The sequence below is a fragment of the Dipodomys merriami genome, unplaced genomic scaffold (genome assembly GCF_024711535.1).
Source record: "Dipodomys merriami isolate MVZ:Mamm:240054 unplaced genomic scaffold, mDipMer1.0.p SCAF_37, whole genome shotgun sequence".
Taxonomy (NCBI): Eukaryota; Metazoa; Chordata; class Mammalia; order Rodentia; family Heteromyidae; genus Dipodomys; species Dipodomys merriami.
In genome coordinates, this window is record NW_027205270.1 from 4,736,804 (window position 1) to 4,808,892 (window position 72,089).

The 72,089-nt window shown below is 36.5% G+C and overlaps 1 long non-coding RNA gene and 1 pseudogene across 1 annotated transcript; both read right to left on the reverse strand.

Annotated features, from left to right (window-relative positions):
• Positions 1 to 15,348: 15,348 nt before the first annotated feature.
• LOC138804573 (uncharacterized) lies at positions 15,349 to 29,497 on the reverse strand. The gene is made up of 3 exons (XR_011365298.1): positions 29,431 to 29,497; positions 17,442 to 17,606; positions 15,349 to 15,457 (listed from the first exon to the last, which is right to left on the reverse strand). It is a non-coding gene; the product is annotated as an uncharacterized lncRNA (long non-coding RNA).
• A 33,131-nt stretch (positions 29,498 to 62,628) lies between these two features.
• On the reverse strand, positions 62,629 to 62,729 carry LOC138804728 (U6 spliceosomal RNA; annotated as a pseudogene).
• Positions 62,730 to 72,089: the final 9,360 nt, after the last annotated feature.

Sequence of the window (72,089 nt, forward strand, 5' to 3'; positions counted from 1 at the left end):
AACTGGAGATACTCGAAAACTTCTTGGAGTCATTGGCTAATAAATTAGACAAATATAAATCTGTATGTATAGTATATTAATATTTTTGGGTGCTACAATACAATCGAACAATGCCTTCAAATTATTTGCAATATGTTTGCAATATGTTTATTTATCAAATGGTAAATTGTCTACTTATCAAATCAATTCACTTATCAAATGCTAAAATGGGAGCTATCTGTAGATACATAAACATTGAACACACTTCCTACTCATGCTTTTATTCTCAGGATACTACTGGTACACGTACTTTAGCAAAATTACAGAGAAGTCCAGTAATATCTACTTAATAAATATATCTAACTGAAGGTTGGGCAAAGAGAGAAATAAACATGCAATATTCTATGCAATATTTAGGACTCTACACATTTTGGAATTACAGTCTTTAAACAACTCTCAAATTAGAACTCATGAATAATATAGTTTCTGATCATAACATAATAAAATTACCAGTAATTAAATGTGTCATATAAACAATTTTTGTATTTTGATCTTAACAATAAAAGTAAATGTCTATTCCTATGCAATTGTTAGGTCATAGACAAATCAAAACTTCCATCATAGACTACTCTTCTAGAAGAAATGCTAGAAATATTATACCAATGTAAAAAATCGTTTGGTAAAAAAAATGTAAGTAAGACACACACCTTACAAAAGAGATTTTGAAAATTGCAATGAAACAATTTTAGGAAGATCAAGAAAAATAGCAATGATTTAAGCTAATTAGAGAATGATAATACAAAGCAAAACAAATATTTACATGTATATGATCTAAGACATAGTTTTTAAAAATATTCAATAAAAATATGAACCTCTGACTAACTTAAAAGAAATGAGTACAAATTGAAATGAGGAATATATTATGCAAAATGGCAAAAACATTAAAAATGGTGTCAGAATTTGGATTAAATATAATGGGACACAATATTAAGATAAAAAAGCTAATCTATTTTCATATAGAGTTACTTTGCTTGAAAGAAGTGGGGCTGAGATCAAGCACAGGGTCTGGGCAAAGTCTGCTTTATTTCACTAGAAATCTCTGGTAATTTTTATTTTCATTATATATACAAATTATTTGATAAAGGAAAATAACTTGAAAGAGTAAAATGAACAGCAACTGTTCTAGCGCAGTGAAAGGGAAGTAGTTGTTTTTGTGTACTTAAAATAAAGCATGCATTTTTTATTGTAAAGATACTGTATAGAGGGGTTACAGTTACATGAGTAAAGTAATGAGGACATTTCCTATCGAGGATTGTTACCCCCTCCTTTGTTTTTCCCCTACTATCTTTTCCCTCCCCACCTCCCCAGCATCTCCCTCCCCCCTAGAAATTGTAAATTCATTTTCAACATAGTATCTTGCACATCTCATTATTACAGTGGGTCAACCTGTATCCTTGAAATGCTGAGGTAGTTCTTAATTTTTAACCTCTTAGTTAAACATCTTAAAAATGTACTATAGATAGTTGTACATAAATTCTACATTTTGATATAAATCATAAATAAATTATTAATGAATGAAATTCATAAAATACTACAAATGACTGTGATGAATTTAATGCAAGACGCATGAAAGGACTAGCATAATGAAAGAAGAAAGATGTATCCTGTCTTTCCTCCTAGACACTGGATAAAATTTAACACACATTTCAGATTTAAAGGAAAATTCTAGAAAACTAAATAAATATTTAAGGCCACCATCAGTAATCGCTTAATATCATGCTTAATAATTACACTAGAAGAACTACTGAAGATTCAGCAAAGATGGCTAATTACTGCTATTGTTCTGGACATTTTGAGTAAAACAGTTAAGCGAAGAATGACATAAATGTTGTAAATATTGGAAAGACAGCAAATTATCTTTAATTGCAAAGGATATGTTGTCTTCTAAGAAAACATGTAAAAATAAATTAAAATGCTATTCGATTTCAAAGAGAGTTTATTAAGATGTCCTGCAATAAAATAAATAAACATATATATATAAGTTAATGTTTTTATGCCAATAATAACTAATTTACAATTGCTATAAAATCTTTTAATTGCAACTGCAATTTAAAAAATTACTTAAGGATAAAATAAGTGTAAATGCAGAGAAACTATTAAAAGAGCTCTATGTTTTTCTGGAGGGTTGAATCAAGTTTTATGTGACAACAAAAAGCAACCATATTGTAACTCAATAGTTCTGACTTTTTGACCTCAGTGTCTTTTTGTCAGACATCATACAGGCATTTAGCAGAGAGGAAGGCAATGCATTTGCAGCTGTCGTAACACATCAGAACACACTGGATGACTTGAAATCTCTTCTCTCCCAGTTCAGGATCCTGAAGTCTGAAGCCAAAGTGTGTATAAGGACACACTTGCTGGGTGAGGACTGCAGGGGAAAATTTGTTTCTGACCCTTTTCAGCATTTCATGACTTCTTGTGCTCTGTGGCTTATGGTCTCATGTTTCCAGCCTTTACTCTTGAGGTCATGTTGTCTTCTCATTTTACTGTGTGTCTCTATTTCTCTCACAAAGTCATTTGTGTTGGACCTAACTCCACCTAGTTAGTCAAAAGTAATCTCAAGATTTTAATCTAGATGTATCTGCAAATACCCTTTTCAGATACAATAAGTAACAAAATAAGTAACATTTATGATTACTGTTAGGATTTATATACATATAGAGTTTGGAAATTGATTCTTTAGTCAAATTAAAAATTATCTTTGGATCCTCTTTATGCAATGAACTATAAAAGACTACTGTGGAAAAGTTGGGATGCACACAGAAATGTAAGGAAACTATAAACCATGCAGGACACAATAATTCTTAGCCATTGTTAAAGTTGTAATCCACATGCCTATGCATGTGTTTGCTTTGTACTTTGAACACTTAGACAGATTGAAATAAATATAATGTTTTAAAAATTCTCATTACCAGGGCTGGGAAGGTGGCTCAGTGGTAGCGCACTTGCCTTGCATGCATGAGGCCCTGGGTTTGATTCCTCAGTACCACATAAGCAAAAAGAAAAAACCCAGAAGTGGCGCTGTGGCCCAAGTGGTAGAGCGCTAGCCTTAGCTGAAGCGCTGAGGGACAGCGCCCAGGCCCAGAGTTCAGTCCCCAAGACCGGACCACCCCCCCCCCCCAAAAAAAATTCTCATTACCTAACTACATACATTTTATTCAATAGAAACTAAAATTGTAGAGGTATCTTTCTTTCAAGGAGATTTTCACACAGGAACTTGACAAGGCTTTCCTATTTAGTCTAAAACATTGAACAAATGCAAATTGCCAAAGAAATTTAAAAAAGATGATTAGAGGGTACTCTTTTAAGAATTGTTTCTATAGTTACGTTCATGAATCTCTACGTAGCATGCCTATGTATGCATGATGAATCACCATCAGAGTCACTCCTTCCATCTTTCCTCCCCCAATCTATCCCATTCCCATGGAACTTTTCAAATTTTCTGGTTTAGTTTTGACATATATACATTGAATATCATGTCTGTGTTCACCTACCATTCCTCTTTCCACTCACTTGCCTCATTCTTACTATCCTCCAATCCCCCAATCCAAGTTTCCTGATATTCATTTTGTTAAACAGTTTATTAATTGCTCAAAGGAGTTGCACTAAGGAATCTCACTTCTGCATATATTATAAATCAGCCAGCTTGTGGATATAAGCATATAGCCCTGTATGTGTTTATGAATGTGTTTAAATGTTAGTTCTGTTTCCTTTGTGAATAGTGCTGCAGTTTATCCAGTTGTGGCTTTTGTTTTCCAGTCTTTCAGATAACTTTCCAAGAGTGGTATTGCTGGATTATAGAGTAATTCTATATTTCGTTTTTTGAGGATCTCTGTATTGACTTTTATAGAGATTATATGAATTTACAATCCTACCAGCTATGTAATAGGGTTCCCTTTTTTTGGGTATCCTTTTCAGCATTTGCTGTTCCTCCTCTTGACAATGGCCATTCCAATTAGAGTGAGATGGAATTTCAATGTTCGTTGATTTTTACTTACACCCAAGAATTTTGAATACTTCCATGACCCACTGGTGATTCAACAGTGTGCTGTTCAGCCTCCTTTGGTGGCTTTTGGTGTTGAGTTCTAAATTTATTCCCTTGTGGTCAGAGAGAATGCAAGGTATAACTTCAATGTTTCTGAATTTGGACAAGTTTGCTTTGTGACTTAAAATGTGATCTATTTTGGAAAACATTCCATGTGCTGCTGAGAAAAATGTGTATTCTAATGCTGCTGGGTGAAATATTCGGTAGATGTCTGTTAAATCTAGTTGATCTATGCAGTTGTTTAGGTCTACGGTTTCTCTGTTAAGTTTTTGCCATGTTGATGGATATAGTGGGGAAAGTGGTGTGTTAAAGTCTTTAATGTCTTTAGATCTGTATGAGATTTGAGGGAAAGTAGTGTTTCTTGGATAAATTTGGGTGCTCCGTTGTTTGGCAAATAGATACTTAGAATTGTAATATCCTCCTGAAGGAGAGATCCCTTAATTAGTATGTAGTGACCTTCTTTATCTCTTCTCACGAATTTTAATTTGAAGTCTATTTTATCTGATATTAGGATTGCAAACTCCCGCCTGTTTATGGGGGCTGTTTGCGTGGTAGATTTTGTTCCAGCCTTTCACTTTCAAAATGTGTTTGTTTTTATGGGCAAGATGTGACTCCTGAAGGCAGCAGATAGAAGGATCTTGCTTTTTAATCCAACTAGACAGTCTATGTCACTTAATTGGAGAGTTATGTCCGTTAATGTTGAGAGATAGGACTGAGAGGTATTTGGGAGTTCCTGCCATGTTATCCACCTTCTTGGGGGCTGCAGTAACTGGGTTCTTCCTATGGTTCTTGGATTCTCAGTTTGGGTGTGGTTTCTTGGCCTTTATTGTGGTCTTGTTGGTTTTCTATGTGTAGGACATCTTTAAGTATCTTTTGTAGGGCTGATTTTGTGAAGATATATTGTTTCAGTTTTTCTTTGCTATGGAAGGTTTTTATTTGACCTTCAGTTATGAAGGAGAGTTTAGCTGGGTACAATATTCTTGGTTAATAGTTGTTTGTCTTTAAGGCATGGCATACATCGTTCCAGGCTCTTCTTTCTTTGTGTCTGCTGAGAAATCTGAGGTGATTCTAATTGGTTTCTCTTTATAGGTGATTGATCTTTTCTCCTTGACAGCTTTAAGGATCTTTTCCTTGGTCTGAATTGATCCTGTGAGATTATAATGTGAGGTGGGAAGTCCTGTTCTGGTCTGGTCTATTTGGAGTTCTAAATGCTTCTTGTATCTGAATAGACCTATCTTTCTGCATGTTTGGGAAGTTCTCTGCTAGGATCCTGTTAAACAAATTTCTTAGACCATTAACTTCTGTTTCTAGGTGCTCCTTATGGTGGTGTCTTCCAGATGTTGAATAGATCTATCATAGCTAAGATATGGAACCAACCCAGATGCCCCTCAGTAGATGAATGGATCAAGAAAATGTGGTATATATACACAATGGAATTCTATGCCTCCATCAGAAAGAATGACATTGTCCCATTTGTTAGGAAATGGAAAGACTTGGAAAAAATTATATTAAGTGAAGTAAGCCAGGCCAAAGAAACATAGGTCCCATGGTTTCCCTTATTTTCAATAACTAGTCTATGTCTGAGTCAAGCAGAAAAGGTCAGATAAGCTGATGTTAAGTGAATTGACCCCCCAAGATAAGGATTCAAATATTTTTGCTTTCATGCAATTGTTTCTAACATATTTATAAGATGATTTCTTTGTTGCTTTGTATGTCCCTCCCTCACGGTATAACCCCTGCTTTCACTGTATTTGATGTAGGTATAATTTGTGAAGGGGAAGGGAAAAACCAAATTGATTAAATAGGAATACAGGTAGACCCATTGCAACAATGAGATGTACAAATCGTTATGTCGGAAAACAAACTTTACAACATTAGAGGGGATGAGGGGCATGAGGGGACGGGGGGATAGGAAGGTATAGTAAGGGATGGGAAGGGGAAACAAAGGAGGAGGCAACAATGCTTGATAAGAAATGTACTCATTATCTTGCCCATGTAATTGTAACCCCTCTGTACAGTATTTTCACAATAAAAAAAAGAATTTTGAATACTTCATTTTTGGTAGTCTTTTTTTTTTATTATTCTGAGAAATACCTACTTAGTTCCTTTACCCATTTATTAACTGGGTTGTTGAATCTTTGGGGGTTTAGTTTTCTGAGCTACTTGTATATTTTGACTATTAGATCTTTGTCAGAAGTATAACCAGCAAAGATTACTCATACTGTAGACTGTCTTTTTAGCTTAAAAATTATATCCATCACTGTATAGAAACATTGTAACCTAATGTGATCCTCTTCAAAATCAACAGCTTCCCTCGTCAGGTCTCCTTTGTTTATTGACCTCAGCATCTATTTTCTCTTTCTCTGATGGTAGCTCTCCTTTCCTCTTACCATAAGAGCTTTCATGGTTATATTAGACTCACTATCTTTGTGATACCCAATTTATGTGTTCATTTGGCTAGTCTACATTTCCTATGCATTCAATCAAATGTGAATCTAGTCATGACTTTGAAGGCATTTTGTATCTGTGATAATCAGTTGGCCTTAAGTAAAGTCCAGTAATCTTCATGAGTTTGAATTAATAAATTAAGAGATTGGAAATTACAACTGAAACTTTTCTGATTAATAAAACCCCAATATTTGTACAGAAACAGAAATATATGTTCATAGTTCCAGCCAGAATTTTCTGATAGCTTGTCCTATGGACTTTTATTTTTTATTTTTTTTAAATTTTATTTTATTTTATTTGAGAACATACTGTACAGAGGGGCTACAATTACATGGGCAGGATAATGCATACATTTCTTACCAAGCATTGCAGCCTCCTCCTTTGTTTACCCTTCACCTCCCTTCCCAGCCTCCCCCCTCCCCCCACCCAATTATACCCCCCTCCCCCCCCCACACCGACATTGTAAAGCTGGTTTTGACATGACATTTTTTTTAATATTATTTTATTTTATTTGAGAACATACTGTACAGAGGGGCTACAATTACATGGGCAGGATAATGCATACATTTCTTACCAAGCATTGCAGCCTCCTCCTTTGTTTACCCTTCACCTCCCTACCCAGCCTCCCCCCTCCCCCCACCCAATTCTACCCCCCTCCCCCCCACACCGACATTGTAAAGCTGGTTTTGATATGACATTTTGTACTTCTCATTGTTGCAACAGGTCCACCTGAATCCTTAAACGACTTGTTTGTCCCCATCTCCTCCACATGTTATACTGACATCAAATATAGTGAAAGCGGGGGATACACTGTGGGGGAGGGACATACAAAGCAACAAAGAAATAATCTTATAAATGCGTTAGAAACACATGCATGAAAGAAATGAAAACATTAAAATACATATTTAAGGGTTCATTTTCCTAACATCACATTATCTGACCTTTTCCACTTGACTCATACCTATACTAGATATTGCAAATAAGGGAAACCATGGGACCTATGCTTCTTTGGGCCTGGCTTACTTCACTTAATATAATTTTTTCCAAACCTTTCCATTTCCTAACAAATGGGGAAATGTCATTCTTTCTGATGGAGGCATAGAATTCCATTGTGTATATATACCACATTTTCTTGATCCATTCATCTACTGAGGGGGCATCTGGGTTGGTTCCATATCTTAGCTATGGTAAATAATGCTGCAATAAACATAGTTGTGCTGGTAGCTTTAGTGTGGTCTTGTTTGGAAACATTTGGGTAAATGCCCAAAAGTGGGATTGCTGGATCATAGGGGAGATCTATGTGAAGTCTTTTGAGGAACCTCCATACTGCTTTCCAAAGTGGTTGAACAAGTTTACATTCCCACCAACAATGAAGTAAGGTTCCTTTCTGTCCACATCCCCTCCAGCATCTGTTGTTGTTAGAGTTCTTGATTTTTGCTGTTCTGACTGGAGTGAGGTGATATCTCAATGTTGTTTTGATTTGCATTTCTTTTATGGCTAGGGATGTTGAACATTTCTTCATGTGTCTATTGGCCATCCTTCTTTCTTCTTCAGAGAAGCTTCTCTTTAAGTCTTTCGCCCACTTATTTATTGGGCAGTTGTTTCTTTGAGGATTTGTTGTTGTGTGGTTTAATTTTTTGAGTTCCAAGTATATTTTAGATATGAGACCCTTGTCCGTTGTATGCCTAGTAAAGATCTTCTCCCAATCGGTGGGCTTTCTATTGATCTTGCTAGCTATGTCATTTGCCCTGCAGAAGCTCTGCAATCTTATGCAATCCCATTTGTCCAACCTTTCTTGTTAACTACATGTAGAAAACTAAAGCTAGATACTTATATATCACCCTGCACCAGAATCAACTCCAAATGGATCAAAGACCTTGAACTCAAAGCAGACACTCTGAAAACATTACTGGATGGAATAGGAGAAACCCTAGGTCCCCTTGGCTCAGGCCGAAATTTTCTGAATAGAGACCCGGAAGCACAACAAATCAAAGAAAGGTTGGACAATGGGGATTGCATAAGATTGCAGAGCCTATGGACTTTTAACTTTCAGTATGTGTCCCTACATTTGTATAAGCCAATTCTCTACTATAAATTTAATACATATCACCTACTGCTTTTATTCACTGTCTGAATATACATGGATAATTTGGGATAATCTTCTCGTCTCAAGGTTTTTAACTAAATCACTTTGGCCACATTAAGCAATACATTAAAATGTTAGTGATTAGATTTGTGGACATGTTTGAAGTTTGATATTCAGTCTACAATATATGTGATAGAGAATTTCTAATATTCTCTCTCTCTCTCTCTCTCTCTCTCTCTCTCTGTATGTGTGTGTGTGTGTTTGTGTGTGTGTGTGTGTGTGTGTGTGTGTGTGTGTGTATGTGTGTGTATTTGTGTGTGTAGGTCACGGAGCTTGAACTCTGGGCCTGGGCACCGTCCATGTGCTCTTTTCATCAAGGTTTGCACTCTAGCCACAGCTCCACATCTGGCATTTTGGTTGTAAATTGGAGATGAGAGCAGGCTGACTTGGAACCTTGATCCTCAGATCCCAGTTTCCTGTGTTGCTAGAATTATAGATGTGAGCTAATATTATTTTCTTTTACATCTAAAATCAAAGACAGAAACCCTAAAGGCAAGGTTTTATGGATTAGTAGTGTAATAAAGTAACTTTATAATGAACTAAATATAAAACATTTAGACAAATCATTGTAATTAATGATAAAATGCAATATCCAAATAGGAAATATTTTCTGGAAAAATATTCACAACATATAATGAAATTCTGTCAGAAATTCACACAAAACATATTTTAAAACAATGAGAAAAATTCAAGCTAATCATCTGAAAAGAACAAATCTGAGCACAAGCACTTAACCAAAAGACAAGAAAATGGCCCATATACAAGAGACAAGCTCAACTTTATTCAGAATTAGACATTCAAGTTAAAACAATTTTGAGGAATTATCTTTTTCGGTTAAGCCAAAAATTTGCAAATGAGAATATATATACAGTATCATTGACAAAATATTTAGTTGATTTAGTAATTAGGATTTTACTGAATGTGTCAAATTCCTTAAACTATTTTAGCCCTTCTGCTTCCAAGGGCAGTTGCAAGGAATTAATGTTTGAAAATGGCTTTGCTGTGCTTCAGTTGCTTCTTTTCCTTCACAGTGGTGTTTCTTGTGTACTTCCCTGTGACTTCATTTGGTCTTAGAGCTGTCAATACCATTTTTACTGATAATTTCTCGTAGGTTTCTCTAGCCAGGTGGGTCTCCCTTCTGAATCTGAATGTACTTGTTTCGCTTTTTCAATGGCTCATTTGTACTTCTGTCATTGCTTCCCATAACCTGCTCTATTTACTGCAATCGCCAGTTTGCGACATGGAAATTCCACTTTGGGGCATCTCACTTTTCCAGTTAACTTTACACTGTGCCCAATCTATGAGCATGTGTCAGGAACCTGATCCTCTCCAGCCCTTTCTCTGTGCTATCTTCATGTCTAGCCTGGCTTAATGCAATAACCTCCTACTGGCTTTCCATGCCTCCATCCTTCATTTATTTCCAGTATACCAAACTGAGGGCTCTAATAAAATGTAAGTAACATGGTATTTTCTTGCTGAAAATAGTAAAGAAAATGTGAAGAACCTCATAATTGCATATAGGAAAGAATCTGGGACTTGTTTAAGAATGAAAGTTGTGCCCAATCCACAATCATGTTGGTAGAGCTGGTCAGCTTATACCATCTGAATCTGATCTTTCCTTTTCTTTTGCTCATTCTTTACTCTCTGTCTTAGTGCTCTCAGCTTCCTCAGACACTGACTGAGGGCCTTCACATTTGCTGTTCATTCTCTCTAGAATGTTCTTCCCATGAATGTTCACTTCCTTTCTTTACCCAGGCATTTAAAAAAATGTCAAAAAGATATGTCAGTAAAATCTGTCTGGCATTTCTTTCTATATTCAGGCTTACATTTTTCCGTCTTTCTTCTTTATTATTCTTTATATATTCTTTATTATTATATTTATATTTTACATTTTATATTATTATATTATATATATGATTATATATTATTCATTCTTTTTAGTGCTATTATGTCATATATTTTATTTTATTTAGGCTCTTTCAATGATATTTGAAAGCTTCAAGAGCACATATTTGTATATTCTGTTTTCAATATTTTTAGTTTAGTATCTTTTATACTTAGAATTAGTAAACATATTGAATGAATAAGTATCAATACCTTTATTAATGTGAAAAATTAGAATATATTTACATAGTGAACATTGAAAACTCAGGTAAATTGAGTGTATTTATATGGAAGAATATTGCATATTAGAGAAATATAAGTTGTAAGAACATTTATTTATTTATATTTTGGTAGTTTAAAAAATATCTTTAGTTGTACAAAGGAGTTGTCATTTCGTAAAGCAGTTTATGGATGTAATGTATCTTGATCAATGTCACCCCTTTCAATATTCCACCCATTCCTTCCTTACCCATCCCTTCCCTCACTGTTCTTAGTTGGATTCTTGGTTGCATTCTCTTCTCTTCTGTACTGCTCCACTCCTTTCCCCTGATCTCACCCTACCCCTTTCAAGTACTTGCTCCTTGGTATTTATTTTGTTGAACTTTTGACTTTGCATTTCTAAGAAATTACACAATTTGAGTTCTCCTTTTAATCTACCATAATTCAACTACTATATTTGTTTACTTTTCCATACCATACAATGTGTTTACTTGTAAGTGTATAAGTAAAATCTAGCTTCCACATACAAAGAAAAACATGCATCCCCTTTGTGTCTGTCTCTGTACCTGATTTACTTCACTTAACATATTTTTTCCCAAGTCTTTCCATTTCTTTACAAATGGTACGATACCATTCTTTCTAATATATGAGCAAAATTCCGTGTGTGTGTGTGTGTGTGTGTGTGTGTGTGTGTGTGTGTGTGTGTGTATCACATTTTCTTGATTTGTTTGTCCATTGAGGGGCATCTGGGCTGATTCATACTTTGCTATGGTGAACCATGTTGAAATAAACATGGCTGTACAGTTGGCTTTACTGTATCTTGGTTTGTTTGGTAAATAATGCTGGTGAAGATGTGGCCAAAAGGAAACCCTAATACACTGTTGATGGGAATGTAAACTTGTTCAACCATTCTGAAAACAGAGGGGAGGGTTCTCAAAAATTTATATATAAATATATTTATTCACAGAGATTGTTTTATGATTGAAAGGATTTTACAAGTTTTATGTTTGGTCTGGTTAACACTGGTCAGTGAGATTACAGGTTATTTTTTATTTTATTTTGTTTATTTATGAAAATTCTATTTTAACTCCAACATGCAGGAAGTAAATTTTATAATATTAAAAAAAGGAAAATGATAAAAAGTTACATCATTGTTGATAAAAATTTAAAATTTTCTACAATCTTTTTTTAATACTTTCTTTCCTTTTTTTCTTTTAGTGTGTGTGTGTGTGTGTGTGTGTGTGTGCGCGCGCGCACACCTATATGTGCCTGTGTACCTGTATGTGCCTGTGTCATGTATGCACTGGGAATTAAGCTTGAATTCAGAACTTGGGTGCTGGGGCTGGGAAGGTGGCTCAGTGGTAGAGCACTTGCCTTGCATGCCTGAGGCCCTGGGTTCAATTCCTCAGTACCACATAAGCAAAATAAAAAAGCTGGAAGTGGGCTGTGGCTTAAGTGGTAGAGCGCTAGCCTTGAGCTGAAGAGCTGAGGGACAGCACCCAGGCCCAGAGTTCAGGCCCCATGACCGGACCCCAAAAAAAGAACTTGGGTGCTATCTTTTAGCTTTTTTTTTTCCCTGAAGGCTTCCATGTTACCACTTGAGGCATAGCTCTACTTCTGGCCTTTGGTTGTTAATTGGTGCCCATATTCTTTGCTTTCTTTTAGATATGAGTTCTTACCCTTGTGGGTCATGGTTTCACTAGAAAAAAATAATAGCTCTCTGGGCTGGGAAGGTGGTTCAATGGTAGAGTGCTTGCCTTGCATGCCTGAGGCCCTGGGTTCGATTCCTCAGCACCACATAAGCAAAAAGGAAAAAGCCGGAAGTGGCGCTGTGGCCCAAGTGGTAGAGCACTAGCCTTGAGCTGAAGAGCTGAGGGACAGCGTCCAGGCCCAGAGTTCAGACCCCATGACCGTACTCAAAAAAAAAAAATAGCTCTCCAAATTTCTAAAGCATCATAATTTAGCATCTAAAAGTGATAAACGTTTTGTTTAGCTTAGTTAAATTAGTAATTGTAGGTTCAGGATTCTGAAGAACTCATTTTAAAAATCACTGGAAGTGAATATCCTTTTGGTCTTGGACCAAAGACATGTATCCTTAATCTGGGTTTCCTGATCTTAATGTAGAAGACACAGTTCCCAGGTATGGACTCCCTTTTCTGGCCCTTGTAAATTATAGTGGGGTTCTACCATGTTTAGAAGAGGGTGAGAGTTTTGTGCCACAAAAATCAGCACCCTAACTGAAACCCTCTCTGCTCTCTTTTTTCATCTGAGGACTTAGATGTTAACACTTTTAAAACTTTTTTCAAACTTTTAAAACTCATAATGATGGCCACTGTTATCTGTGTGCTTCTCAAGTGCTACTCTTAACCTTATGATGTCTAGTATGTAAATTTTTTCGTTCATCCATCATATCAGCTAGATGTTTCTTGATATAGTTTAATACAATTCTATATTCATGAGCAATAGTAAAATTGAATAAAAGGATTGTATTTTCAACTGCACTTATCCTTACATGGTGTAATATGCAGAGCAGAAGTGGAGAAAAAGTCTAATCATTCATTTCCTGGACACTGTTCAAAATATTCCTCTATTATACACTAGAGTGATTTTATAGAGCCATCTTGATTTATGTTCCCTTTGGCTGGATATCTCAATACAGGTTTTTAATGTCTCTAGTTCAATATTTTGTTTTGAATTGTTTTAGTTGCTCATCAGATAGTCATGCTCTGCTTCTAGAAAGGATTTCTTATAGACCATGGGCCCTGAGAGGAGCATGGGAGCATGGGATCGGAGTACATCAGAGATTATGCGGTGCTTCCACCTTTTAATCCAAACTCCTTGAAAGTTCCCCATTTGGCTATTTATCTGCCTAATATGTGCATTTTCCTTTTTTATCTGCCTTCTATATTCTATATTGTATGCTATTTTAGTATAATATATATAGTATTCTAGTATTATGTAGAATATATACTATATTTAGTATTCTAGTATAGTATATATATATATTATTCTAGTATCATATGTTACACACACACACACACACACACACACACACACACACACACTGGTGTGTCAGGGGCACAGCAGTTTCCAGGGAAGGCAGAGCCTGGGTGCCTATGAAGAGTCCTATCCTACTTTTTGATGTTTGTTCTCCTCCTTCAATACAGGGCCTCAAAGGAAAAGGCTGTTGTGTCCAGGAGTACTGGTTAACAGAGGTACCTGGGATGCCTGGACTAGTTAGTTAGGTGATTTGTATATGAGCTTCATGTCCCAGCTCTCAGTGCCAAGTGGCTCCTCTTGTCCCCTCCCCAGGTGGCCATCCAGCTGCTCACTCTTGAAACCACTTGATGTTGGCAGCAGTGTTCGATTCCCCACCCTCCCTCAGCCCACTCCCCTTCCAAGAAATAAAAATAACTCCAAGGCCTAGAGCATGGGCTGTCACTCGCTCCACCAAGTCCCAGGGAAGCACTTGCCTGTGATGTTGCATTCATTTCTAAACACTAGCATTGTACTTTGAAATTCCCCAACAAAATGCATGGGGAAACATGAGATGAATAACAATGAAGCCAGCAGCATTTATTTTTGCGCCTCACGGTGTCAGTTACATTGTTGTTGTTAAAGACCTCTTTGCCAAAATTAGTTGAGGTTCCTAAGCACGTTCCACCCTTAGTGAAATGTAAAGGTCACTCTGTGAACAAAGGGGATGCTGTGTCCCGGTGATCACAGATGGAACTGAGGAGGCAGTCTCTTTCAAACAAAAAGAGACAGTGCTTGCAAAGGGAAGGAGATGGGATGATAGGAAGCCGAGCTCAACAGAGAGGGAAAGAAGGTGGGAGGGAGGGAGGCCAGCCTTTTTCTTTTTTCTCTTGACATCAACACAATAACAGGTAGGGAAAAGCCTATCTGAGCCTATCTGTTTATCCAGGTGCTATATAAACAGATTTTCAGACAGGCAGTTGGAGCCTCTTGGTTCCTTTAGTTTCTCCTACTCCCTGGTTACTTTGTCCTTTGTCAGATTCAGTGCAGCCTTCAAGGGCACTGGAGGCAGAGGGAAGAGAAAGATGTTGGGAGAAGGGGAAAGGGAGGGGAAGAAAACAGGCTCCTCTCCTTGCTTTTGTTAAGGAATAAAAGCACACAACGTGTAAAAAATCATTTACTCTCTACCCAACAGCGCCAACGTGTTTGACACTGGTTTGCTGAGAGCTTGTAAAGAAACTGTGTTGACATTTTATTCACACAAGAGTTTTGAATTATATAAGAGTTCTTTGAGATGCGCTGCTGGGGATGATCTGAATAGTTCGGCTGGAGATGGGTGGGGAAACCCTACAAAAAAGCAACATAGGAGACCCAGAAAATTTTAAGTGTTCCTCTGAATTGTCAAGTGTAAAGGAGAGAGAAAATGGGAAGAACAAATATGTTTGCTTTTCCTTAGCCACATAATCTACTTGTGTTAGAAAGGACATAAAAAGGGACACTTTGCAAAGGACATAGAAACACTCAACTTTTTCTCAGTGCTCTTTTCATTCCTAGAGTAAGGAAAGATAGGAGCTGACCATAGTGTCCAAATACACCTTGATACCAGACATTTGCTTCTTCTGTACACTGATAGTTGATGCTTTGCTGCAGCGAGTACATGTATTCATGTATGTCTTTTCTGTTAAGGCAGATATATATTCCTGGTGGTGAGATAAAGAACTGGGATCAAATAGGAAAAATAAAAGAAACACAAACACCATATATGTGACTTCTCAGAGACAATGGCAAAAGTTTCTCTTAATAATTTATTATCTGTCCATATAGGTGCATGATATACAGACCTGAATACTATAAAACACAAACAATCATTCTATCAGTTTGAAACCTTTTTTGCAAAACATCACGTAGAAATTTATATATCCTATATCAATCTCATAATTTTCAATGGTTGCATAGCATTTCATCACATGTATGGCCCATATTCATTCTCTCTCTCTCTCTCTCTCTCTCTCTCTCTCTCTCTCTCTCTCTCTCTCTCTCTCTCTCTCTCTCTCTCTCTCTCTCCCTGAAATACAATGAACTGTGTGGTGGTGGCTCATGTCTCTAATCCTAGCTGTTTTAAGACCAGACTGGGCAGAAATATTTACCAGACTCCTCAACCCATAACTAAACACAATGGCACATGCCTGTTATCCAATGTACGTGGGGAGCAGAGAATGAGAAGATCACCATTCTATACTGGCCAAGGTAGAAAAGACCCTAAGAATACCTGCCTAGGAAGTAGCAAGTACAAACATGAATAGTGCCAACAAAACAAAATATTCTACCGTTAGATGGTTACTAATTTCTTGTTATTGTGAATAATGTTTCAACAATTAGCATTATTTTCTTATGATAAAGTTAATTGCTGGGTGAAAATTTTATATCTAAATTCAAGTAACCTGCTCAATTTTGACATATATTCCTAAGATTTTAAAATTTATTTCTAATATTTAAAGTTTTATCAAAGAATATGTTTGTTATGGAAATCCTGGTCAATATGCACACAAACACTATTGCATTTACATATTAATGCATATGGCAGATAGAAGAGAGCCATCACTACATGACCCCCACCTCCCCCCCCCCCCACATTTTCTTTTTCTTTTTTTGCCAGTCCTGAGGCTTGAATTCAGGGCCTGGCTACCATTCCTGAGCCTCTTTGTGCTCAAAGCTAGCTCTCTACCACTTGAGCAACAGAACCACATCAAACTTTTTCTCAGTAGTTTATTGGAGATAATGATCTCACAGACTTTCTTGCCTTGGCTGGCTTTGAACTGTGACCCTTAGATCTCAGGCTACTACATAACTAGGATTACAGGCATGAGCCACTGGCACTTGACTCCATGTATAATTATATATATTATACAAATATACTCTGCTGTGCATGCATGTATGTGTATAACTAACATATATCTAAGTGCATATGGTATTTTACAATGTATTTGCCTCTGTCTAACTCTATTTCTAACAGAAGGAAAAATAATAACAAAGCTGTTAGATATCTTTTGATAGAAATCAAATTTCATGGACATTAGATAGACCCCTTTAAATTTATAAGCAAAGATAACAGAGGGAAAATGTTGCTATTCTTACTCAGCTGATTAATGAAAATTACGGTTGAGGATGTAAGGAAACATGATATCGTCTCCCATTGGTTTTGACTTCTAACATACCATAACATATTGCCTTAAAATTCTTAGAGTTTCTTATGTCTAACTGAGTCAAATCCTGTCATATCTTATCTTTTGTTTACCAGCTTTCCTGTAATACTTAGTTCTGTATTTATTTTGTTCATCAACAAATTATACTAATAAATTTCTAATTTTCTCTGCTTCATGAATGCATACTAGGTTCCATAGGTAGAAAATTCTTTGGGATGTGCATGATGATTTGATTTAGACATTTTCCAAACTTTTCTCCTATTCCTTATTATAGTTCTGCCTATTAGAAAGTATACTCTACTCCACAAACAGGGTTTTTTTCCTTTGGAACAGTTTGAATCTTGTCACATATCCAGTGATTTCTATTCCCTTTGATCACTCTGGCACAGTGTAGTATTTGGTCATATTTCACATCCACAATTGTGTGGGCTACACTTGGAGTAAATGCAGGTTCAGAGGAAGGGAGACAGATGGCACTCACCTGTGGCTCACTTATCCTTAGCTAAGTCAGTGCATCTATTAGGAGGAGGAAGGCAAGAGATTGTACACTGCAGGGGTGGCAATGTGACCAAGCACTTCACCTCTGTGTTGGATGATTGCTTTCTCAGACTGTTGTGGAGTTGACCCGGTGTTCTCAGTTTCCTAACTAGAAAGGCAAAGATAGTTAGGAATCAGTATCAGTGAAATCCAGACATTACCTGTCCCTGATTTCCAGGAAAGACTCTAGCCCAAAGTATCAGAATTGTGACTAAGTTTGAAATAATTTTATGCTTACAAAAATTTCAGACATCACATAATGAATTATGAAATGCTATACCTAACATCTCCTATGTTAACCTTTGACATAATTATGGTACTTTGTCACAGCCAAGATACTGAAATTGGATTGCTATTAACCAAATTACTATTAATCATATTTCAGCCTTTATCTGAGTTTTCCTAATACTTCCACGAACATCTTTTTTCTGCTTTAGGATTCAATCCAGAATACACATGACATTTAGAGGTGCAGTAGTTTCCTGTTGTTCATGGAAATACATTCCAATACCCCATTGTATATGTGAAAACACAGATAGTAATAAGCTTTTAAAATTCTATTTTCCCCTATACATAAATATCTATAATAAAGTTTATTTTGTAAATTAGGCACAGCTAAAGGTGAACAATAATATAATTAGAACAATTATAGCAATATACTATGATAATAGTTATGTGGCCATGGTTGGTCTCCCAGTCAAAATACATTTTATATTAGATTTACCCTACTGTGTCAACGTGAGATGAGAAAAATGAGGAAAATGGCCAAGTTGTATTCACACAGTGGCTGATCATATGTGAAGGTACCTGGACATAGCCATTATTGGTGTTATGAGTTAGTCTGATCAATGTAAGAGATATACAGTGTCTGGTAGGCAGGCAGCATATGGCAGCATATACAGAAAGGAAGCACTGGGAGATGGTAGGATTCCTGCGTTAGGTGAAATAGGTCCAAAGGGTGTGAATTTCCTGAGTGCTTAAAATAACATAACAATTAAAACTTTTAAATTACTAATACTTGAAATTTCACTTCCTATTTTGACTATATACAATGGTAGAAATGGTGGAAGCCAGAAGTTCTGGTATGGAAGGGATTGTAGTAATTGAGCGTGATTATCTGGAGAGGCCCATCAAACACTCGAGCTGTTCTGGAGAAAATCACTTGAGTTTGATTACCAGTCAGGGATGATCTGAACTACCTATTTTCTTGCATTTGTCCTTTATTTTTTAGAAACTTTACAAAGGTTCTTTGAAGATGTATAGTATTTTCTCTTCTTTCAAAGGAAATATAGATTACTTTATTTCCTCTATTTTATTTCTTTGGATACATTAAACTCAAGGGCACACAACGTCATGTAAAGCCCAAGGAACCAAATAAGGCTGCAAACATCATTTTCAGTTGTGATTACAGAATGAGCAGTTTTCATCATGTACGAAGTGCATTGTATGCACTGGAGGTGGAATGAAATCAGTAGGTAACATATCTTTTCCACATTCACATGCACTGACCTTAAATGGAAGTCATTTTAACAGAACTAAAGCTGGGGCGTAGAGTTCATGCTTAAGAATGGATTTGAGGACTTCAACTGAAGTATACTTGGCTTGCCTGAAAGACCTTAAACCTAAGACTTGCTTCTAGAGTCCACAGAAAAGTCCTAAGTTTTGATCACAATTCATGTGGGTTTTTTTTTAGTGCCTGGCCTGGAGCTTGAACTTGTGGTCTGGGCACTATCCCTGAGCTTCTTTTGCTCAAGGCTAGTGCTTTACCACTTGAGCTACAGCTCCACTTTAGGCTTTTGTGGTAGTTAATTGGAGATAAGAGTCTCACTGATTTTGGGCTTAGGCTGGCTTCAAACCATAATCCTCAGACCTCAGTTTACTCAGTTTAACTAGGATTACAGGTGTGAACCACCCACACCTGCTACCTTGTATTTTTCATGAGTTCTTCAAAGTCAAATACAAATATCTTTCTACAACATTATCTTGGCAAGTTCCTGTGATTCATGGAGTTGAAAGAGACATATTACATGCTTTAGATTATACTTTTAGGTATACATGAGACCTCTATCTTTTTTTTTTAGTATATATTTTTATTGTAAAGATACTGTACAGAGGGGTTATAGTTACATGAGTAAGGTGATGAGTACATTTCCTATGGAGCATTGTTACTTCCTCCTTTGTTTTTCTTCTACCATCACTTCCCTCCCCATCTCCCCAGCTTCTCTCCCTGAGAGTTGTAAAGTTCATTTTCAACATAGTGAGACCTCCATCTTCAAGCTTGTTATGTATAGCCTTCCACAAGTATCTAAACAGAAACGTAGAAAACCCATGCAAAGCAGAACATTCTGAAGCTTTTTTTTTGGGATAAGATCATCCTCTGTCACTCTTCTAATCCATTGTGGTCAAGGGGTTGGATTTGGTGTCACAATTACTCTAATTTTCAGCTTCGTCTTCTTCTTCTCTGAGAATATGCACTCTGACTTGCTACAACCCTTTAGACAGTTTCTCTTTATATTAAAGCTCATTAAATTACAAACACATTAGATTCCCTAATCTATTCTCGCCTTCAGGAAAGACTAATGTGGTTTACAAATGAGAATTAATGTAAAAATGAATACTAGGGTATATTCTAAACAGAGGGGCTGTCAAGTGGTTACAAATTAATGTTTAATAAACCTTGAAAAGTGCTTCAGAATTGATTCAGTTGGTGCTTGTGTTCATGCAGTATCCAGAATGTAACAAAACAGTCCACACCGCCCCCTCCACAAAACCCATGCTTTCTCTAAGGAAATATACAGATTTAAAAGACACAAAGAACACCAAAAATAGCCTGAGAGAAAATATTAGTTTAGGTGAATTGCCAAAATCCTACTGCTTTTTTTGTGGATGGGGCAAAAGGTTTACAAACTGAACCTTCTGAATATTGTATTTGATTCCAAAACTTTTATTTTTCTTTAGGCTTTTCTCATCCCTTGGAGGTCCTATTATGGATCTCTTTCTTGCTTTAAGAATCATCATAGAGGGGCTGGGAAGGTGGCTCAGTAGTAGAGCACTTGCCTTGCATGCATGAGGCCCTGGGTTTGATTCCTCAGCACCACATAAACAAAAAGAAAAAAGCCGGAAGTGGTGCTGTGGCTCAAGGGGTAGAGTGCTAGCCTTGAGCTGAAGAACTGAGGGACAGTGCCCAGGCCCAGAGTTCAGGACCCATGACCGGACTCCCCCCCGCCCCCCGCAAAAAAAAAGAAGGAAACAGACAGAGAATACTCTGAGGATTCCTTGAACTAGCTTCCTTTAGAATTAACCAATAATTTAAATTGGACCAAACACAATTGAGTGCTTTATGAATATGAGTATTGGCACATGCATTTCTAACACGAATAATTTCTTAGAGGCTTTGAGACAGATACTTGTTAAGCATTACAGGGGCTAGACCATGTGTAATCAGGTAGTCTGTGCAAGCAAGCCTTCATGGGGCAATGTGTGAAGCTGTAGAAATGATGCCCAGGCTACAATAGGCACACAGAGAGATAACAGCAATATGCAATACCTACACAGTAAGGCTAAAGAGGCCAAAAAACTCTGCTCCATAGGGAGGCCGTAGTAAGCAATAGTGATCCATGCCTGTAATCCTTATTACATGAGAGGCAGAAATGACAGAATCATGAATCAAGATCAACTTAGGCTAAGTTAGTGAGACCCTATCTCCAAAAGAAAAATAGAAGGCTGGGAGTTGGAATATAGCTCAAATGGTAGAGCACTTAGCTACAAGTTCTGCAAAAAACCCACTTACACAACAACAACAACAACAAATTCAGAAAAACAAAACTAAGAGTAGTTATATGAGGTGCAACCTGTGAGGTCTTAGGGACCCTACATTCCTGTGTTATGAATGCTAGAAATGGAACTTTAGGATTTAATGTTTGCCTGATGGCTTTTAATCTTACATTTGACTGTTCCTTTTGTTTGTTTCACCCCTTAATTTCCTTATTCTTAACTTTTGGAACAGAAATTTATATCTTTTGCTTGTCCTATCCTTGTGGAATGAATACATGCACATCTTCAACTTTCTTTTTGAGTCTTGAGTATTACAGTTGAGTTTGACTCAAAGAAGACCTTGGGTTTGGATTATTATTGTTTTGTGCATGTGTGTTGGCTCAGCTTGGTTGCTCACAGCTTAATTTATCACCTGAGCCATTTCTCCAGTCCTGGAGTTGGATTTTTTTAATTGTGAAAATACTGTACAAAGGGGTTACAATTACATGGGCAAGATAATGAGCACATTTCTTCTCAAGCATTGTTGCCTCTTCCTTTGTTTCCCCTTCTCATCCCTTCCCAATACTGGAACAGTTACGACTTTGGGAATATTCAATGAAATGGATGCATTTGCACAGTGAAGTGGACATTCATTTTTGAAGGAGTGGGACTGAAAATTATAATTTGGGTATTGAAATTCCTCATGGGCCCATTTTGAAGATTTGATCCCCAGGGTCCCACTACTAGGAGAAGTGTGCCCTAATATACAAACCTTAGGACATTGAGGTCATTCCCTAAAGGAATTGTGAGATTCTGAAACGTTTTTCTGTCTTCTTCTCTTTTGTTCCTAGCTTTTGAAGAGGTATTAGCTTTGTCATACACATCTGCCAGGATATGCTGGCTTGCTATAGAACCCAAACAATAGGACCTGATCATTGCTTGCAACCTCCAAAAATAGTGAGACAAAATTAAACTTTTTATCTTCATAAGGAAATGCCTCAGGTATTTCATTATAGTGATAGAGAGAGCTAACTAACAAATGACTCTTATTTTAACATAGCACTATTGTAAACACTTCCAAAGATAAAGTGGCAAGTCAGAGGTCTATGGTCCATGCCTGTAATTCTAGCCACTCAGGAAGCTGAGATCTGAGAATCATGATTCAAAGCCAGCCCAGGAAGGAAAGACTGTGTTTCTTATCTTTAACTACTAAAAAGTCAAAAGTGGAGCTGTGACTTGGAAGAGCACTAGCTTTGAGCAAAAACCCAGGGACAGCATCCAGCATCCAGGCCCTCAGACCCTCAGATCAAGCTCCAGGACCAGTATAAACACACACACACAAACACACACACACATTGATAAAATGGTAAATGTAGATCGAAAAATGATTAACAATTCCCATGGGGAAAAGAATCAAATTCCTTTCTCCTTGAATCTGGGGTGCTCATAGGACTTACTGGAGCAATGGATTGTGACTGAAAAACCATTCTGGAGACTCGAAGTCAAGTAATAGTCTGGTAGTACTTCACAGCTATCCTAGAAGCCAGGGTTTGTGAACATATGTCACTAACTTAAGACCATCAGGCTGTAGGAAGACTGAGGCAAATGGAGAGTTCCTAGGAAGATGAGCCACCCTGTGGGGACACAATGTTATGGGTCACAAGGTTGGTTGTACATGAAAAAGCCAGACTGGAAGTAAATTCTTCAACCTCAGTTGTCCCAATAGATGCTGCATGAACGTCTCAGCTGAACCCATCTCTGACTTCTTGAACCTCAAATTTAGGACCAAAATGAAATACTCTTTATAAGACCCTGTAAACTTTGTTGCAATTAAAAATAGAGACTAGAAACAAATAATCAAACCTAATACTAAAAAAGTCATGAAATGATATTTAATGTATCAAATCAATGAAATGATTTGGATACATTTTACAAATTCATCTTTTAAAATACTATTTCTTAGATCACTATGGACAAAACCACAAAATGCAGATAAAATCTAAAGTGGAAACCTTTATCTTTTATGGAAGTCAGAGTCACTGTTATAATGCAGGCTGAAATGTTGGTCTAAGCCTGAGGTCTACAGTGCAGGTCCATATTTGTGTTTCATGTAGATAATGTCCAGGATCACAGTGAATGATTCCTAGTGAAGCCTTACGTAATTCCAGAAATACTGACCAAGGAAAATTAAATACCAAAATTGCTGCCAAGCTATTAGTACTCACCACTTCTTGATTAAGTCTATTGTCATAAAATTAGCATATCATGCAAATTTCCTGAGCCTTAGTTTCTAAAGTGGCTGTATGCCTTCTTCTGAGAACATATATTTGCTATGGAAAACATTCTCTATTTTAAATGAATATCAGTGAAGAAATTATTGAAAGGGACAAAAAGAAGCAGTTAAATATTATCCAATTTAAATCTCTCATGTTCATTGCCTTAGTCTTTATATTATTTCATGGATTATCTACAACATAAAGTAGAGCCAATTTTAAACTCTCTCCTAAGAACTATGCAACAAGTAGCCTTTAATTTTCAATATGTAGTTTCAGTTTTTACTGCACTTTAAAGAAGTGCAGTGTATTCTTTTCTGAGACTTTTTGATAGCATTTAGCTGCTGCCTTGGCTGGTTGGAGAACGAAACACCTACTTACTGGGCAAAGAGGTCACAAAAGTAGATTGCTGTTTTTCTGCTCTACTCTAAGCACAGAGAAAATCCCAGGAAATAGCTAGGTCTCAAACCATCTATTATTCTCTGACAATTTACTTTAGTTATAGCTTTGGGAAATTTAGATTCCTTTTCCTGACACCCCCCTCTCCCACTTAGATCTCTGCTAGTGGAAATTCTTGTTATCCTGTGGCCTCTGTCTCAGCCATCATGCTCTTGTGGTTGAGGGATTTATGTCAGTTAAAAATGGTGCTCCTCTTCTGACATTTATCCCTAGGCTTGCTCTCTGCTTTTGAGTAGCTGAAATGAGGAAAATATTACTTATGCAAAAAGGTAACTATGATTCAATTGTAGAGATATTTGAGTCTTCTGATAAAACACTTCTGGCAGGAGTAGAATTGTGTCATGCAACTAATACATAACAAGAGTTAGTCCAAAGGCCATGTCTTGAGAAACAGCACCTAATCCTGTGTGTGTGTGTAAGTGCGTATGTGTACATTTGTTTCAGTTCTTGCTCATATTAAACAATTCCTGAAACTTAATGGAATAACCTAGTCATTTGGTGATATTGATACATTTGTAGATAAGAAACTTGGGCAGTGCTTCAAGGAGATGGCTACTCCACAATGACAAACATCTCCTCCAAACTGGGCTTTGCTGTCTTACCTCATGGTACTGGGATGTCCGGACTCCTGCCAATGGTGCTAGCATGGATGGCACAGCTCTATCTCCCTATAGCTTCTCCATGGAGCTACTTGAACTTCCTTGTAGCATGATGGCTGTAATATGGCTATGATTGGATTTTTTTCTTCTAGCATTATTGAAAATTGGGCTTAGCTACTTGAATCTTCTAGGCAAGTACTCCACGACTGGAGCCACAGCTTTATTCTTTTCATTTGTATTTGTTTGTGAGATCTCACAAACTTTTCCAGGGCTGGCTTTCAAATTTGCAGTCTTCCTACCTCTGTTTCTGGAGTAGCTTAAATTAAAAGAATGCAACATTGTTCTTGGCTGAATGGTGGAACTCCTTTCATGGTTAGACTTCTTATACTGAGATCCAATATTTAAAGAGCCAAAATGGAAAGTGTAAAATCTTATAGGAACTTGAAATCTTTCAAATGATTAACTTAAAAATCCCCAAATGGGGCTGGGAAGGTGGCTCAGTGGTAGAGCGCTTGCCTTGCATGCCTGAGGCCCTGGGTTCGATTCCTCAGCACCACATAAGCAAAAAGAAAAAAAAAGCCGGAAGTGGCGCTGTGGCTCAAGTGGTAGAGCGCTAGCCTTGAGCTGAAGAGCTGAGGGACAGCGCCTAGGCCAGAGTTCAGGCCCCACGACTGGACCAAAAAAAAAAAAAATCCCCAAATGTCACTTGTTTTTGGTCATCAAGGTAACTAAACCCAGTCTGATTAAGGGAAGGACAATGAGTTTATTACCTTGATGGGACCAAGTGTGAACAATGGATAGTCAATGGGAACATTGAAGATGCAATCCTCGTTTTGTGGGGAACCTAACAACATAGAGCATTGCAGAAATGAGTTATGATGGAGATGACTTCCTCCTCTTTCTCTTCCCTGCAACTCCTAGACTGGAGTTAGAGGCATGCTTCAGATACTGTAGCAAGAAGATCTAAAACACATCAGACTTAGAGCAACACACAGAGAACTCCCCAACCTGGTGAAGCAGCAACAGGGAAGCAGAAAAGGAGCTCTTTGATATAACGCACCTCTCAGGATCCTAAACTTGCTGTTAGAAGGGAGAGGATGAAAAGAAAATCACATTTTAAGAATTTTGTTTCTAAAGGTTTAAAACACATTTTAAAAACAACATGTCAGGGTATTTGGTAAGTTATATAATGAAGAAAGATGGTCATTCCTATAGTCATCTGCTCAGGTACCCTATGCCAATGCAATTTGGTTGCAAATCTTTATTTACCAACCAGGAAGTATATTAAGCAAACATAACCTCAGTTTCATGAAAGTAGGTAGACTGTCTAGTAGCATTTTATGTTCATTCACCATTTTTTTCTTTTTTAGTAAAATATATATATACTTGGTAATACAAACAGAAATGAATAGATCCATGTGTGTTAATATGTGCATCAATGCTTATTTTTCTTTAACATTTTCTTAAAACATATAAGGTAAAAAATAAAATAACGCTAATTTCCTACGTTCACTCTTTACTCTCCAAATCCAAATATTTTTATATGCTTTTCCAGACATTTTGAGGAGATCATTTTACTTATGTGCTTTCATTGTTGATTTAAGGACACATTAAAGTCCTTATATAAATAGGCCATTTAATTAATCTTTGAACACAAATCTTTATATTCAAACAAATGCAATCATAATATTTCATTTATAAGTTTCTTTTTCCAAAGAACAGATTCTTCACTCCAGATTGAAAAGGATAATAAAATTATATAAAAATTACATTTATAGAATCTTGATACTAGCCCTGAAAATTTAATTTTAACTTTGTTGGCTTTCTGTGTTTAGATAACATGGAGGGTTTTTTTTGTAGTTTTCTTTTTTCTGTAAGGACAGGCATAGCGACATTTTCCTTCCTCAACAGAGAGGAGTAGGCATACTTCTTGAATCAATCCTAAGAAGAGTCAGAGTTCTACAGAAAAAAGATGCTTGGGTCTTAAAGAATTTTGGTGCTATTTTTATTTTATCTATTTCATGAACTAACTCCACATTTCTAAATGAAAAATGTGTTTCCTAAAGTGCAATTCAGTTGCACATTAATTGACACCATTTACTTGTGGTTACTCCTTTAATGTTATACTGACATCTTCCCTAAGGCAAAAGATCTCTATAGCAACCCCACCATTTCCCACACTGGGAACCCGTTATGGCCAGAGTGCTCCTTTCATTACATTTGGCTGCATACAATTTATTTATATAATTCTTTCTATCTTATCCTCTATGAGAAGCTCCCATTACTCTAAAGCTTCTCACCCCTTGGCCCTTGCTAGGACCTTGCTAGAATTTGACATTTCCTTCCACTTTTAGAGCCATGTCACTGTATTTCCTACATGTGGTATGGTTTCTAGATTTGCTTTTAATCTGGGCTCTTCTTTCACTAGTTGTAGGTCAAGAGCTGGAATTCAGTTCCTTTCTAGTATATCATTCTTGTAGAGAAGGGGACTCAAGTTTGTGAGGCCAGATTCTTCATTCTCAGTAAGAAATATCTTTTAGATTCAGGATTAGTAAAGTATAACTGGTAATAATTAAAATAGAAAAATGTGTAGATGTAATCCAGAAGGAAAATTATCTCCCTTAACTCTAAGTTCACATTTATCCTGAAGATGTTTCCTAAGAATCCAATTTCCATGATGTTTATGGATTTTGCCTTTAATCATATCCTACTGAGCATTAATTGTTCAGCAAATGTGGTGGGTGATTTAACACTGCTTCCCACATAAGATTGGAGGAGAAAATTTCCTTGACTGGAATTATGGTCTCTGGAGTAAAAATGAAACAACTCTTTCTTCTACCTATAATTGGGGTTGGCAGTTGCTGGCACAGTGCCCATTCTGACCCATGAAATCAATCTCTTCCAGTAATGTTAACACATAGAAGGAAAAGAACCCATAATATTTTGCCTATTGGTTTCATGTATCCGAAACTCTTACAGATTTTGCAGATTGCAGATGCCCCCTAAAAGTGATGTATTTTTGTGGAAGATTTTAGATTTTAATATGTACATTGAACTAAGAAGAGTTCAGTAGAAACAAATTGCTATAATATTTATTATTAATATAGCTATCATATTGTCTGAGTTGTGTCAAAGGAGCTATTTAGTTCTTCCCTTTCTTCCTGTAGCCATTCATTTGTATTTTCCATGTGCAAACACCGAAAGATATTTCTCCATGGGAGCCAAACCCTGCAAGCACACAGAGACTTGGAGTTTAATTTAATCTCTCTTCCTTTGTCAGCATTGACTGTAGAAGAATGCATCAAAATCCTGGCAGAATACAGAACTGTCTGGATAAATGATTAATTATCAAACAATATTTCTGTGTAGAGATAGTACACAGGAAAAACTTGAGAAAAAAATTAAATGTCAGTCTGCATTCTGAACTCCTTCCCACTCTGAATATCCATATGTACTTGACAAAAACAGAGATTAAGTATTCACTGAATTGAAGAAAAATATTAAGAGCTGCCAAGTGAAATTTTATGGCTTATTTGTGAATATATTTATGCTAACAAACCCTGATTCAGAAATAGTTTACGGGTATGCTGGTAAGAGGACTTTGAGAGTCAGACACTCAAAATTTTCTTAAGAGACAGATAATTGGAATCAAATATTTATGGGCCCTCTAATAATGTGTTCAACATCACATATGCATCAGATATTACATTTATGAAATTTCATAACACCTATAAATTACATGTTCCAAATATATAATATATAACATATATATGTGTATATTATACATACTACACATGTAAGATGGGTACATTATCTAATTTTCTTTCCTGAATTTTTTCAAAAAAATTATGTTCACCAGCAAAACCCTGGAATGTTACCTTACAAAGCCTTGCTGGGCACTCAGCTGTTTACATCAGCAAGCATTACCATAAATGCCATTTCTAAAGCAAGTCTGAATCCTATGGCTCAAAGGGCACCGAGCCCTGGAACCTTTTACAAACTTGAAGCTAGATTCTGCTCCACAAAGGTATACCTTCTTAACGAGAGTGTTCAACCTAAGCTTTTATGAAAATTGTTCCAATTAATAGTCTTCTATGATGGATATGGGATGTGGTTATGAATTTCCATTTCAGTTCACTTTGTGCAAGAGCAATCATCCTTAAAGGCTCATAATTTCTTTTAATTGGATATTTCATTACCAGGCAAGGGTACAGAGAGCAAAACTAATTTTCCTTGCCTTTTATTTAGCCCACTTTATTTTGAAGTAAGTGCTGATGTTGTAGGCCTTAGAAGCAATTTCTGTTCCTGCTTCTAAAATTAATCTGCAGAACAAAGGAAATCAAATCATTCTGGTGTCCGTGCCTCAGTTTCTCTTTTGCTGACAATAAGACTTTTAAAGTTAAAAAGTGTACATTAAAGTGAATAGGCTCTTTGCTCGCAGTCTAATCTATTGTTATTTTCATGAAGAAATCTTACGCATGTTTCATGGTTTAAGTCTCTTTTGAATGGAGCTAGCTGTGCTTCTCTCAGTAAAGTTAAGGATGATCACAAAGATAGATATTTTGGAATTAGGTAACTTTCAAAATAGTCCTGATTCTGTCATTATTTGACTGTAATCTTGGTATAGTCAAAGGCAGCTTCCAGACTTGATTTCTACCTTTGCCCTTGTGCTTTGTTGGCTCCCACTAAGTATTAATATGTTGTTTATTACCTGCTCTATCATCACAGAAGTATCTGGCCCCTGGCCACATGCCTTTAAGGGAATCTAGGATTAACCCTGCCTTCCCTGTATCACATCCATACAAGCCCCCATCTGTGACAGTCTTCACTCCCATTCTGCCGACCTTACCTCCATCTCCCAGCTCAGCAATCCTGGACCTTTCTCTTCTCTCCATGACCCACAAGATCTCTCATACTTGGATCCCATCACCTCATAATCTGCTGTCACTTATCTCCTTGCTGAGGTTACATTCTATTATGCTGTCACAAACATTTTCTTGCAAATCATCACAGTTATCTTGTAAGTTTTTCTCTCTGTTTTATTCTATATGACAAACTCTACTTTGAGTCTGTAGAAGACACATTTCTAGTGTTCATGTTGATGCTTTTGCAAGTTGAACAATGCTAGAGAAAAATCACATAATGAAGACTTCCGTGTAATCATCTCAGTTCTTAACACTTAATAGATTCACAAAATCCAGCTCTGCTTTTTAACTAGGTTTATGCTATTTTACTAGTTACTCAAGCATAAGTATCTATTCAAATCTTCAACATCTCACATTTAGAAAAGTTCTTGCCTCAAATGTTACTGAGAAAGTAGAAGCCCAAAGTCTTTACAATTTCCCACTAGGAACCCTACAAACTTTTCTAAATTCACTTATACCTTGTCATGACTTCCTTCCACATTGTTAAATTCTTCTTCTCCCCCCATCCCCAGAAACAATTCAAATGGCTACATTCAATTGACATATTTCTTTCCTCATTTTATTCCACCTCTTTCAGGGTTCAACAGTTCTCCTTCCTGATGTGCTTTTGGCTTCTTGATTCCTGGGTTTGCTTTCTGGTTTTCCTTCAATTTCACTAACCTTCCTTCTTAGACTCCTTCTATCTACTGATCTCCATAAGTAGGAGTAATTTGTAATTCTCTTTTTATCATTTTTTCAGTTATTCTTTTCTCATTAGGTGATTGTTTCCTTACTTTGCATGCCTCTAACGTATTTATATTGCTAAATTTAATAATTTGTTTCCTGCTTTTGGACTTAGAGAAGCTCTCAACAGAACATTAAAATTCTTTAACCAGAACAATTAAACTTTTGTCTCTCATCTAAATGTTCTTGTGACTGTCGATTTTCCTTTTGGCAAATGTCAATATTGTCTTGCTTGCCCAAATCAAAACCCAGGCACTCCATGAGAATGTCATCCTTCAACAGTTCCACGCTACTCTCCTGCTGAAAGATTTTCATTGGTACGTTCCCAATAATGGATTAACCATTTTCAGTTTCTGACAGAATATCCTATCATGCTTCCCATCTTTAGTCTTATTTGTCTAGTTCTACTATGTGGATCCTGCTAAATTTAATCCTAACTTAGGACCCTGGCATATTTTCTTTTCTTTTTTTCCCCCTAGGTATCAGGAAACTTAGTATGATTAAAATAAGCAATGGTCTCCTGCCTTTTTATTTTCCTTTGTATCTTTTTTTGTATATATTTTTATTGTAAAGATACTATACAGAGGGGTTACAGTTACATCAGTAAGGTAATGAGTATGTTGTTTTTAAACGTTATTATGCTTAATTCAAAAGGAAGGTTAACTCCTGCTAACACATTATCTTAAAGTAGTATTCTCAAGTATTTTATTACCATGACCACATTCATGGATAATAAGCATTGGCAAGTACATATAGAACCATAATGTGAATTATTTGTAATATATCATAAATTAACAAATACTTATTAAACAATGATTAAGCAAAAGAAAGACAGATTCTTCAGTAAAAGGTGCTGGCAAAATTGGTTAAACACCTGCAGGAAACTAAAACTAGATCCTTATCTATCACCCTGCACCAGAATCAACTCCAAATGGATCGAAGACCTCGAAGTCAAAGCAGACACCCTAAAAACATTATATGAAGGAAGAGGAGAAACTCTAGGGCTCCTTGGCACAGGCTGAAATTTTCTTAATAAAGACTCAGAAACACAACAAATCAAAGAAAGGCTAGACAAATGGGGTTATATGAAACTGCAGAGGTTCTGCATGGCAAAGGACATAGCTAGCAAGATCAATAGAAAGCCCAGGGATTGGGAGAAGATCTTCACTAGCCATACAATGGACAAGGGTCTCATATCTAAAATATACTTAGCACTCAAAAATGAGTACATTTCTTATTGAGCATTGTTACCTTCTTTTACCTCCTCCTTTGTTATTTTCCCCTACCCTCTCTTTCCTCCTCACTCCCCCCCCTGTCCAATCCCACCCCCGCCTCAAGTTGTAAAGTTCATTTTCAACAGTGTCTTGTACATCTCATTGTTACAATGGGTCAACCTGTATCCTTATTTCAACATTTTGTTATTTCCCTTCCCCTCTCCAAATTAGAAAAATGTATATACAAGATGCAGGACACCAGAATCAAATAAAGTGAAAACAGAGGGTTATACCATGGGGGAAGAACATGCAAAAGAAACAAAAAAAATCACATAGTACATTATACATACAACATCAAGAAAGATAAAACCTCTTCTTTGGGCCTGGCTTACTTTACTTCAATGTGATATTTTTTGTTGTTTTTTTGAGAATTTGTTTTTGGGGATTTAGTTTTTTGAGTTCTAAGTATATTTTAAATATAAGACCCTTGTCTGTTGTATGGCTAGTGAAGAACTTCTCCTAATCCATGGGCTTTCTATTGATGTTGATAGCTATGTCCTTTGCCAGTTTCAGGCACGCCCATTTGTCCAACTTTTCTTTGATTAGTTGTATTTCTAGGTCTTTATTAAGAAAATTTCAGCCTGTGCCAAGGAGCCTAGAGTTTCTCCCATTTCTTCCTGCAATGTTTTCAGGGTGTCTGCTTTGACTTTGATCCATTTGGAGTTGATTCTGGTGCCTGGCATTTTTTTTTTTGGATACTTTACATCATTTATTCCCTGCCTGGTTTTCTTTGTTCCTGTAGACTTCAGCTTAAGCAAATATCCTCATAAAAGTCATGCTATCTGAAATCTTATATCTGGTTAGTTCCCAACTTATTTTTCTGCATCACAACAATTCCTTTGTTTTCATCAGAGTTAGCATGACTGCTTTATATTTGGTGGTCCCTTTGTTTATTTGGGTGTACCATTTCCCCTCTTAGTATCTAAGCTCAGAGAGGTAGAAAGATCTTGATCTTGTTCCTATTTCTCTCTGAGTGCTTGGCTTACATCCTGAAGCATAGCAGTTACTCTATAAATATTCATTAGTGAATGAATTAAATAATAACTGAGGAAAGATGCCTATGGAAAGTTAATGTGAGGGTCAAATGAAATTATGTAGGTCAACCACCTTTGAAAATATTAAAGTTTTAAAGCAAGGCATTTTCATTCTATTTTTTTTTCTCTAGCAAGGAATAATCCTAGAATTATGTTCATCCTCATATCTTTGAAACCACCTTTCTGCCCTCATTCACAAATCTTCACAAATTCTATCTCATGCAAAAAGCCTGTGCAGACCAGGTGGGGTGGGAGAAAGTTCTCACCTCCCTCACATATTTATGCCTAACAACTGTCTTTCCCATATGTCCAGAAGATAACAAGAGTGGAAATTATATGGAAAAAAACCCCAAGAACCTTAATTAACTCTAAAAGATGAATGCTATTTTTTCCCTCTGTGTGTGTGTGTGTGTGTGTGTGTGTGTGTGTGTGTGTGTGAGTGAGAGATGCTGTACATATGTTTACAGTATGGAGTTGGGATGGGGTTGTATTTGATGATCTTAAAGTCTCTAGGCATCCTATGATTTAGTTCTTTTAGGATTATGTGTATTGAAGCTTTAGCCACAAGATAAGCTTAAATATTTAACAATAGAGGTCTTTTCCTCCTTGTTTTATAGGTTAATTTAACCCAAAATACACTGCTTTTGCAATCCTTCAACTTACTTGTTGGTTAAAGTAATCCATTATTGTTCTTTGTTCTCACAGAATAATCTATATGCCCTTGGAATACCACATACTAAGTCCCTTACTAGTTGGAATATAAATGCTTCTGCTTAATTTTTTCCACTTTATTCCACCCATTCAAACATCCTCTGAATACTTTGAAACTCCAATGGCTTTGTCTATAAACTTCATATTCTCCTGGGTTCTATTATTTTGTGTAACACATGCCTCTCTCCTAAAAGCACTTAGCCCTTTCATCTTCCAACTCTAGAGACCATCCTTTCAGAACCAATGTGGATTTTTCCTTCTTTTAAAATTTTACTTTAACTTTGTAGAGAGAGTTAGGCACCCTTTCCTCTGAGGTTTCATAACTTGAGGATATTCTTTTGGATTGTCAAGATCTATGTTCATATTTATAACTCTGGGATTTTGCTCTTCTCCCAATCTATGGGAATTATCCTCCTTGAAATACATGGCGGAGGAGAAGCTGGAGTCTAAGTAAGCTCTCCCATAGAAAGCAGTTTTAGAGTTCCAGTGAACAGTCCTAAGCCAGAGAATTACACCAAGTGTGCCATCACAGGACAGAGAGTTAGGCCAGAGAAGGAAACCCAGGCAAGGAGACATTTCTGAGCTTTTGCCAGCAGCTGCCACAGCGGTGGCAGCTGTGGCGGCAGCAGGAGAGCACAGGAGCCATACCTGAGCAACAGAGAGTCCCGGACGAAGGAGCCAGATGCAGCAGGTGAGCAGATTCTACTCAACACCAGCAAGAACCGACAAGGAGCAGACATCTTCATCCTGCAGTTCGCAGACCAGAGACGACCCAGGAACCATGACTCGGTGTGAGTAGAAGCCTGACATCCTCACTCCTTCTCAGGGAGCAGAGGAGGGAAGGCCACCCCTCCCCGCCCAGCACCAGAGATCTCCATCTTGGATACCAACAAAGCTTGGAGGAGCTGCTAGCTCCAACTCAGGCCTTCGAAAAAAATGAGTCATTTAGCAGGTCACAAGAACTTAACGGCGGCGTGACCTGCCAGACTCAGCTCCACCCAGGGAAAAGTCACCCAGCTCGGGCACCAGCCCGAGGAGTGGGTTTCTTCACTGGGTAATCAGAGCCAGAGGCTCCTCCTCCCTCTAGCAGCCTTGACAATCAATTGAAAAACAGAAACCCTGAGAATGGCTCCAGGCTGGGCTTTGTGAGGTTTACACAAACTAGCCCTATAAAAGCTACTGTCTATTGAAAGGCCTCAACTCTACCCAGAACCTAGCCTCATCACTGCATCCCCCTCTTTTGTGATACTCAAAGCAGATCTGCCTCCCAATGAACTAGCCTGGGAGGAGGATCGCCAAATCCTGGGTAAAGCAGAGCATTTTTCTGCCTATTCGAACAAACTGACTTAAGAAACCAACCAAGCCACAGGACCACAAGCAGACCAGAGACTCCAACAAGAGGCTGGTTACAGACACAAGGGAGATACAGGATTTTTCCCACTCCTCCCAAAAAAAAATCAAAGAAGTTTTTTTTTTCTCTTCTTCTTCTTCATCTTCTTTTTTTTAATTTTTAATTTTTGGTACCTTATATTAAAAATTTTTTTTTCTTTTCTAAAACTTTTTTTAATCTTTAATTTTTGCCTTTTTTGAAAAAAAATTGTTTTCCAGAAACTTTTTTTTCCTCTTATAATTTTTATTTTAGGGATATGTGAGTGTGCGTTTTTCTTTCTTTATTGGCCTTCTTTCTCTTTTTCTTTTCTTTTTTAATTATCTTTTTGTTTTTTGTTTAGCTCTACTGAACTTCTCTTTTTCTTCTTCCTTTCTTATCCTTTTCACCTTATCCACTCTTTCGTTCTTCTTTATGTGACTTAATTCTTGTCCTGCACATCCTCAGATAAACCCGTAGTTGACTATTAGACCCTGTCCCCCACTGTGTACACACTTAATCCACAAATTTATTACTCAAGTCAAAACCTCTAAGACTTAAATTCCTTAATAGCAGTACTACCTCTTTATACCTATATAATATTTTAAGCATTTTTATTTTTAAGTTTTTCACATCTCCTTTATATCCCTCCCCTTCTTTCAATAAATTCACCTTCTTATATAAATAGATTGTTATCAAATCTACATAATTTTATTAATTTTTACCTTTCTATTTTTTCTGTTCTCTTTTCTTTTCCCATTCCCTTTCTTCTTTTTTCTCTCTCTCTACTTTCATCCTACCCAACCTATTTCCTGCTTTGAGATTAGGACTTAGTTAACTCTCCCTGAGCCTCCCCACATCAATCTATTCCTATTTTTTTACCCACATCTCTCCCTAAACCTAATAATTTTTGGTCTTCCAAATTCTTCTTTGCGGTTCGTAGCCCATGAACGTATAGTTGTTTGATGTTGAATAGATGTATCTGTTGAACTAGATTGTATCTGTAGACTATTGACTATACAAATTCAGTCTTGGGTTGATGCTTGCCTTAAGATAGCATTCTAGCACAAAACTGGTGCTATTTTCATCTCAAATGGGCAGAGTAAGCCAGAAAAATACAAGAAAAATGGCAAATCCAGGTATCTCAATTCCCAATCTTGATAATCAGGGGACAGAACAGATAATGAATAATCCAGAGGAGAATTCCCAAATAGCTCTACAAACACTGCTGGCAAACATGATAAATGAAAAGATTGAAAGCATACAAAGGACTCTGTATGAGCGTGATAGGGAGAGAGAGGAGGCAATCCAAAAGTTTATACAGGAATATCATAAGCATGGAGAAGCTACTCAAAAATTGATACAGGATTTGCGTGAGCAGCTTGAGAATACTCAAAGAGAAAGACAGGAATGGGGTGAACAGGCTGAGAACACTCAAAGAGAACTATAGGAATCCCACGAACGGGAGGAAGCTAATCAAAGAGTAATACAGGAATTGAGAGAGCAGGAAGAGAATCACAAAGATCACTAAAGGCATTCATGGAATCCATTAACAAAAAGCTGAAGGAAGTCAGGGAGACCACAAAGGGAATGCTGAATGGAACCCAACAGAAGGAATGGGAGTCCAAAGAAACCATAACCAATCAACTAAGTGATTTGAGAACAAACACTGAACACCAAATTAAGGAAGTAAAGAAATTCATACAAGACCTAAAACAGAGCTTCAACAAAGAACTTGAAGCCATCAAAGCTGACCAATTAGAAGGAAAAGAGATAAAAAAAACAAAGTAGAGAGTCTTGACAGCACGTTAGACCGTGCAGAAGATCGAATCTCAGGGATTGAAGACAGCCTAGATATTATAGAGAAAGAACATACAACCATCCAAGACAAGTCCAAGAAATATGATAGATCTATCCAACACCTGGAAGACACCATCAGAAGGCCTAATCTAAGGATAATGGGTGTAGAGGATCACCTAGAAACAGAAGTTAACGGTCTAGGAAATTTGTTTAACAGGATCCTAGCAGAGAACTTCCCAAATATACAAAAAGATAGGCCTATTCAGATACAAGAAGCTTTTAGAACCCCAAATAGACCAGACCAGAATAGGACATCCCACCGTCACATTATAATCCACACAGGATCAACTCAGACCAGGAAAAGACAAAGGATTAATCACCTATAAAGGGAAACCAATTAGAATCACCTCAGATTTCTCAGCAGAGACAATCAAAGCAAGAAGAGCCTGGAATGATGTATGCCATGCCCTAAAAACAAACAACTATCAACCAAGAATACTGTACCCAGCTAAACTCTCCTTCATAAGTGAAGGCCAAATAAAAACCTTCCATAGCATTCAAAACTTTGGCAAAGTAGCAGGTTATAAAATTAACCCCCCAAAATCAATGGCTTTTCTGTATGCCAACAATGAGAAAAGTGTGGCTGAAATTAGGAAAGCAACTCCATTTGTAATAGCCCCACAAAAAATAAAATACCTAGGAATTAACTTAACTAAAGAAGTGAAGGACCTCTATTATGAAAACTTTAAGATCTTGAAAAAGGAAATCAACATAGAACTTAAAAAATGGCAAAACCTCCCATGCTCCTGGATTGGAAAGATAAACATCGTGAAAATGGCAATACTTCCCAAGGCTATCTACAAATTCAACACAATACCTATCAAAATTCCAACCTCATTCTTCAAGGAAATAGAAGAGGCAATCCAAAAATTCATATGGAACAACAAAAGACCGCGAATAGCAAAAACGCTCCTCAACGGAAAGAACACTGCTGGAGGAATATCAATACCAAATTTCAAACTCTACTATAAAGCCATAGTAATGAAAACAGCTTGGTATTGGCATAAGAACAGACCTCAGGACCAATGGAATAGAATTGAAAACCCAGAAATGAACCTACAGACCTATAGCCATCTAATCTTCAATAAGGGAGCTAAAACAATAGAATGGAAGAAAGACAACCTCTTCAGTAAATGGTGCTGGCAAAATTGGTTAGCTACTTGTAGAAAACTAAAGCTAGATTCTTATATATCACCCTGCACCAGAATCAACTCCAAATGGATCAAAGACCTCGGAGTCAAAGCAGACACTCTGAAAACATTACAGGATGGAATAGGAGAAACCCTAAGTCTCCTTGGCTCAGGCCGAAATTTTCTGAATAGAGACCCGGAAACACAACAAATCAAAGAAAGGTTGGACAAATGGGATTGCATAAAGTTGCAGAGCTTCTGCATGGCAAAGGACATAGCTAGCAAGATCAATAGAAAGCCCACGGATTGGGAGAAGATCTTTACTAGTCATACAATGGACAAGGGTCTCATATCTAAAATATACTTGGAACTCAAAAAAGTAAATCCCCCAACAACAAATCCTCAAAGAAACAACTGCCCAATAAATAAGTGTGTGAAAGACTTAAAGAGAAACTTCTCTGAAGAAGAAAGAAGGATGGCCAATAGACACATGAAGAAATGCTCAACATCCCTAGCCATAAAAGAAATGTAAATCAAAACAACATTGAGATACCACCTCACTCCAGTTAGAATGGCAAAAATCAAGAACTCTACCAACAACAGATGCTGGAGGGGATGGGGACAGAAGGGAACCTTACTTCATTGTTGGTGGGAATGTAAACTTGTTCAATAACTGTGGAAAGCAGTATGGAGGTTCCTCAAAAGACTTCACATAGAACTCCCCTATGACCCAGCCATCCCACTTTTGAGCATTTGCCCAAATGTTTACAAACAAGACCACACTAAAGCTACCAGCACAACTATGTTTATTGCAGCATTATTTACCATCGCTAAGGTATGGAACCAACCCAGATGCCCCTCAGTAGATGAATGGATCAAGAAAACGTGGTATATATACACAATGGAATTCTATGCCTCCATCAGAAAGAATGACATTGCCCCATTTGCTAGGAAATGGAAAAACTTGGAAAAAAATATATTAAGTGAAGTAAGCCAGGCCCAAAGAAACATAGGTCCCATGGTTTCCCTTATTTGCAATATCTAGTATATGTGTGAATCAAGTGGAAAAGGTCAGATAATGTGATGTTAGGAAAATGAACCCTTAAATATGTATTTTAATGTTTTTTTCTTTCATGCATGTGTTTCTAACCCATTTATAAGATTATTTCTTTGTTGTTTTGTATGTCCCTCCCCCACAATAAAACCCCTGCTTTCACTATATTTGATGTCAGCAAAACTTGTGGAGGAGATGGGGAAAAATAAGTCGTTTAAGGATACAGGTGGACCTGTTGCAACAATGAGAAGTACAAGTTGTCATGTCAAAATCGAGCTTTACAAAGTTGGTGCGGGGAAGGTGGGAGGGGGGAGAAGGATTGGGATGGGGGGAGGGGGAAGGCTGGGAAGGGATGTGAAGGGTACACAAAGGAGGAGGCTGCAATGCTTGGCTAGAAATGTACGCATTATCCTGCCCATGTAATTGTAACTCCTCTGTACAGTATGTTCACAAATAAAATAAAATAAAATAAAATAATAAAAAAATAAATACATGGTTCACAGTCTTATATTTTGTGTTCTGTGCATATTACAGCTGTCTCTTTACATCACAGTGTTTAGCTCTATACACTATGTTGGATTTTTGGTAATTTTTTTGTGTTTCAGCTATGGAGCTTGAACTCAAGGCCTGGGCATTGCCAATGAGCTTTTTTGCTTAAGGTTAGTGTTCTACCATTTGAACCACAGCTTTTCTTATGACTTTTTGATGGTTTAATTGGGGATAAGAGTTTAATGGACTTTCTTGCCTGGACTGGCTTTGACCCATAATCCTCAGATATCAGCCTTCTGAGTCACTAGGAAAATAGGTGTGAGCCACTGGGCACCAATGGTAATATTGCTTTGATTGGAACCCTGTATTTACTACTATTCCTATGACTGTAGGAGATATAATGTTATGCTTGACTCATGTTTATGTACAGTGAATATTTTAGAGTAATACGGCTGGCCTCCTTTCAGCTACTGCCGATCATAAATTTTGAGGTAGAAATAAATTGTTACTTGTAAGTCTTCTGACACCTCTGGAATAAGCTACAGTGAATTTATTTAAGATCACAAACATTGCTTCAATGGCTGAATTTCATGATTAACATTTAAGGAAGTTGGAATTAAAATGTGGTAAATTTGGTAATAAAATGTCTCATTTTGCCTATCATAAACTTGAAAGTCTGATTAAGGCTTGTAAACTTTAAAATCTTATAAAAATTAGTCTCAATAATCCAATTCTTTTCCTTTTCTCACTTAAATGTCATCTATCATTTAGAGCAATAAGAAAAAATTTAAAAGGAAATAAAGAAAACTTAAATGGTGTGACAGAAATTTGGAGAACATTTATATTTGATTGAAAATTATGTCCTTTATTCAATTAAAACCCAGCAAGTTTCATCTATAAATTGAGAAATCAACTGCTTCCAATTTCTGCTTGTTTGAAAATCACATTTAACAATAATTGCTTTTCTCTTATTTTTTTTCAATATTAGGTGAATGAATAGAATACTTCCTCTATAGAATTTTTATGACTTCATTATTGCCCATTGGTCAGAGAATAGTGTGGATCAAGCCAATATAACAGGTTGGATGTGAAGAGTCAGTCACTAGCAACTTTGCTCTATGTATGACCTCAAAGTATACTTTCTTTCTTTATTTCTTTTTGTAAGGAAGACCATATTTATTTTCTTGATTTCCTTTTTAAAATTATATTATTATTATTATTATTATTATTATTATTGTGAGAATACCATACAGAGGAGTTACAATTACATGGGCAAGATAACATGTACATTTCTTATCAAGCATAGTTGCCTCCTCTTTGTTTCCCCTTCCCATCTCTTCCCATACTTCTCCCTTCCACCCACCTGATCCTCCCCACCCCCTACCAAAGTTGTAAAGTTTGTTTTTCAACATAACAACTTGTACATATCATTGTTGCAATGGCTCCACCTGTATCCCTAGTTAAATGATTTGCTTTTTCCCTTCCCCTCCACAAATAATACCAACATCAAACACAGTGAATATATATTGAAATGTTTTTACAGAGGAGTTCCAGTTTCATGAGCAAGGTAATGAGTACATTTCTTTTTTTAATTTTTTTAAAATTTAATTTAATTTTATTTTTGTGAACATACTGTACAGAGGGGTTACAATTACACGGGCAGGATAATGCGTACATTTCTTATCAAGCATTGCAGCCTCTTCCTTTGTTTATCCTTCACATCCCTTTCCAGCCTCCCCCCCACCCCCCACCCAATCCTCCTTCCCCCCACCCCACCCCACACCAACGTTGTAAAGCTCGTTTTTGACATGACAACCTCTACTTCTCATTGTTGCAACAGGTCCACCTGTATCCTTAAAATGAGTATATTTCCTATCAAGCATTGTGCCTCCTCCTTTGTTTTTCCGCTACCATCTCTTCCCTCCCACCTCAACTACACCTTCCCCTTCCCACCTTCCCTTCCCCTGCCTAAATTTTAAAGTTCATTTTCCAACATACTGTCTTGTACATCTCATTGTTGCCATAAGTCAATCTGTATCCCTATTTAAACAATTTGTTTTTTCCCTTCCCCTCCCCAAATTATACCAACATCAAATACAGTGAAAACAGGGGTTATACTGTAGGGGAGGGACATACAAAGCAACAAAAATATCACATGCTACCTTATAAATACGTTAGATAAAATAGCAAGAAAGTAAAAACCACTTGTGTCACTATCTCGGGGCTCATTTCACTTAACATCATCTTATCTGACCTTTTCAGCTTGTCCCAGACATATACTAGTTATTGCAAATAAGGAAAACCATGGGACCTGTGTTTCTTTGGGCCTGGATTACTTCACTTAATATAATTTTTTCCCAAGTCTTTCCATTTTCTAACCAATGGGGCAATGTCATTCTTTCTGATGGAGGCATAGAATTCCATTGTGTGTGTGTGTGTGTGTGTGTGTGTGTGTGTGTGTGTGTGTGTATACATATATATATATATATATATCACATTATTATCATAAAGTAGTTGTATAAAGGAGTTACTATTCAACAAATCATTTCTAAACCTACAACTCCCCCTCAATTATTTTAATTTTGTAGGATATGAATTGAATATTATGACTATATTTTCCTCCCTATTTTCTCTCTTCAAGTACATTTTCTACCCTGAAGAATTGACTTAGAACCATGAGCCAATGATCTCAATAAACACCAAGAAGGGAAAAGAGCATATAGACAGTCTACTATCACTAATACAAAAATCAATGCACGGTTTAACTTCATGAAATCTATTCCATTTGTTGAAAATTAGGCAAACTTCCTAACCCCAAAACAGTATTAAATAAACTTTCTTATACTGAATAATGCTTCAATTTATATTCCATCTCTTGGCTGAAATTTCAACTCATGTGTCAATATTGACATTCAGTTGCTCTTTGGCATTTCAGATTTTTAATTACTAACACATGGAGTCAGTGTAACTAACAAATCATGCCTTTCTGATTACATTTATTTTCTGTTATTTTGCTTGAAGTCTTCTCCCTTACAGTCAGCACCACCATCATTTACTTAGATATTCAAACATCCAAACCTACAAGTTTTCCTCCATTCCCTTCCATTCTGGTCTCTCACATCCATTCACCAGTTATTTCTATATTTCTACATGGATAATGTCACTTGACTTACCTCTGCGTCTGCATTGCCATCACCTCTTCCAGAGACCCCCAAATGGATGTGTTTCCTCATTTGACTCTATCTAACCTATTCTTCAAAGAGCAGTCAACTATCTTTGAAATTCAAATGAAAACTTAATCATGCATTGTGTAAAACTCTCCAGTGACTTCCCATTGTATCTAAGACAAATTGGTCTCTGCTTACTTTTGTTACTTGCCTCAGCTTATTCTCTCTCTTGGTCCATGCATTGCAGACAGAATGGCCTTTTGTTCTTTGGAATCAGCAATCCTTTTCGATTACAGGACTTACTTGTGTTTGTTGTTCTCTGCTTTAACTTCTCTTTCCTAAGATCTGACTGTCCCCTGCAAGCTTTCTCATTATTCAGGGCCAATTTCAATGACATCTCTTTTGTAATCTAGATTTATATTAGCTCTCTTAGTTCTCAGTCAGCTCTATTATTACTTTGTTATTCATTAGGACTAATTATCATCTGGGTTTGTCTTATGGTATTTATTTGTTTTTTTTTCCCCTGCCCTCCTTAATGAGAAGTTAAACTCTATGGCAGCAGACTATATTTGTTTTATTCATGCTTCTGCTGTATATCCAGAATTCTGAATCTAATATACCTTCAATAAATATTTGTTGAATAAATCGATGTTGGCTTGCTGTAAGAAGACTGTGGATCATCAATGACAATATTGTTCCCTGTATGTAGCTTGATACATAGCTTAATTAATAGTTCCCTTTCCATGTGTAATAATTTACTTAAAGTTTTTGGACTCTAGGTTGAGGCCTTTGAATAAAGATGATAAAACAGTATTTTTTGAGAAGGTAGATGGTTCAAAATATGCTAAGTGTAGTTCATGAATAATTCCATGAGAAATGTCAGTTGAAGAAAACATAATCAAAAGTCACTAATAATTAATATGGCTATACGGTGGTAGAAGACATGCAAAGATCTGGGATCAGAAAAAATAAGAAAATCTTAAAGAGTTTGTGGGGTTAAGTGAATTTAAACAGAAAAACAATTCATTATGTGGTAATAATGTGTATTTATCTGTTTTGAGTGGTTGAGAAGAAAGTTTGTGGTTATTTCTTATTACAGAGGAAGATGGAGATCAGAGAATAGGGCCACAATCTGAGAAATCAATGTCTCTGGTGATGTGTGCTTCTTGTAACACCTTTTGGAATATTTTCTTAGAATATGTATTTTATTATCTTTCTCTGAGCCATAGGTTTTAATTCCAAGAGCATCTCAAAGCAGAAAATATCTCATATTAGTTCTTTGTATCCATTTATCAATTAGGTAAATACTAGGGCCATGATAAGTACTTTAGCAGATGTTCCACTAAGAACTATAAAAATGCTGTGTAACTGAACATGGGTGGCCCACATTTGTAATCCTTGCTTCTTAAGCTGAGATCTGGAGGATCTCAGTTCAAAGCCAGTTGATACAGAAAAGCATGAAAGGTTCTATCACCAATTAACTAGAAAAAACTAACTTGGAAGTGTGGTACAAGTGGTAGAGTGTGCATCATGAGGAAGGAAGCTTAGGGAGACCATGAGGCCCTGAGTTCAAGCTTGGGTACTGGCACCAAAAAACAAAACAAATAAAACAAAACCCAAGAAAACAAAATACAAAAATGTTCTTTTTTTGGCAGCATAGATTTGGTATGAGGATACCTGTGTTCCACTGCTGGTTATACCTCAATTAACTAACTCTAACTTTAAGCTTTTCTTTCTGTGCATACACACACACACACACACACACACACACGTATATATAATAATAAAATACTAGATAAGAATATATTAAATATATATACATAATATGATTAACTTAATATTGAGGTATATGTAATAATTATATGTAATAATACATGTAAGTATAATGGTATGATCAATAGATTAGTTAATATAATATGTTAATAAGTACATTAAATTATTTACTATATAATATGATTGATTTAATATTAATATAATATATAGCATATATAGTATCTAATATATCCGTATTAATATAATTGATATGTATTACATTGCACATTATATAATGTATTAGGTACAATAACATATTATATTATATTGTATATGGGTTAGAGAATCCTTTTAGTGATATTGTGAGGCTTTTAGTGAAAACAAAGTGGCTGAGCTTGATTGTCAATGCCCTTGATATATAAAGGAACACTCAAGGCCTTCAAGTTTCTCCCAAATCCTACAGTTAGAGTGGTATGTGCTGCAGGACTTTCAGGGAAACTTTTTCTATTATCTAAAAATTGCAGCTAAGGCATTGTTCAGCAAAGGATTAACCTTGTCCAACAAAAAAATTGGCCTTTGCCTCCAGCTATGTATAGGTGGCTTCTAAGCCCTTGAATATTCTGCCTAGTAAGAGTTTTTTACTTTATTTACTAGGGGCCATGGGCCATACCAGACAGTCTATGGGAATGAACAACACCATTTATGGTTTGAACTTCAGACTACAGGACGTTAGCGTGGCCTCTAGAAGGGTTGAAGATAAAGGTCAGCTTTCTCTACAAGAATAGCTGTCTATATAAAATGTGTGGATGTCTAGTTTCAGGTGAACGCCACTGTTTGGCAATAATGATCTATTTGCACTCATCAGAGCAGTAAACACCATCTATAGTGCTCTGTGGAAAAGGATAATGGAACACTCTGTTTCCAACTCTTCTGAGACTTATTTATTCTCTAAGCCTTTATCTCTTGCTAATTCTAATCATTCTCTCTATAGTGAATCATTACCATGAATGCCAGAGGTTTAAGCAGATTATCATAAAGACTCATTATCCATGAGCCTTTATCAATGAAAAGTTTGAAGGTGGCATGGGAGGAAACAGAGTGGGAAATAACAGGGTGGGAAGGTGGCACCTTCTGTGCCACAGGCACAAAGCTCTAAGCAAACACTAATGCTGTCCTGAGACACCAGACACTTCCTGTGTAGGGCTTCCTAGGAGGTAAGATGTCTGCACCCATCAACCACCACCTTGCCACCCAACCCTCATCCTTGTAAGAAGTCTGAGGATTGGGTAGTGAGAGGCATGCAGAACTGAGGAGACAATAGCCCTGTGCAGTGCCTAGTGCTGTATCTATCGACAGTGGAAAGGATTCCGAAGGAATCAGCCTTCAAGGTCCATGGTAGTGCTAGATGTAGATATTGACAACTACTTCTAGCAAATTGCTCCTGCATAAGTAGACATACTCAGCGTTTTATTGGCCATAGTGGAATGGATGAGAAGGCTCTTGGGAAAACATCTTTAAACTCTACGTGTAAATGATGGCAAGGAAATAGATGTTGATAAGCTAGTGCTGATCCAAGTAGCTTGGAAGTAAATATATGTGATCACAGACTTCAAAGGGTGGTTATGCACTGTTAATAATCCCTTTGATGTCAGGGTGGAGCAGAGGAGCCAGGAAATTTCTGAGAATCTGTATGGAAGAGTGTGGAATTACAAAATGATCTGACTTATGAGCACTGTACCTGGCTGCTCAGAGAAGCAGGGGTTATGCCAACTCTAGAGAAGAGATGTGGATGCACAACTTTGGCAAGACTGAAGAAAAGTGGGATGCTTTTATTTTCTGAGAAAAGAAGGAAGATAGGTGAAGCTAACAGAACTTGGAAAAAAAAAACCCAAAACATTTATTTATGCCCATCCAAGAGGCGGCCATTTAGGGCCATCTTCAGGTAGATGATAAAAATATATAACCAAGGAAAACCAGTAACATCCTCCACCCTCGTATACTAGTTAAAATAGATCATCTTTCGTCTTTCGTTTCCTTTCACTGTTCTTTCTAAAAACTGTGGGACACATTTAGGTAAGGGGGTAGAAGTATGCAACAAGCAGTTATAAGAGTCAACTTTTATTATTATAAGAGAATACCAATATATTCTTGGTTTGTTCTTATAAAGAACAAATGAATTTACTTAGTTCCTAGTTTCGTAGCTTCAAGGGCAGGGTGGTCACATTGGCTGAGTAAGAGTCTAAATGTGGGGCTCAGCAGTCACATTTTGAGTGGGAAAAAGAAAAATCTGAGTAGTACTGATTCTTTTTCCTGTAAGAACAAACCTTCTATGAGAACTCAAGTGGCTTAAGGAGAAGTACTTTCTTAGTTCCTGCCCTCAGGGACATAAGTCTTCCCACTAGGGCTTTTTCCAATAGCACCGTTCTGGAGATGGAGCGACTTTCTGCGAGGCCACAGGGATACCATATCCAATCCACAGAAACTCTCATGGCATCTTCTCACCTCAAGTTTCACTGCCATGTGACTAAATATCCTGGAGAATACCAAGAGCTCTGTTCAGGAATACCACAGTTCTTAGCTACTTTGGATAGATTCAACAACTGCATATTTGGAAATGTGTGGAAACAAGGCTGTCATTTTTAAAAGGGACAACAGCCTAAAGGTAAATAATGTAATTTTAAAAAATATCTTTATTGTAAAGGTGATGAACAGGGGGTTACACTTACTTAAGCAAGGTAATGTACATTTTTTATTGTAAAATGCTGTACAGAGGGGTTACAGTTACATGAGCAAGGTAATGAGTACATTTCCTATTGATAGTTGCCTCGCTCATTTTCTCTCACTTACCCCTCCTTACTCTCCACCCCCACAAGTTGTATAGCTCATTTCTAACATAGTGTCAAGTGAGTATCATTGTTAGATCATCCTTTGTCCTGCTGTTTCTATGATTCCCTTTCCCCTCCACGGCTCAGTTAAACTTATATACAAGACAAAGGGTACAGAAAACTAAAACAGATAAAAAGAAATAATGGCGTGTAGGACATAATAAGAACTTCTTATTTCCAATTCTTTGGAGCTCATGTTGATATACTTTATTATATATGGTCCTATGCACTTAGCAATTAAGCTATTCAGATTCCCTGTTTAGAAGGTCATAGACATATTCTAGTTATTACAAATTAGAAGCAATCCCACTTCTTGGGACTTACCCAAATGCCAACAAACAAGGCCATACTAATGCTACTAGCACAACCATGTTCATTGCAGCATTATTTACCATAGCTAAGATATGGAACCAATCCAGATGCCTCTCAGTAGATGAACAGATCAAGAAGATGTTCTATACATACACAATAGAGTTCTATGCCTCCATCAGAAAGACTAGCACTGCCATATTATAAGGAAATGGAAAGACCTGGAAAAATTCTATCAAGCAAAGTAAGCCAGGCCCAAAGAAAAGTAGGTTAAAAAATGTAAGTTAAGTGATTAATGCCCCCAAATTGGAAATCTCCAAATAAGTGTGGAATAGGTTGCCTTTTGTTCTTGTCCTTCTATTTCTCCCTCTCTTCTTCTTCTTCTTCCCCATTTTGTCCTTCTTTTCTTCTTTTATGACTTTCTGTTTATCTTTTTATTTATCTATCATCTTTCTATTACTTATCTGTCTTTTGATCTATCATATATTTATCTATCCCACATATGCAATAATCCAAATATTGATATTCATATGTGGCATGAAAAGATCATGGAAGAATTAAATTTCTGTTATGGATTGAAAATATAAAGTTTTTCATTTTTTTCCTAGAAGATATTTCTTAAAAAACAAAATAACAGTTGACAACACAATATTTTCATTATATTTTTAAATGTATATTTAAAAATATAGAATTTGAACTCATGACTTCAGTCTTGCTTAGCTGCTGCTTGACCATTAGGCTTTTAGCCAAGCTTTTTTTTTCTGGTTATCTGAAGATGTTATCTTGTTAACTTTTTGTTGTTGTTGTTCTTGTTCTGAGTTGTCTTTGAACTGCAATCCTCCAAATCTCCACCTTCTGAGTACCTGGGGTTATGGAATGAACCACTGGTACTTGGATTCATCATACTTTCTGAGAGTATTCTTCAAGTTCAATAGTACGAGTAATTCTTTGGGTATATTGTACCCAGTTCCTTGTGAAGGTTGAGGTAAAGGTCTGATGCAGGATAGATATTTTCAGTGTTCATGAGAAAGATTCCCGTGTGTCTTCTCAGTATGACTAGAAGAGCTCCAGTGAAAGAAAATGGTATTAGTGAGGGGGTATGGAATGCTATGTTCCACATGGTATTAAGGAAATGCAAGATTGTACACACCTCAGGAGTTTCTCTTCTGTGTACCTTAAAATATTACACTTGTAAGAACAACACTAAGCTTTTGAATAAGCTTTCCTCATTAATGCATCATTGAGATGGCAAAGATCTTCATCCTTAAAATAGCATTTGTCAATAGAAACTAGTCTTTTTGTAGGGTCTCATTTTTCTTTTCTTTTTTAAAAAAATGTTAGGTCAGAAGATGTATCAGACCTTTCCATTTCCAAGGTCTTGATGCTCTGAAATAGGTAGGTACAGGAGCGGCAGGAGCGTTTTGCTTTTGGACCAGCCCCATTACGAGCCTGCTGTATCAACAGGACCCGCTTAGCTGCAGCATAGTCTAAACGATGCAGGAGCTGGGTGGTTTCCTTGTAGATTTTTGGTCACCAATTCTCAAACGAGAAAAATCACAGAGGAACCATCTCATCCTCTTCACAGTCGGAGAGAATTATTGTACTACCTAAATTAGGCCAAGGACTGAGCCACAGTGGGTACTGAACTGCCTCTTTAAAGCTACAGTCTCCAAGTCAGGGTAAAGGGCACCATCAGAGGAAGCTCGCATCAAGGCTAATGAGGACCTCACTGAAAGCAGCCATGGGAATACTTTAGGAAAACGACTTTCCTGTGAATGGCTGGTTTTAAACTCTGCTGTTCTCCCAGCAAAATACTGTACTTGTGCCTCCTGCCTGCTGCCAACCCACTAAGTTAATTCTGAGGGAAGGAGAATTGGTCCTAGGGGTGTGGCCCCATCCTATCCCCAGCTTTGACCTTTAGGGTGCATGGCTAGATTCAATTGCAAATCCATGTTGTACTGCAGAGAACCAGCTGCCTGCCAGCAGTATCTTGGAACTTCAGGAGAGTTCTGAACAGCTTCTGGCTCACCATGGCCTCCGTGAACACAAGGCTTTTATTTGATTGGTTGTTTTTGAGGAGAAGAGCTGTTGTTCATTAACTGTTGTTAATCAGATTGCATTTTTCATTCTTGTTATAAAATATGTCATAAACAACTTAAAGGAAGGGGGTTTATTCTGGCTCAGTTTCAGAGGTTTTAGTCTATCCTAGTGGGGAGGACACGGCAGAACCAAAAAGTTCACATTGTGGTGGCAAGGACTCAAAGGCAGAATAGAATGTCTGAGTTAATGAGGGTTTTCACCATTTTCCATTTCATTTCCTCTGGGACCTCAGCCTGTCACCCATATTCTGCACAGTCAGTCAGTCTCTCTGGACACAACCAGAGATGTGATTTATTAATCTCCTTGTAACTTGTTAATCCAATCAAGTTGACAAGACTGCCCATTTCGTCTGACACTGAAATCGAATTAATGATTGCTGAATGAAAAAAATGGTTTGTCTAGATAGTGTGAAAATTTTTCGCAAATACAAATCTTTTGACTACTTATAATTGCTCAGCTTGCTTGCTCTAGTACTTGAACCACAAATGTAATCCAGCTGTTTTGTGGATTAATTGGTGAGAGAGTCCTGAGGACATTTCTGTCCAGACTGACTTTGAACTGAGATCCTCTAGATCTCAGCCTCCAGAGTAACTAGGATTAGATGTGTGAACCATCAGTACCTGTCTTGATGGAGGGACCACATTTCAGTCTACGGTGCAGGAAGAATTGCTGTGAAGCAATGGATAGTAAATATTTTCTGGTTTGTATGTCACACAGTCTGTCACAGCTGCTCAGCTTTGCCATTTTAACATGAAAGTAGCCATCAGAGAAAATAGAAATGAATGAATGTAGTTGTATTCCAGGAATTTTTTTTAACCAAATCAGGTGATAGCTAGTTTAGCCTATGGCTAAATTATGTCAGATGAAAATTTCATTTCCATAGTAAAAAACCAAAGCAACATTTTTATACACATAAAAAAATCAAAATTTTTGATTCTGTCAAGCATGTTTTACAACTGTAAAGTTCAGTTCATTAAAAGAAGTCTCTTTTTTAAGACCCATTTTTCTCTGCTAAAAAGAGGTATGAAAAGATTGAGTCAGATATCACAATATTTCCTAAACCTGAAATAAAATATCTGCCAAAATTTGTGGGATTTTATTTTTCAGCTCATATAAATCTTGTTTATCTTAACTTGATGTTCTAGAGTTTTAAACTTCCATTTTGGACATAATTACAGCTTGAAAAGATATATGATAAAGGCAGGCATAAATTCAAACAACAGAAATCATGTTTCAAGTAACACCTACTTCACTTACTATTTTAAAAGCAATGATTAATTTTTAGAATAGCTATAAGTTTACAACATAAGTGAGCAGAAGGAACTAAGATTTCTCATAGACATTTTGATTCTACATGCACAGGCCATACATCAGCAATATTTCATAGAGTGACACTTTAAAAATTTTCTTCTAGTTCTGAGGCTTGAACTCAGGCTCTGAGTCCTGTCTCTAAACTTTTGTGTTCAACAATAATTGTAGTTACAACCTGAGCCACAGTTCTACCTCCAGCTTTTTGGTGGTTAATTGGAGATAAGAGTCACATGGACTTAGTTGCCTATGCTGGTTTTTAACTGTACTCAGAGCTCAACCTCTTCAATAGCTAGGATTACAGGCATAAACTACTAGCACCTAGTGAGTTGGATGTTTTTATAGAGAATGAACAATGACACAGCCTTCCAAGTTCATAGTTTATGGGTCCACTTCTGGTGTTACAGTTTCTGTGGTTTTGAACAAATATACAGTGACTCTTTTCTACCATTACAGTATCCAGCAGAATAGTTTCACTTCGCTAAAGTTCTTCTGTGTTCTAATTTTACTTCTTTTGTTGTTGTTGAAGTCAGAAGACTAAAGGAAAGATTAGGGAAAGAGTCTAGTCATAAAAGTTAGAAATAGTCTCTGCTGATTTTGTACAGGAATAAAGGTCTATAAAATAATTAAGAAGTGACATTATTTTATTTAAATAACAGATAGTTTTAAAATCATTTCATTTTCTTGGTTTTTACTGACAACTGTCCATAAGGTTTCTTTAATAACTATTCTCAGAATGTGACAATAATAATCACTATTCTTAGGATATGTACTGAGTAAGTTGGTAGCTGGCCATGTGAAAAGAATCATGGCATCATTAGATTCTCCTCTTTAGGAGTGCAAAAGACTGGGAACTATAACACAATGGTATTTATTATTTGGAGCAAAGCTTATATCCTTTTGAGAATCTGGTTAATGTCTACAAATCTCTCCCCAGAAAATAAATATGCATTATGTATTAGCAAAGGTTCTTAGCTGTAAACAACATATACCAACCTTAGGTAATAAAAAACGTGGTATTTAGGGCAAGTCATCGGCAGGTTTATAGAGGCTCTATGTCCCTGAGAGAGCAAACATGAACTTAGAGGACTCTGGAGAAACAGGAAAAATGTTGGAGCACAGCAAAGACCTTGGGGATCCCCATTGCTGCCAGAATGCCATGTGCTCCACCTTAGCTCCAACACTGCTGTTGCTATTGCTGCGATAAATATTTACCAGTTCTCTCTACCCTTTCACCAATGAAACAAGACTCAAGCCTCATGACAAAGCATCTAATTGATTAACATTAGGCCATGTCCCCAGTTCAGATACAGGTAAAGCAAGACCTTGAATTGTCTGTCTGCATTCTGAAGCTTGTTGATCAAGTTAGTAGGAAAAGGAGGATGTAAAGTTGTTAAGTAATAATAAATAGTCACTGTATTCATGCATCTATACTAAGACTTTTAGAAATTATCTCCTGAGTTTATTGACTAAAATTTATCTGTATAAATCCTTCAAAGCATGTTTCTTGCTGGTTTAATCTCAATTCAGTCAAACTATTGAATTCTTATAAAAGTAGAACCATTGGTTCTTACAGTCAAGTAGACATAGTTCTTGTCTCTGTGGGATTTCTGGCCAGTAGGTGCAAGAGAAACTTTATACAAGTTGCTATTTTATTAAGTGAATAGGAATTGTTAAGTTCATGGATAAGATTGGAATTGGTTTACCTAAGAGGAAAAATAACTGATGCAATGGGAAGATTCATTGAGGTTTCTTAGAGGTAGGATACTTGAGCTTGCTAACATTTCAGCATTTGGACATGGAGACAAAAATCAACCTTCATATTGTGGGTACCCAAATCAGTGCAAATTTAGTGTCAGTAGGTGAGCAGAGTAGAGACCTGGTCAACAGTGTATTGAAGAAAACTTACTCTAAGATAATGCTACATATGAGATTGGAGAATTTAAATCAAGAAATGTTTCAAACAAAATCCTGCAAAACTCAAAATGAGAATGACTAAAAGCTAAGCAAAACCATTTGACCAGTAAGAAGCTAGGTCTGGAAGCCATTTGAAGACAGTTAGATGAATTGTATGATAAAGAAGGAAATATTTTAGGTTGGCTGAAAATTTGGAATCAGCACAAATAGCAAAAGGCATTCCCCAGTGAACATGAAGTCCTGAGGTAAGTTTTCTAAAATCTTGGTTTAATGGTAGTATTTTAGAGATCAGCTAGCTAGTTGAAATGTAGATCTGGAGGTAGAGACAGTGAGCAGCATCATGAGTATGGTTAAGGGGTCACAGAGGCATAAATGAACAGGATACAGATATGTATCAAATGCCTCAACATGAGAAACTGTCTTTGAAGTACAAAACAGTACATTCACATAGTTTATTGGACATTTTGTTCAACAATGGATCATATATATGAAAGTGATGCCAGAAGATAAAAAGGGAGTTAAAAGCTTTCTATTTTCTAACGGTAACTTCCTTGTAAATTTATAAATAACTGTTGTCCACAGATCACTCTACTATGCAGTACCGTATTAGAATCTGCCACTTTCACGTAACTACAACCTCCCTTTATCTTCTCTTTAGGGAAGCATATTTGAACACCCAATGAAAAGAATATTTTGAGTTTCGATCCATCCAATCAGGAAGATTGATTCTGATCCAGTTCAAATCGGTGAATTGAAACTGGAAGTTTTCTTTCGCTGACAAAAGCAAGTAGATTTCTTTGAATAGTTTAAAAGAATCTTAGCTCCATGACACCATAAAGCCAGCTGCTTTCAAGTAGTACAACATCTAATTCATCAAGCCAATCACTGTATTTCCTGTGATTCACTCAGTCCACATGGTAATAGTTACCTTGACAATGAATTCCATTTTTAGCTTTTCGCACACAGATCTTTCTAGTGAGTGATGCAATGGCCACACAACTATATTCCAATGTAGAAACATGATGTCCTGTTAAGGTAAACTCCTATCATACTGACCACTACAGCACCACTTCTTGTAACCTAGTAAATTTTAAGTTACTCATTTTGAGCAACCATTTCCCTAACACAAAAACCAATCATTTTCTGATGATATTTGTATCCTGGGCACTCTGCCCAAAAGTCTTGTGGTCATATCAAAATTCTGTTCTGCATCACGAATAAATATAGCTAACTGGATGGTATTATTTTTATCTGTGCTTTCATCAGCTGAAATAGAATATGCCACAAAAGATTTAACTTTTTCATGTATTGTGTCCTGTAAGATCTTAGGCAATGACAATATTTCTGGTTCAACATACTTCTGCAATTGGCTATTCATTTCATGGGGCATATAATTTCAAAGACATTCTGTAGTCACTTAAAAAAATAACTCACCTCTTAGAAACAGGTTAGAAGCTTGAGGGTATTGTCCCTGAGCTTTTGTGCTTGAAGATGGTGCACTGCCAGCCACAGCTCCACCTTTTCCTCTCTGATGGTTAATTGGAGATAAGAGCCTCATGGACTTTTCTGTCCAAGAAGGCTTTGAGCCACAATCTTCAGATCTTGGCTAGGATTAGAGGCATGAAACACTAGTCCAAGCTAGTTATTTGTTTTTATTAAAAATGCTGGAAATTTCAGTCATTTAAAGTTCTTTTTCAAAAATCATTGTACATGTAATTTTTATGTCTCCTCTTGTGGTGGTATACATTCTTGTGGTGGTATATATTCTTTTGGTATGTTATTTAAACAATGAACGCGCCATATTTTTCTTAGGAAACATATTCTCATTGGTTTTTCTCTCTTCACTCATAGATATCAAGATAAATTGTTTTCTCTAAGAAGTCAGAAGAACTAATGGCACAAAGAATAGCCACTTCATTCTGGCTTCAGTTTCTTGGAAACATGGAGTAGTAGAGATAGATAAACTGAATCTGGAAATCTCATCTAAACAGATATGAAAACATCCATAATTCATAGTTTTTTCTTTTATTGACTTTCTTTATTTGCAGTATATTCTGTAGTTGTCGAGTGTAATATCATATGTAAGCTCTTAAGTCAACCTTAGATTTCTACTTGCTTATTAACTTTTGTCTGCTTGATCTACAGGTTTCAGAACAAAATGTTAAAATAACTTATTTCAGTGTGAATTTGTCAGCTTTTTTAATCTGTTATCTGTATCCTTTGTAAATTGCCTATAGATGGATAAACAACCTATTGCTCTTACTGTCACCCAGAATTCATATTGTCATTGTATAACGATGAAATTGAGTTTCTGTCTTTCATTCTCTTTCTACCTTGTATTTTCAAGTAATTCAAAACTTACAGAACAATGGCAAGAATAATTGTACAGTGAATCCTCTTTATTCCTATTCCAGAGTTATAATATTGGCCATACTTCCTATACTATTCTTTCTTCCCCCTCATACTCTCTCTCTCCTTAGTTTCTGGGTAGCTTTTTTATCATTTGAAAATAGGTTTAATCTTTTCATATATTTCAAATATTTGAAACCTACTTTCAAATATGAAACTCCATTTCATGTAAGTTACTTAGCAACTATTTTTTCTAAAGCAAGGATAATTGCTTATATAACCATAGTACTTCCATGTTAATGAACTTATCCATACGTTCACCTAAAATGTTTTCCCATTATCTCAAAGTTCTTACTTATTGAACAAAGCAAAGAAATAATCCATCAAACAAATCTTTCCTCTTTCCTTTTGGGTCCAACATTCAGTCTAGAATCATGTATAAGATTTAGTTGTCAATGTTACATTATATCCTTGTCTCTTTGGCCTAAGCTATTTTCTCAGCTGCTCTTCATACCTTCACATTTTTGAAGTTTAGAGTCTGGTTAACTTCTTCATATATTTTCTTTGGATCCTTACAATCCAGTTCAGGTAATATAATTTTGAAAAAAGTATCATACTTGACACTTTATCCAACTTAAGGTTGATTTTGTGTGACACTATTACTGTTAAATTTTAAAATGGTATCTGCCAGACCTTCATACTGTTAGGCCATTAAAATTATTTTTTCTTGTTAGGTTATTAAAATAAAAATTAACACTTATTTCATAGAAAACTACTTTAAGATTATAGATTATACTGTTTCTTATTTAAGTTTTACCCACTGATTTGGACATCCATTGCTCATTATTTTCATTAGTTAATTTATAATAATTTACCCATATTGATTATTATTTGATTAAAAGATGAGGACCTCACCCTAGTTACAATGGCTATAATCAAGAACTCTACTTGATAAGAAATGTACTCATTATCTTGCCCATGAAATTGTAACTCCTCTGTATGGTATTTTCATAATTAAAAAAAAGAACTCTAATAACAACAGATGTTGGAGGGGATGTGGACAGAAGGGAACACTACTGCATTGTTGGTGGGAGTGTAAACTTGTTCAACCACTTTGGAAAGTAGTATGGAGGTTCCTCAAAAGACTCCACATAGAGCTCCCCTATGACCCAGCAATGCCTCTTTTGGGCATTTACCCAAATGTTTACAAACAAGACCACACTAAAGCTACCAGCACAACTATGTTTATTGCAGCCTTATTTACCATAACTAAGATATGGAACCAAGCCAGATGCCCCTTAGGAGATGAATGGATCAAGAAAATGTGGTATATATACACAATGGAATTCTATGCCTCCAACAGAAAGAATGACATTGCCCCATTTGTTAGGAAATGGAAAGACTTGGAAAAAATTACATTAAGTGAAGTAAGCCAGGCCCAAAGAAACATAGGTCCCATGGTTTCCCTTATTTGCAATAACTAGTATATGTCTGAGGCAAGCAGGAACAGTCAGATAAGTTGATGTTAAGTGAAATGAACCCCAAGATAAATATTCAAATGTTTTTTCTTTTTTGCGATTGTTTCTAACATATTTATAAGATGATTTCTTTGTTCTTTGTATGTCCCTCCCCAAAGTATAACCTTTGCTTTCACTGTATTTGATGTTGGTATAATTTGTGGAGGGGAAGGGAAAAAACAAATCGTTTAACTAGGGATACAGGTGGATCCATTGCAACAATGAGATGTACAAGTCGTTATGTCGAAAAATGAACTTTACAACTTTGGCCGGGGGTGTGACGGGGAGTGGGGGTGTGGGGGGGGTGGGAGGGTAGGAGATGGGAAGGGATGGGAAGGGGAAACAAAGGAGGAGGCAACAATGCTTGATAAGAAAGTACTCACTATCTTGCCCATGTAATTGTAACCCCTCTGTACGGTATTTTCACAATAAAAACAATCACAAAAAATGAAACAAAACAAAACTAGAGCTGAAATGGATATACAAAACAAAAACAAAAACAAAAAAAAAGATGAGGAGTAGAAAAAAAAAGTTGGACAATTATGATGCAAATGAACTCAGGTTTCCCTTCATACAAAGGATGAATGAGGAGCTTGCTGCTTTCCAGATTGTGGTTTTAGCCTGTACAATTCACTGCATGGGGCATTTTAAAAGAAATCTCCTACCTTGGGATTACTGAGTTGGAATCTTCAGATGAGGAATAAGACCTTTCATTGTTAACAACTTCCCTGGTGAATTGAAGCACACAGAACTGCTCTAAGAAGAGAGTCAAGTCACCTTTGGTTTAAGGATTTGTCCAGTGCTCAAAAGATGTGGACAAAAGATCCAGAAGTAATATTTCTTGTAATGGGTTATAAATAGTGTATTGATTGGATGCTGTTGGGACTGGGTGGCTTTATTCAGTTTAGAATGCTTACATTCTGTCTCTCGAATAGATGAATGTGCAACAAACCATGTAAACAGAACGGAGTTCTGTTCAACCTAATCCAGTAAGTGAAGCGCAAAGGAACACACATTTCTCTGAAGTGCTAAGGTCTCCACCCACAGTCTAGGCTTTTTTTTCTTAGCAACTATCATAGCACATAACATTTCAGGGTTATCTACTTGCTGACAAACTGTCTGTCTTCATTTCCCTTTTTTCTTCTCTTCCTGTAGCAAACACATTATTATCCATCCAGTTGCTAGTCTTTGCTGTGAATCCTGAAAGACAATTCTATCTTTGTGTATTATACCTTTTTAATACTGTTTTGGTTTGGATAATTATTTTTGGAACCAAGATCCTAGACCCATTACTACTGGTTACTTTTATGTTATTTTATTTATTTTATTTTATTTTATTTATTTATTTCTGTCAGTCATGGGGCCTGAATTCTGGGCTTGGGCTCTGTCTGTCCCTCAGCTTTTCAGCTCAAGGCTAGCACTCTACCACTTGAGCCACAGTGCCACTTCTGGCTTTTTCTACTTATGTGGTGCTCAGGAATCAACCCAGAGCCTCATGCATGCAAGGCAAACACTCTACCACTGAGCCACCTTCCCAGCCCAATCTGGCTACTTTTATTAAAGTCACTCATATGAACTGGCATCCCATGAGCTTTTCATGATTATAGTCCTGTTTCAAATCTCCCCCAAGTGCCATAACTTTGATCAAGTAGATTTTTTAGGAGTTTTAAAAAAATTTTTTATTGTAAAAATACTGTACAGAGGGGTTACAGTTACATGAACAAGGTAATGAGTACATTTCTTATCAAGGGTTGTTGCCTCCTCCTTTGTTTTTCCTCTACCATCACATCCCTTCCCTTCCATCTCCACAACTACACAAATATACATTATGTGAGAAAAATGTAGCCTGGGCTTTCCCCATTAGTATTAATACATCTTTTTTTTCTCTATTTAAGGTGTTTTTTTTAATTCAACCACAGGGTTTTTCATTGTAAGAAAATTTTCCATCAAAAAAGGATACTAACTCTCTTTCCTGGTTTTAATAAATTGGCATTTCATAAGATCCTATTTATTTAATATGACAGACACATAGAATTATATCTTTTTTTCAAAGACAATTTTTCACAATTCTAACTCATCTGAAAACATATAAATGATATAATGGAAAATCTTAGAATTTAAAGATAAGAAAATATCCTAACTTTTTTGAGTTTTAGCCAAAATCCAGAATATTCAATAGTTAATTTTTTTATTGTGCAGAGAAGATATCAATCTATTAACCAATTTTCTTTCATTGGTCTATCAGTATCCTAGAAACTGTAACTACATATGTGCATTATGTCATTTTGATACAACTGACTTTAAGATGAATATGCTTGCTCTGAGAGACTTTATCTAGTATTCCAAAGAGTCAACTTGGTGTAGGTCTGGAATGATAGGGGTTTTCTTTCTTTCCTGCCATCCTGTTCATTACAACTGCCATCATGTTAGAACAAAAATTATGTTTCTTTGTGAAGCCTAATATTGGCATCAATCTCAACTCACTAGGTGAAATTACAAAAATTTAAATTTTGTTAATTCCTAAAACAAAAAGAATTACTGCTGGCTTTTACTTTGAGTCAAAAACAAGAGAAGATTTTTAAATAAAATATTTTCTAGTTATTGTTCAGGAGATTGTGATGAGAAAATTACATTTCTTAGAAAGATTTGTTGCCCATGTAATTGTAACTCCTCTGTATGGTATTTTCACAATTAAAAAAAAAAAAGAAGAGAGATTTGTGAGCCTACAAATTCAATGTGCTTTGAGGTATGTTGACAAACCCTGGTGCATATTGGTTTTCTTTCTGCTTTGCTGAACAAGAGCAGTGTTAGCAAAACCAAATAACTAAAGTAGGAAGATTTTAAATGTTTTATTATTTTGATGTAGTAATTTATAAATGTTGATACTATATAGGACCAGAAATATGAGGGTCTCCTACTTATGTAACAGGGAGCCTGATCCTCTGTTCCCTACCACAATCCTGTTTCTTCTTTTTCCCTTCTCTTTTATTATCACTTATATTTCTCCTTCTTCTCATTCCTAGTTCATATTTTCTCAGCTGCCACCTAGAAATCCCTATCTACTCATATGGAACATGAGTTGTTCTCCCTCCAAATTCCATTTCTTTAAAAAACTGGACTTGAACCCAAGGCCTGAGTGCTGCCCTTTTGCTCAAAGCTGTTGTTTTTCCATTTGAGCCACAGCTCCATTACCTGGTCTTTAGTGGTTAATTGGAGGTAAGAATCTCATAGAATTTCATTCTTTGGTTAGCTTCAAACTGTGATCCTCCAGTCTCAGTCTCTTGAGTATTTAGGATAACAGATATGAGACATCAAAGCCTGCTCTAGTTATTTATTCTTATATTCTAATATTTATAACATGTACTTTTTTAGATTATAAAAGTAATTAAGTCTACTACTTTAAATTATTGAACAAAAGATTGAATAAAATAAAAATTACCTGTCATGCTAAGAATGAGAAAACTATAATCTTATTTGAGACTGTATTTCCTTTTTCCTTTAGTAGCTTCCAGTCAACCCTCAGAATTTTCAACTGAAAAAACAGAGACATTCTTCTTGAGTTCTTTCCAATCCAACTGGTCCAGGTATCCTATTAAGGTTTTCACTACTTTCTATGGTTTTCATTCATATCACATATTCAATATAGGTATAAAGAATTATAATGTTTCATCCTGAGATTCTGCTCTGCCTTCTTGCTTATGATGGCTAAGATCTTAGGAAATGAGCAAATCAATAGAAACATAAAATTTTGAACTGTATCATATAACTGTTTTACAATTTGTATACAACTGACATTCTAATCTATTTCCTTGGTCATTGTTGAATATATATATATATATCTGTATATCTAATATTTGTATATACAAGTTTGTAACTATAAGAAGCTATTTTCCATCTTATGTGGTCAAATAATTAATAGTTTCTTGATGATTCTGCGTTATTAGAAAAACTTCCAAACATATTTACCAATATTTTCCACTAGTTGATGGTGGTGCTGTTCATATTTAAACATTTAATTTTCTGGATTTTTTCAATTTCTTGTTATGAAAATATAGGAAATGGTGTAGCACCCTTGTTGTTGTATTATCACCCAGATTCAAACTATGTATGTATGCTCAATCCTGTTTCATTTATATTCTTGCTAACTTCTCCCTTTTGATGATTCTGAGATAAATCAAAGATGCCATGTTATTGATCTGAAATGTTTCCCCAGGTATCTGTGAAAGAACAGAGTGGTTTAAGATCACATAACCACAACATTACTGTCAAATCTAAAACAATGAGTAATTATTCTTCATTACCTTAACTTTTTTGTTTAGTGTCTGAAGGAGGAATCTCTACCATTTTTAAAAGCTCCTGGTTTTTGTCATCTATATTATCACTATATCTTCCCTTTTGTGGTTTTGTGTTTCTCTTCCAGGCATCTCAGCAGTAGGGTCCACCTTTATCTTTCTTCTTGTCTGACTTGAAATTCATGTGCCTGGCTCTACTAGTTTATTTCCTTGTTCTGTTGTTTCCTGCTGACTTGCAACCAGCATGAATAGTTTTTATTCATTCATTTATTTATTTATTTACAAATTTAGTGCATTTGAGAACCTTTTCAAGGTGTTAATATGGTATTATATACACTGTGTGTGTGTGTGTGTGTGTGTGTGTGTGTGTGTGTGTGTGTGTGTGTCATAGGGCTTGAACTCTGGGTCTGGGTGTTGTCCCTCAGTTCTTTAACTCAAGACAAGCACTCTATCACTTAGCCACAGCGCCACTTCTGATTTTCTGGTGGTTAATTGGAGATAAGAGTCGCATGGACTTTCCTGCCTGGGCTGGCTTTGAACTATGATTCTCAAATCTTGGCCTCCTGAGTAACTAGGATTACAGGTATGAGCCAATGGCACCCAGCTACTTGTCTTTTTATGAGTTAAATGTGGGATTAAATGATCAATTGAGCCATTCTGTCCCCTATTACAATTGACATAGTTCTGGGTGCACAACCTTTCAGATTAGGAAGAAACAGTTGCTTCATCAAGTTTCCTTGACAACTTCCTGTCACATTGCCCAGCTCTCTCAGGAGCAAGATGTAGGGTCCATCTTACTGATTTCCTTCAATTAGTATTGTCTTTGTTTTAACATACACTCTTCAGAATTTCCTGTTGGAGCTGTAGTCCTTGTGTGTGGCTGTATTACATGTTAAATTTCCTTCATTTTAATAGTTTGCTAGCTACTGCAATAAAGTTTTGTGATATTGGTTAGATAAGTACCTACACGCATATGGATGTTGCCAGAAAGTCACCTGGGAAAATGCAATAATATGTATTTCTACAATAGTCAAAGACTACTAATAGTTCATCAATTCAAAAAACTTTGAGCCTTTACTTACTATGTTGAGAAGGACATGTGGAAAGTTAGTAACAAGAGAGAGTTGATACAGCACTTGGAACTTACGTAAAAATTTATATTTTAAAAATTGTATTAGTCATTTTGCAGAGCTAGCATCAAAATACCTGGCAGAAACAGCTTAAAAAGAAGATTTTCTTTTGGTTCCTAGTTCCAGAAGTGTTATTCTATCCTGGTCAAACAGAGCAACTCACATCACGGTGGATAGAAAGCACAGAAAGAGGAAGGACTTGGAGACCTGATGTAACCTTCAGAGGTCTGACCTTTCAAAGTATTTTTAACCTCCAAAATAAGTGCCATTAGCTAGAGACTAAGCTGTTCAGGACATGATCCTGGGGAGACATTTCAGATTTAAACCATAACACAAATGGAGTGCTAATGCTTCTCAACTCAGAATATTGACTTATTTATCTCCTTTCACTTTGTTCCATGTAACTTCACTTTATTCCTGGACTTGAATTCAAATTCTTCACAAGATGAAGTATAGCCACATTCAGAGACCACTGAATTGTGAAAACAGAACGCAGAGTTGGAAAAACTTGATTTTCACTTCTCTGTTTTAGTGGTAAGACCCAAAGCATATTACTCACAAATTTTATTATTTTTTCTTTTTTATTGAAAAGATGATGAGTTGGGGGTTACAGTTACATTGGTAAGGCAATAAGTAAATTTGTTGTTAATCATTGTTACTCCATCCCTCTTTATCTCCTACTTACCCCTCCTCCCACCCAAGTTGTAATGTTCATAGTCAACATAGTGTCAAGTGAATACCAATGTTGCTGTGGTTCATCTGTTGTTCTGTTGTAAAAATTTGCATGTCATCCTTATGCAGGGGGCATGCTAATCTCTTGTTCCAATTTTAGTATGTGTGCTGCTGAAGTGAGCACACCAATTTTAAATTTAATATCAATAATTCTAAAATGGCTTGACAATTATTTTTCTCACAGGATATTTAGAACATTAGATGTCATAAACATAAAAATATTAGGTAACTGTATATATATATTAATATTAGCCTATATTATGAATGCCTCATAAATTAAGATGTTTAATAACGGCTAGTCATCACAGTAAGAGTTAAATAGCTAGAAAGAATCAATATCCTCTCATCTTTTTCTATGAAGACTGCTGGCTTGTTTTACTTCTAAAGTTACTTGCTGATTTCAAATTCTCAGATTCTGTAAATTGCAAAGGTTTTATAGCTAGTGGGAGTTTTTCAGGTTAAAGGTTAGTAATCACACATACTGTGTCCTTCTGAGTCTTAGACTAGAGTGCTAGAGGCTGCCTGTCCTAGCAAACAGACTCTGGGGAGATATTTGCACTCGAGATGTGTATTGAGAGTACTCATGGTGGCAATTCCTGTTTGCTGAGAGAAGCAGTTTTCACAGAGAGGGGAGCTGAACTGATGCATTCACAACTAAGTCTCAGGTCATCAGTCTTCTATTGTTTACCTCTCCAGTACATATCAATTATCTAACTTTGGTTTAGGTGAATTAACCCTTTTTGAGCCTTAGTTTCTATGCATACTCTTATTTGAGAGGATTAAAAGAGAGTATCCCTGGTATCCCTGGATTATGTAAATTGGAAATGTAAGTGTGTTATAATTGCCTCTGATGGCATGACTGGTTCTATGACACGAGATACCGTATTGCCTGGCTGTAACACATTTGAATCTGATTGCTGGATCAGAATTATAGCAAAAGGTCCTGTTTGCTTACATTTGAAAAATTTCAAATGAATCCCCCAGTTGCTTGAGGATAGTTTTGCTATGATCTGAGTATGACACTGCCAAAATTCAGGTGTCCATATTGTGATATTAACTGTTTAGAGCCTTTAAGAGGTATTAGTCTGAGAATAAGACTCAGGCTCTTATAAAAGCTGCACCACAGAATATCTTACTTTCTTGTTCTTCTGCCTTCTACTTTGTGAGACATAGAATTCCCACACCAAGCTACAAGAAGTATCCTGGAAGTAGTGTATATTCTAACAGCTGAACTGGCCAGTGCTGGTGTTGGATAATCCAATCACCAGAATTGTAGGAGATTTCTGTTCCTTTTTTTTTATTGTTAAGGTGATATACAGAGGGGTTACAATTACATAAGTAAGGTAATAAGTACATTTCTTGTCAAATTTTTTACCCCGGCTCTCATTTTTCTCCTACTTTTCCTTCTTTGCAATCCCCCCAAGTTGTACAGATCATTTCCAACATATTGTCTTTTGAATATCACAGTTGGTTCCCCCTTTGTCCTTTGTTTCACCATTCTGTTCCCCTTTCCTTCCCTAATTCAGATACTTGCATATACAATACTAGGGTACAGAATCAAATACAGTGACAACAGAAGATATAGCATAGGTGGAAGAACATACAAAAGAAATAAGAAATCACATAGGACATTAAAAGCACAACCACAAAGGAAAACCCCTTGTGTCCATGTCTTGGAGTTCATTTCGTTTAGCATCATCTTATATGGTTATATGTACGTAGTTATCGTGCTATTCTGCTCAGTCTGTTTTTAATAAATGACTCATTCTGTATATTCTATTACAGCCCCAATCAACAACAACAGCAGCAACAACAAAACCACTGTATGATTGTCAAGATGTTTTCAATTTAGTTGAAATTCCCACTCTTGCTTTTCTATCAGTAATTGAGTGAAATTGTAGTTGGTCAGATATACGGGATAACGTAGGCACTATTTGTATTTCTCCAACTCAATGCCTAATTGAAAAACACTGTCTGACTTCTTTAAAGAAAATTTAACAGAAAGATTAATATTTAAGTTAAAATTAAGTGAAAGATTAATGTTTAAGTTAAAAACTTCCCATGAGCTCAGAGACAAATGGCAACCAAGGTTTTCTGCCTGATGTTTGGCTTTGGCCCATGAGTTTTATCCTATTTTCTAGCCAATCTCTTTCAATTGAGAGCTGTTGCAGGAATCTTTCATGGTTGATCTTAAATCTCTGACTAGCATCAAATCTTTGACATTATTGGTATGTGATACTTTGTGCATCCATCAATAAGCATGAAACTTTAATGCAAATATAACGATGACTATCTTGTGTTGAATTAGTGAAATTGTTTTCTGAAAGAAAAAAATTGAGTGGTTGATACCCATTGAAAAAGTTTCCTTAACTGGACTAAAGGAATGCTGAATTCATTAAAATATAGTCATAGTCATAGGCTATGATTCTTTTTCTCTCATCTCAGAGGCCAAAGTCAGTGATTCACCTATGTTCTTGCAGAAGATGGTACACTCCTCCAGAAGTGGGCAGGTGCTGGCATGGAAAACACCAAAGCTTTTTATTTTATGAGGCCAAATCAAAGCAGAGAAATTCCTTTAGTATAAATATGCTTTTTTTAAATCAGAAAAATAGCTTAGAGCAGATTTTGGATATAGTGAATATAAACATATAAGAACTAGAGGTCTGGGAAGGTGGCTCAGTGGTAGAGCGCTTACCTTACTGATGAGGTCCTGGGTTCGATTCCTCAGCACCACATAAGCAGAAAAAAAAGCCAGAAGTGGCACTGTGGCTCAAGTGGTAGAGCACTAGCCTTGAGGTGAAGAGCTGAGGGGCAGTACCCAGGCCCAGAGTTCAGGCCCACGACTGGACCCCCCCCCCAAAAAAAGAACAAGATAAAAGTACTTCCTGGAATACATCTATTAAAATAATAATTTTCAGGTTAAAAAAAAATTAGTCATGTGAAAAAGAAAATGAAAGAAAACCCTATGTCCTCATGAGAGAACCAAGTTCTAGTAGAATGAATGTTTTGTAACTTTTTCAAGATAACTTTTTCCCTCTGCTCTCTCACTCACTCTTTCTTTGTTATATTTTAGAAATTTGAACTTTACTAGGACCTGGTAACCTGCCCTTTTAGCATGAAAATAATTGCCTACAATTATCTAAATGGGTAAATGAAAGACAGCTTGTTTTCAGTAAAACTTTATTTTCAAAAAGTCCCCCACATCTGAGCAGGGACTCACTAGACATTAAGTTGAAAATGACCTATAAAAATTGCTGGGGAAGATGGGAAGGAAAAACTGGGAGAGAGTGAGAAAATGGGTGACACGGTACAAAAAGAAATGTACTCATTACTTACGTAACTATAATCATTCTGTACATCACATTATAATAACAATAAGACTAAAAAGAAATAAAAAATAAAAAGAATAAAAAAGAAATGAAAATTATAAGAAATGAAATAAATCACATTTTTGAGAAGTAAACAGAAAAACACACATGTGGCTGCATTTGTCTAGCTGTCCACATTATGCATATGTGGTATGAGAGCTAATGGTAGCTGAATTTAAGTGACAGGAATGACCGAATTCTTGGATCTATTGATACCTATTGCTAGGATCACAATCTTCTGTAACTGCACACAAACAAATCTCTTCCCTGTACATAGCAATCAGCATTTACTTATCACTAGCTGGTGTGGTTCGCAGTCTTCAGGTCAGCTATAATTGCCAGCATCCATCACAGAGGCTGAGGCATCTTCTGTTGTATTAGTGTTGGTTAGTTGGGAACTCTGGAATGGTGGTTTTCCACAGGTATTCATTCCATGATGACTCCAAAGCCACCTTAGAAGCTTTTCAAGGGAGACACAGGTATTTGAGCAGAAACGTGTGAATTTTGAAAATGCCTAGCTTTGAAATGGGTACACTGACAGTGCCACTTTTCCTCTTCTGTCATAGTTCAAATCAAATCACCTGAGTAGGTCCAATGTTCGAGTGGAGGTCATAGGGAGGTCATGACAAGAATATTAGTAAAGGGTCATTTGACATTGAAACTGGAAAAAATGCCTTTGTTTTTTAAAATTTTATTTATTTTTTAATTTAATTTTATTTTCAAGGTGATGTACAAAAGGATTACAGTTACATAAGTCAGATAGGGGGTACATTTCTTCTTGAACTTGTTACCCTCTCTCTCATTTTCCTTTCACTTTCTCCCCAAACGCCCCCAACACTCCCAACTCCACATCATTTCCAACATACTGTAAGTATCACTGTTGCATTGGTTCCCCTTTGTCCTTTGTCTCACCATTTTTTTTTGTTCTCCTTCCCTTCCCTTATTCTGATAAACACACCAAAATTGAATACAGTGATAACAGGGGATAAACCATAGAGGGAAAAAAGACACAAAAGAAAAAAGAAATCACATCATACACTAACAACAACAACAAAGGAAAACCTCTTGTGTGTATGTCTTGGAGCTTGTTTTGCTTGGTCATATGTACGTAACTATTGAGCTATTCTGCTTACCTGTTAATATTATCCTAGATATATAATTATCCTAGGTATATAGGAATTATTTCAAATAAGGGAAACCATGGGACCTCTGTTTCTTTGGGTTAGGCTTACTTCACTTAATATGATTTTTTCCAACTCCTTCCATTTCCTTACAAATAAGGTGCTGTCATTCTTTCTGATGGAAGTTTAGGATTCCACTGTGTATATATACACTACATATTCTTGATCCATTTATCGACTGAGGGGCATCTGGGTTGATTCCACATCTTAGCTATGGTAAATAACTCTGCAATAAACATAGTTGTGCTGGTAGCTTTAGTAAGGCCTTGTTTGTGGTCCTCTGGGTAAATGTCCAGAAATTACACTGATGAGCCTCATTACCAAAGGTTCTGAGTCAGCAGGACTGTGTAGAGTTCACAAATATGTCCATGCTTATCCATCTCGATTATCAGTCGGTATTCACTTGGTCAAATGCTTCTAACACCACTTACAATTCTCTCACCTGGCTGTAGGAGATGAAGATTTATTTTGGCTTTTTTTTTCTTTAAGCAGTCCTTTCTGTTGTTAGGAAGTCCATCTAATTTGAAAGCCAGTCTCCTCAGTGGCTCTCTCTGCTAGACTCACCAAGCAGTCTGACTGTGACCTTGATAAAAACAAAACAAAACAAAACAAAACCTCCTGTTCCCTCCCACATAGAGCTCTGACCGGGATATCCTTACCACTTCCTCCACCTCCTCCATCTACCTCTCTTTTTGGGATCAACTCCTCAGGCACCAGAGGAGGGAGGTTGATGGTAACTATCAGTAGGCACCACTCGACTAAAACCAACTCATTTCACACTGCATTGGCTGGTAATCAAACAGTATACATGCTTTATTAATTTGTAATCATGCTTTTCCCCACCCCCTCATCTTTTCTTTTACTTATAGGGTCACTTAAAAATTCCTTGATGGTGCAAAAGTGAAGAACAATCCTTCTCCAAAATACATGCACTTTCATTATGCAACTGCCACACTCAGCATCTTGGGTGTATTTCTCATAAATATTTAATGCTGTATTTCAAAATTTATTTCTGGTTGATTTTTCTCTCCTCATTGAAGGAAACTTTTAATTGTAACATAATGGCTGGTCTTGTCAGCATCAAGATCCATGGGTCGCTAGTGCATTAAAGGGTAGGAATGTTAGGCCTCTGTTAACTTGCAGCTGGATGTAGCCTGGTTAAACTCTTTCATGAAAGCTGATGTCAGCATCACATTGCTAGCCACCGAAGAATTATATTTATCACTTGCCTTGCCAAAGTAATATGATTTATTTTTTAAGTCTATATATTTAAATTGGTAGCGTATGATTAAAGCAAGGCCAGAGCTTGTCAGCTGGTTTAAACCTAGATGGAGACACATGCAGGCTTGCATCTGATGGGTGGGAAGAAAATGTAATGTAGAACCCAAAAGTAGCTTTTTATTAATAATAGGGTACATTTCGATAGACATTTTCTCTTGAATACTATGAAGCTTCTTGGAAAAACATAACTAATTAATTATAATATCACATGGAGTAATTTTATATTGTATTCTATCCATGTCTACAGAGAAGCCATATATTATGTTGATACTATATTCTGTACATTTCTGTAACAAGTAAAAATCAGTTCACATTGTCCTGAATATTTATGCTAGTAGGTTTGTTAATCATTACAATTTGGAAAGAATCAACAAAGCCCAAACCATCAGTACTGATTTAAAAGCATCAAATAATGACGGCTTGGATCTTAATTGGATAAACCTTTTATTTGGGGAGGGGGTCCAGTCGTGGGGCCTGAACTCTGGGCCTGGGCTGTCCCTCAGCTCTTCAGCTCAAAGCTAGCACTCTACCACTTGAGCCACAGCATCACTTCCGGCTTTTTTCTTTTTGCTTATGTGGTGCTGAGGAATCGAACCCAGGGCCTCAGGCATGCAAGGCAAGCGCTCTACCACTGAGCCACTTTCCCAGCCTCTTGGGGAGGGGGGGGTCCGGTCGTGAGGCCCGAACTCTGGGTCTGGGTGCTGTCCCTCAGCTCTTCAGCTCAAGGCTAGCACGCTACCACTTGAGCCATAGCACCACTTCCAGCTTTTTTTTTCTGCTTATGTGTTGCTGAGGAATCGAACCCAGGGCCTCATGCATGCAAGGCAAGTGCTCTACTACTGAGCCACCTTCCCAGCCCCTTGGATAAACCTTTTATTGTAGATGGCCAGATCATACACATTTTGCCATTGTAGTACAAAGGCAGCCATAAGTAATATGTAAGTGAATGATTATAGCTATATTCCAACAACATTCTATTTTTCAAAAGAGATTGCAATACACAAATTAAAAGGCAGAGATTACTAAAGCCATCTATATATGTTTATTAGAACCTACTTTAGATAAAAATACACAGAAGCTGGTATGTTGCATCTGTCTATAATTTCAGCACTACAGAGATTGATGTAGGAGTTCAATGCTAGCCTTGGCTACACAGCAAGCCCCAGCCTCAAAAAAAAAAAAAAAAAAAACAAAGCCAAAAGAACAACAAAAATAATTCAAAACAAAACAAAAGCAAGGACCACAAAAAGAGTACATAGATCAATAATTAAAGTGATGGATAAATATCAACTATACTAACACTAATCAAAAGAAATGGAAGTAGCAGCTGGGCATCAGTGGCTCAGGCTTGCAATCCTACCTACTCAGGAGGCTGAGATCTGAAGATCATGCTTTAAAGTCAGCCCAGGCAGGAAAGAGTCTGTGAGACTCTTATCTCCAGTTAACACCAGAAAACCAAAAGAGGTTCTGTAGCTCAAAGTGGCAGAGCATTATCCTTGTGTGAAAAATCTCAGGCCCTGATTTCAAGCCTCACAAAAAAAAGAAAAAATAAAGAAGAAAGAAAGAAAGAAAGAAAGAAAGAAAGAAAGAAAGAAAGAAAGAAAGAAAGAAAGAAAGAAAGAAAGAAAGAAAGAAGTGGAAAAATGGAAGTAGCTATACTAATTATAGAGAAAACAAACTTCAGAAAGAAGAGAATTATCTGGGAAAAAGATATTTCTCCTTAGAGAATTGACGTCTAAAAATATGTAAGGAGAAATCACAATGTGTGCATGCCTTCTGGCAGAGCATAAACATATATGGGGTAAAATTTAGATTTTCAAGGAGAAAAAGGCAAACCCATTGCTGTAGTTGGTGACTTCACTATACATCTATCAATAATGGATAAATAGGAGACAAAATAATTAAATATGTAATCGAATTGATTAGTATCGTCAATGAACTCAGTCTGAAATTTAGTGTAAGGTCCAGGGGCTTCTGATGTCAGGGTGTGAAAAATTCACCAAGAAGCAGATTATTAAGCAAGGAGGCAAAGGTTTATTGGCTTTCTAAGACAGGACTGGAATCAGATACCATAGGAAGTATCAGCCCTGAGTAGTGTCAGGGCTTGGGTTTATAAATATTTCAGATTTAGAAAGAATACACTGTTGGTATTCTATACTTTTAGCTTAGCTAGTTGTTATTGGAAGCTTGTGGAGTGGCTAGTTTCTCAAAGCTGTTTTACCAAGGTAGTTGTTTGACAGTTGTGCAGTCCTTTCCAGAAATATGTTGTTCAAACAGGACTCAGGTAGGATTGGTTCTCTGTGAATTCAGAATGACAGTTTCTGAAAAACAAAGTAAATAGCCTTATGGCTAGACAGATTGTAGTCCATTACAGAATAGGTTAAGTTAGGTTGATTTGAGTTGGGGACTGTATGCTTACGCACTATATTATACAAATTATTTCACAGCTGAATGCATATCTTTTCCAAGATCTCAAAGAATGTTCAAGACAGAGCACATTGTAAAACAAAGTACACCCGAGTACATCTGAAAGAGTAGAAATCCTAAAAATTATCCTCTTGGAACCCAATAAAATGAAAGTAGACATCACCTGGATGTTTTGTTTAATCACCAAGTATTGGCGATTAAACACCAATTGGTGATTAATCGCCAATACTTGGTGATTAAACAAAACATGTATAAATAACACATAAATCAAGACCTCTAAATCAAGAAGAGGTCTAAATCATACAAAATATTTTGAGTTAAGTTAATATGAAAATATAAACATGGGCTGGGAAGCTGGCTCAGTGGTAAAGTGCTTGCCTTGAATGCACGAGGCCCTGGGTTCGATTCCTCAGCACCACATAAGCAGAAAAGGCTAGAAGTGGTGCTGTGGCTCAAGTGGTAGAGCATTAGCCTTGAGCTGAAGAACTGAGGGACAGCGCCCAGGCCCAGAGTTCAGGTCCCACAACTGACAAAAAAAAAAAAAAAAAACTAAGAAAAGAAAAAAGAAAATATAAGCTATCAAACCAATGCATTGAACTGACAGCAAATATTTGAAATAAAATAATGTCTAAAAAATATAAAAGCAATGGATAAATTTGACATATTGTTGACACAAACTTACTTTGCTTTATTATAGAATGAAGCCTTTAGCATGTGCCTCATGGGTAGTTGGGATGAGCCTTTCTTACATATCACTGCTAATCAGCCCTTCTCTACCTCCTTATCTGTCTCTTCACTAAACCATTTCCAGTTCATAGTCACCTGCTTCTGGTTGCCTTGAATTGGTATTCCCTTTCTTTTTCATTACAATCTAATCTTTATTCAAGAGCATAGTGATCTTTAAAATGATCACTCATCTGCAAAATTCATTATGTCTATTCCATTAATTTTATGATGAAAACATAAAGTTCTTATCCCATCTGTGATGTCTTGCATGATCCAGACCTGTTTTTTCTCCTTACTTTCTCCTCATGTTTCCTCTAGCTATATGCTTATTATTCCCCTAAAGCTTAAATAGTTGTATAGGTGGTCCTTGACCAAGGATGGTTCAATTACATTTAAATATTTTTTACAATGGTGTGAAAGCTACCCTTTTCAGTAGAAGTTGTGCATTGAATTTTGATATTTTTCCCCCTCTAAACTCATGCCCAGCTAGAACTCAGCTCT